Consider the following 72,089-nt stretch of genomic DNA (forward strand, 5'->3'; position numbering starts at 1 on the left):
CAATCAACAAGTACAAATACAAACATGAATAATATAAATGTCTTCAAATGTGCCTATATCAACATATGCAAGAGATGTTACCTCTCATGCTTTAACAACAATTAAACAAAGACAGTAGCCATGACCCTTTTATCTCTGCATGCAATAACCATGACAAAATTTAATAAATTTAGGGTTAACATTTTACATAAAATTAAGAATTGCAAAATATACTACAGCAGGGAGTAGTAATACACAAAACACAATCACACAGGTCATATGACAAAAAAACTATGAATGGATTTTCCATTGATAAGAAATTAGTAATCCAGTTTCCATTTATACCTGTTGACTCAAAGGGGAACTGATATTTGAATAGTTGTGGAAACGATGAAGAGTAAATGATAATCTTGTAATGCATCGGCGATTTATCTGCCATCCATATATGATTTTGCCCTACTACCCCTTTCGATGTTTAGCAATTAGCAGCAAGCAACCGCATTTTTTCAATATAAAAAATTTGTTAAAATAATAATAATATGGGGCCCTATTTAGAGGGTCGGCGCAACCTTTTTGGAGGCCTAAAGCAACAAAAAAATATTGGGGCCTTTTCCGTATTTCATTTTTTAACAAACTTGTAAGTTTACAGTACACAAACTTAACATAAAAGAGCCACAGGCACAGTAAAAACTATATGAATGTGTAAAATAGAATGCGAAGCATATAGTAGTTATAACTACTTGAGCAAACAAAATACATATAAAAATTCATAGGATAGATGGACAAACCTATTCTAACCAAAATTTGTAATGATAACTGCACCACTGCATCATCATCCAATCCAATAAGATAGTTCCCGAATCAAAATCATGTGGTAACTGCAAAATATAAAAGTGATCTTCATGTGTCTATATAAGAACTGGTTGTACTTTGGAGAATATACAACCTAAAAACCGCATACCTAAACATATGATAATTGAACAAGCATTGGGTCTGCAATAGCTTCGTCAGACTCACAAAATAACTTCTTAAAACGATATAATTTTTAGGTTATAGTGACTTATATGTGGGAGAGGCTGCCCAAATATCAAGCGAGAAGTATATTAACTGAATCACTACAGATTGTGGTGTTTTGTGTAAAATGTAGGCCTGTAAACGAACCGAACGAACACAAACAAGGGTAAGCTCATGCTCGTTCATTTAACTTTAAACGAACCGAACGAACACAAACAAGGGTAAGCTCATGCTCGTTATTTGGTGTTCATGTTAGTTTTTTTTAAAATGAACATGTTCACGTTCGTTTATTTAAATTCTAAACGAAGCTACGAACAGTTCACGAACATAAATGTACATAATTAAACAAAAACAAACATAATTGAACATACATACTTAAATAAACACAAACAAACATAGATGAACACAAAGAAACATATGCAAACATAAATGGACATATGAACAAACATAAACGAACATATACAAACGTTCACGAACATAAATGAATGAACGAGACCTGTGTTCAGGTTTGCTCGTTTAATTAAACGAACACAAACATTTTGTTCATGTTCGTTTATTAAAAAACCGAACACAAATGAACTTCCCGCCGAATAGTTCACGAACAGTTCACTGAATGTTTGGTTCGTTTACAGACCTAGTAAAACGATTAATAACAAACAGATTGATGCAAATAAAACGCTAAATGTAAAGCAAACCCATCGAATGCAAAATCAAATAGCAAATACATTAGCAACAAACTGATTGATCTACATGGGTCGGCTCCAATAACAGCTTCGATTTCTATTTCAAGTTTGATAAATATTTCATTTAAAGAATGGAAACGCTTGGATTTTGTAAACAGTCTATCAGTAAGTTTTGAACCTATTTACGAAGCTTTCTATATCATCATTAAAAGAAACAAGCATTGATTTTTAGACAAAATTAACCAACCCTAATAGCAAAAGAAACAAAAGGGGGAAACTAAATTTCTTAAACCCTACGAACTGAACACGACCACGACCACGACCAAGTTCTATTCATTGATACAAACTTAATTTATTTCGAAATTAAATTAAATTAATTGTAACCTTAAACAAACACACAAACCAATCAGATCGATCTTTGATTTGAACCAGTCCAGCAAAGGGATGTTTCCAAGGGTGGGTTTATGGGTTTATAACAGTTTTCATTCTAACCCTCCATGTTTCCATATATGACAAATAAAAAGTTTACCCTCAAAAATAAAATAACTTAGCATAGGGGGGCATTCCGAGAATCGAACTCGGGACCTCTCGCACCCGAAGCAAGACCAAATGCCCTTGGTGATTTCAACATAGAGTATAAAATTTCTATTTTGTTTGTTTTTAAATAGGAAACAGAAGATTTCCTCTTTAATATTTGCCCTTTTAACTCATTTTGGGACGAACTTATCTATTTATTTGGCTGGTTGTTGTGAAAGATTTGCTAGCTAGTTAAAGTGTACTGTCGTAGATAGCAGAGTTTTCAATAATTCGCGTATTAGACATTAAATAAAAGAAAAAAAAGTTTGATTGTTTATTTGAGTGGCCCAATCATTTCCTTGATAAAAGTCCGTTACCCGGCTAATTGGTGCTTCTTAACGCCCCGTCCTTAACGACCCAGTGCGGTATAACCTGGCCACCCCAGCTTTGCCGGACCCTTTGGCGCCTACAACAAATAGTCAAATAGCCTTTTACGGGACAAAGGAGCTAGTAAATCATTTTGGGTCAACACTCAACTTAAGTGTAAACTTCAAAAATCACTATTATAATTTATAAACCACAAAGTATTTATCCGACCAGTTTTGATAAATGTTAAAATTCACTTGCTTGTTAAGGCAAATGAGCATTACCTTAACATTGACAGACAAAGAATTCAAGAAATTAGATGCTCCATACTTTTCAAGCTCTCTTTGAGGGCAGTATTCATTTTTGATAAGGATATATAATTCGAATTAGCACGTCATCCATGCACTCTCCATGTTCTCCAACCACATATACGAAGTGGGGTGTTGCCTAAAGTAGATATTGCTTTATTTTCTCACTTTCTTTTCCTACTTTATTATTTAACTAAGCTTATGCAACTTATTTTTTTAGCAGACTAGAGAGTTAAGGTGTTGAGTATTTTTATTTTACTCACAAAATTGTTGCTATCATTGATTATTTTACATTTAATTTATATTGAACAAAGGGATTCGATTACAATAGAAAAGCAGGCAACAAGTTGTTTTGTCACCCCTTTTGAATGGTAAACCCGATCCTACTAAAACAAAGTTATGGTTCTTGGTGTCGATAAGTTACTGTGCACAACCCGCTGAACTATTTTCAGAAACGTAATGGCTTCGGGCAAGGGCCAAATGTATCAAAGGCAAAGGGAACGAAGACGTGTTGATTCTCGGCACATGCTTTCTCATGCTTAGCAATTTTTTCTGATTCTGCTTTCAACACGACCTTCCTTACAACAAACATGGTGTCCCTAAACTCGAAAGCGAGGATATTCTAGTAAGGCCTACACAAGCGTGCTTCCCTCCTGCCCATCTAAACACAAGAACATCTGCTGGCCGAAGAGTAGACCTCCCTTCAAGTGGATCCAACAGGAAATTCACGGGAGTTTCTTTTTTTGCTGAAATCCCTGCTTGTTTTAACACATCACAAAGGACATCTCTGACCAAATCATGTCTATATTTAAACCCCGGAAGTTCCTTGCAATGAACCGCATGTTCACCATTTTATCCAAACAAACTTTACGGCAAACCGGGCATGGCTCATCAACTGGGAACGGTGGGATCATTAAAAAAATATTTAAGAATGGCCTGGCTCTCCATTGTTGACATGTGTTGGCCTAACCCTTAGATGGGGATGATGGTCAAGAAATCTTGAACATGGGAAGCTTGAAGACATTCCAATGCCCGCTTTCTAGCGAGTGGATAAGCTAAATTTCTCTCCCAAACTTTGGACGATTTTACAATAGATGGCACTCGCCAAAGCATATTGAGCTTTAGGAGGGGCGGTGCCCTTAGTAGTGAACCCGACAAGATCAAAATCGGGAAGAGAACTATGCAAACAATCCAACGCACACCCATAATCCGAATCCAACCCATCAACACCACAATCCCGCAAAATGTGGTCCTGCAACTTCCTAGATTATGCCCTCGATGCTACGAAAGCATAGGTGGAAACATCCTCATCTTAATATAAAGCTAAGCCCAAAAAAGGATTGGGAGAGAGGCTAGTCTCCATTGAAAATCCCCCAAAAATGGATCCCCACATGCTACAATATCCTCGATCGCCTCACGGAGCCCTTTGACAAAAACAGAGATGACATCTTTAACAAACATATGCCGGTATATTCGGAGATCGAATAACAATTTAACAACCGCCATACAGGAACGAAGCAAGAGGACCTTACATTAAGGGTCACACGGGTGAGTAAGACATCTCATTAGGTCCACTATGTTTGAAGCTATGTTAATGGGTAAGCTACTGATACAACCTGCATCCCAGCTAACCACACCCCCAAGAGCTTCACACCCAACTTTGGCCTCTAGTCTTGTAACACCCCGGCTTAAGCGGAAACGCCCGAGTGTGACGTACAGATTGCTCAAAACACATGTTACACTACTAAGTGACAATATTATTATTAATTAATTTCAACATCAAATACACAAGTTTGAAAACAAAGAATACAAGGAAATATTAATACAACTAAACATTTTGTCCATTTGTTTAAACAACCTAAGTCTAGTGTCTTCATCGAGCTTCATCCTCTAATAACGGTACTTGTAGCATATGTATAAAATAATGTCAACTAACTAAATAGTTGGTGAGTTCACACAGTTTGGTATAATTACGTAAAAATCATACAATTCATGAACAAGTGTTAAATGAACAAGTAAAGTCCTTTCCAGTTGGTAACAACCAACGTACTGGGATAATCGCGCAAGTAAGGTCCTTTCTAGTTAGGGACAACCAACGTACTCGGATAATGAGGCCATTTTACTCGAAACAAAATGGTCCTGAGTGCAAAGGGGGGCGTATGATCATGCTTATTTAGGCTACCACGTGCAAGTAAGTTTGAGCAAGTAATCAAGTAACACACAAGTCTATATAGTGAATTGTAGTTTGTAAGCGAAATTATAATACTTTGAATTTGTAAAATACATATGCTAGCCCCAAACATAATAAAAGAGTTAAAAAGGGGTGTGAGAAACTCACATTTGGTATTGAAGCGTAAATAAAAGAAAATCCGAAAACGTGTCAAAGAAGTCGAAACGGTTGAACCTCACGAACTATAAATAAAATAATACGAAAATTTAATGACTAACTAACATAATTTATTAAAGTTAATTATTGTATAAATTTGTAGGGAATATATATTATTTTATTATACTTTTTATTAATTTAAGTCATTAGATTATTTTAATAATATTTTATGCTTTAACGGAAATTTTAACCGTTTAATATTATTTCAATACTATTTGATTTATAACTTAGCATTAATAAGAGAAATATGATGTTTGCAAGGCACGGGTTAAATTTTACGAATAAAAACTAATTTCTAACGGTTTAACGGATTAAAGTTTAACGAAATAAAGTTAACGAACAAATTATAATTAACGGGTTAACGAATATGAAAGTTAGTTTTGCATGGGAAATGATGAAATATAATGTATACTTAGTTTATAAAAATTTTATTTAGTTTAAAATAATTTTATTTGATTTATTATGATTTTTAAATAATTTATTTGATTATTAAATATAAGAAAATGGTTTTAAAAAAACTAAACACAAAATGATGCACTGACTCGGGTTCAAGCCAGGGTCTGATGTGTGTTAACCCAACATCTTACCCACAGAACCAGCTTGTAAAGTTAGTTTAGGAATGGAAATATAAATATATAAATAATATATCATGTTCATCATCATCATCATCTTCTTATCCCTAGGTTTCTAATTCGATCAATTTGTTCCATGTACGATTAATCTTGTTTAGGGGTTTTAGTTATTGGCTAAAAATGAATTAAAACCATAGTTCAATTACCTGGAAATGATCTTGTTTGATGGTAAATGGAGACTCGCCGAGAAAGAGTCTTTGACGAAGAAATTACGATATTCAAAGAGGATTTCAGTAAAATGGGATAATATGAGCACGTTTAGACGATGAGATATGGTCTATTTATAGTCTAAATTGGACCGTTGGACGATAATTACCAGTTATTAGTATATAATAAATTTCCGGCCGTTTGAGAGGTATGATTCGGCCATTGAACGACGTTAATTCGAGTTATTAAGGACGATTATGGTTAGTCGTTAACAGAGAAAGGTTTTACTATCATTAATTTGGGTTAAAATGCGTTTTGGGTTGTTATTTAAGGCCTCCGGAAAATAGGCTGGTCGCCGGAGGTCCTCAACCAGAAAAAACAGGAAAGATGGAAGGTGGGGGCGGCTGTTCTTGTGTATTATTATTATTATTATATTATATTATATTATATTTTAAATCCAATTTATGCAATAGGTCCCTCAAGTTTGAATTTCTTTTAAACAAAGATTGAAATTATAATTTACAATAAGAACCTCGAACTTTGGAAATGTATATTATTTATGCAATATACCCGTGTAGTCTGGAAATCGCTTAAAATAAGAGTTTTAAATCCCTGAGATTTGTTTATTGGACAAAATAAATAGAAAACCAACGAATGATAATCGCAAATCATCGACAACATTATATTAACGACAAACGATGAATAAAATACATGAAACGGCAAGACGGGTCGGTTTAACGAATACAATCACAAATACAAACAAAATGTCGAATGCCACTTAAAATGCATGAAACGAAACTTTACGTGTGTGTGTGTGTATAGGGGAAGTATAAAATGAAAACTCACTTGAGTTGTGAAAACCCTATGTAACATCGTTTTTTTTTTTGTTTTTTTTACACACGTAATATATGTTGTAATATTTAATACAAAACATCGAATATATATATATATATATATATATATATATATATATATATATATATATATATATATAAACAAAAACCAAATATTTAAAATGGTTTGGGTTTTCGGGTTTGAAAAGTAACGAATGTTACAGGATTCACAACTTTTGGAAATTTCGTCCCAAAATTATAATACAAATAAAATTTTAAAAGAAAACAGCTAATATAAGGAGTTGTTAGAGGTTTTAACAATTTTAACTATACATGATCGAAATAAAAACAATAACTTCGAACTTTGAATAACCCCAAAGACGTCACAAATATGAATATGGCAAGGACACTTTTATATAGGATGCACCAGCGATATATCCACCATGCCCTTATCATACTGCATTTCTCCCGTATTTCAAAATCATTCCAGGTTCCGAGTTATTGCACACAACGTACTTAATATGTCTTCTATGCGAGGACTTGAATAATTACGTGTCGACCCGTAATTACCTTTATCATCGGATGGTCCACATAATCCGTCCCATTGTGTGGGTTTTAAAATAAAATAAATTCTTATATGAAAGCTTTTAAAGCAAGAACACTAAACTTTAAGGATTGAAAATAACAAAAATATATAAGCAAGTTCTTGAGGTCAAGGATAAGCGAAACATTAGGTCAAAATAAATGAAATCGTTGAAGTTTAAACGAAACAAACGATGATATTGAAGTTTTACTGAAACAAACGAGATTCTAGAGTAACCTAAAATAATAATAATGAATGAAAACGTTAAAGTCATGAACATCAATATAATTAAATGAAACATTGGAGTCGAGAATAACAGAGTAAATAAATGTGACATCAAGCCAACACAATATAAACGTGTAAGTCAGTAAAGCATTGGGTTCGACACTTTAATATCAAAATACCCGAATATAGTAAATTCTTGGAGTCAATAATGAATCGTTAAACAAATGAAAATTTTCAATAAGGGCAACATTGAGGTTAAAAGTAGCAGAACAAGTAATTGCCACATCGAGGCCAAAGTAAGACATAAATCTCAATTTGATAAAATATCGAGGACAAAATTGTTGGACTCGGTCTGTCCAAGACACGTATTATTATTGATGTGGCTAGTACGTTATGATCCAAGTCGTCATACCCAATAACAAGCTAGACAAACACCAATTATATTTGTTTATATATGATATGATCATAAGTAAATACATATTAACACTTGCGTTATTTGGAATGGGGTTTCTAAATACATTGTACATGGGAAATGAATAGATCATATGGATGATTTATACTTTGAGAGAGAGCATTTCATAGTGTTATTTAAGATGGTTAAATAACAATATGTGAAAATGGTTATCATGCATGTTACCTATATTGCGTTATGGGAAATAACACAATGTGAGTTTTATGATATAAAACTTATTTAAATAAAAAAATATATATGAAATTTGAAATGGGTGAAGGGTGCCCCCCCCCCCCCTTTTGTCTCCTTCTCATGTTATTTTATATCATTATTATTTTTGGTGGGTACATGCAATTGCTTTGGTCGGTTAAAAGACAGGTGCCATTTTGAAAGACTTGGTTTTTCATCTTTCTCTCATATCACAATATACACAAGTAAGAAACATACTCTTTTCTCTCTTTTCTCTGAACAATTTCGGCCAAGGAAGGAAAGGAACAAGGAGGAGTTATTTTCAAGTGAATCCTAGCTATACAAAGGTGTATTGTCGGAGCTTGGGGTATGCTAGCTTGAGGAGCTTCCATATTCAAGTTCTAGCCTTTCAATCATCATCTCTTTCACCCGGTTTTGTCATATTGAAAGGTAGTATTAACATGCATGAACTTATAGTGACATGCATGTGTTTGATAGTATGAATTTCGTATTTGGATCCGAGTTTGGGTTTTGCATGTATAAAATTTGTTTTATACACTATAAACTAACAAGATTTAAAACTTTTATCCGCTGCGTTTTTCATAAAATTGGGATTTTATGGCTTTGATAATCTTGTTAAAACCCAACAATGGCATCAAGAGCCGCTTATACGGATGCATGCTTCATTAGACCCAAAAATTTTCGGGTTTATGGTGGGGTTTTACCATATGGCCGAAAATTTTAGGGGTTTTGGTTACCCCATGGTTTTTCAAGGTTATACTTTACATGCATGTGGTAATCTTGAAAACTAAGTCATTTGGATGATTGATTGCGTTGTTTGGACAAAAACCCGAAACTTTCGGTTTGGTTGTTATTTGGGCCGAAAGTTTGAGGGAAAGGGGAACCATTTTTTGGTCTTGGATTATTGCATATTTGGATGTGTAATAGATGTTCATAACCTAGCCATGGCCTTGTGTTTGGTTGAATAAATGTGTTTGTTCATTCAAGTGGTTGTTTGTTCATTCGATATGGTTGTAATATTTATTTGGGTTTGTAATCTATTTATTCATTCATTTGGTTTGTAATAATAAGTAGATTAGATGCATTTCTTTTACTAGAAAAATGTATTAGGACATATTTTGTAAAAGAAGATGCAAGGATGGAAGCCCAAATAAAGTGGAGACAACAACACGGGGGTGAACACTTGGAGCATTTGGATGCAGGATCAAGTGGGAGTTCACCGACACAAGATTATGTCATTTCGGGTCCCTTAGGAAAGACCTTTTTGACACACTTGTCTTCGGTCAACAAGTGTAGTCAATATTAGGAGGCTATGGTTATGAACTTGTGGTTGTATATTTATGCTTGCATGGTTGATTTACTTTTATTTGTGTTATTACAATTTGGATTGTTAACAACTTAAAATCAACAACTAGCATAAAATTGGTTCCTTAGAAATCGTTAGGTAATAAAATTGGTTTTATTAAAGTCTAATGATTTCATAATAAAATGGGTTTTATTAATAGGAATTTTGAAAATGGTTTTTCAACTAAATACCATACATTTGAATGCATGCAAATGGAAGGTACATAAAAGGTTTTCCAATCTAGAATTTAGAAAACTAAAATCCCTTTTATAAAATAAGTCGAACACCATCCTTTTGTACAACACTCGAATCACTTGGGAACTCGGTATGGGATAAAGGTCACCTAACCGTGTTGGAGGAAACTTGTGAGTTTGAGGTGGGTTTACCATATTTGTGGGATAAAGGTCACCTACCCACTTGTATGTGTAAACTCACACGTGTGTATAAGTAGGACGACTTAAATTGGAAACTATGTGAATAGGGTCACCGAAGCATGGTATACAATGGTGTTGATGGGATTAAACATGCCAACTAAACATATTATGTTTAACCGATCCCATAAAACTAGAAGTTGCAAAGGGTTGCAATTGTCAAACGTTAACTACCTTGTTAATTTAAATAGTAGGATAAAGGTCACCTAACTACTATTTGAATGTAATGTTGGGTTCTAGATTTTAATCACTAATTGTCTAGGAGACATACAGGGTATTAACGATTAAAATTAATTATTGGTATCGAAGATACTAAAATTGAGCTTTGTTATATTTGTAGATGGCCGCAATCAACAATCTACCTAACGTTATTATTCCACCCGTTAACAACCTATCACTAAGATCTATTCTTGATAAGGATCGTCTAAACTATACCAACTTTATGGATTGGTATCGAAACTTGAGAATCGTTCTCAAGCAAGAAAAGAAATATTACGTAATAGACGAGCCTATTCCCGAAGAACCTAGCATTGACGATGCTGATAACTATAACAATTGGGTAAAGCACAATGAGGATTCCGTGCAAGTTTCTTGCGTCATGTTGGGAACTATGATTCCCGAAATTCAAAAGGATTTTGAACTTGATGGGGCATACGACATGATCACCCAACTTAAGGAAATGTTCCTTACACAAGCTAGGGTGGAGCGCTTCGAAACGGTTCGAGTGCTTCATGCATGTCGTATGGAAGAAACCCAATCTGTTTCCTCCTATGTGCTTAAGATGAAAAGCCACATTGATCTTCTCGAGTGCCTTAATTGTCGCGTCTCAAACGAGTTAGCCACGGATTTGATCCTAATTAGGCTAACCAAGAAATTTGAGACTTTTGTTATGAATTATAACATGAATGGGTGGGACAAGAGCATTGGTGAGCTTCACGCAATGCTCAACACGGCCGAGACGGGAATGGGCAAAAAGGTTTTACCCGTTCTAACAATCAATGAAGGCGGTAATAGGAAGAGGCATCACCCAGAACCTAAGGCAAAGGTTGCCAAAGGTAAGGGACAAGTCATGGCTAAGTTCAAGGGAAAGGTGAAAGCGGGACCACCCAAACCGAAAGAAAAGAAGCCAAAGGTTTGCGTGGAGGATCCGTGCTTTGGATGTGGGGAGATAGGGCATTGGATGAGGAATTGTCCAACCTATCTAAAAGAGTTGAAAGCTAAGAGGGATGCAGGGCAAACCTCGGGTACAACTTTCATGATTCATGTTGATCTTAATATTATTTCCTCTAACACATGGGTATTGGATACCGGATGTGAAACTCACATTTGCAATTTGTTGCAGGGGTTCAAAGGAAATGAAGGAATCAAGAAGGGAGATATTAGTCTCTTCATGGGCAACGGAGCAAAGGTTGTTGTCGAAGCCCGAGGGGGCTACATTTTGAAGCTTCCAAATGGTTTGGAAGTTATTTTAAATAATGTTTTGTATGCTCCTAGTTTGACTAGGAATATTATCTCTGTTTCACTTCTAAGACAATATGGTTATGATTTTAAGTTTATGGATGATTGTATTTATGTTTTCATGAGTGATGTATTTTATTTTAAAGCAATGCCATCTAATGGCATTTATGAATTGGTTCATAATAACACATCTTATGATAACATGTTATACCAATCAAGCACCAAAGGACTCAAAATGGATTTGAGTAAAACTTATCTTTGGCATTGTCGCCTTGGCCATATAAACAAAGATCGCATACATACACTTCAAAAGAATGGTCTTTTGTAATCAAGTGAAGGTGATTCATTTGATAAATGCGAGTCTTGTATGTTAGGAAAGATGACCGAGGACCCCTTTAGTGGAACAAACCAAAGGGCAAAAGACTTATTAGGTATCATACATTCGGATGTATGTGATCCTTTTAAGGCAATGACAAGGAATGGTGAAAGATACTTCATTACCTTTATTGACGACTATAGTCGTTATGGGTATGTGTACTTGTTAAGACACAAAGATGAAGATTTTGAAATGTTCAAAATCTTCCAAAATGAAGTACAAAATCAACTCGATAAAACCATCAAAGTACTTCGTTCGGATAGAGGAGGTGAATATGTAAGGCCCCGAACCCCGGGAACCCCACAGTTGGTAATCATTCAAAACACTCGTAAAAATAATTAAACTTGAAAACGGTTTCTTCCATTTAAACAAATATCTCAGAGTATAATTCAGCGGAAAACATAAATAATAAAATAAGTTCCCAAAACCCGGGAATGTTGCCCAAAATCAACATAGTTATCTTTAAATAAAAACTTTTAAAAATAAATGTTCAATAGTAAAACTTCAATTCCCGTATACCCTTCACCGTCCAAGTAGCTTCGTGCAAGTCCAAGCGATAAGACATCCTCTTCCTAAACTGAAACTCACACTAACATGCACACAATGTCAGCTTGAGCTGAGTGTGTTCAAGTTTTAAGTAAATAATATCAGTAGTAATAGTTATGATAGTCATACCAAAAGTTTTAAAAAGTAAAAGGGTGTATCCATCAAATCATTATTACCGAAAGCTAAACATCCTCATACATACATATACAAAATGTATATGTAAACATCCTTTCAATTACATCTCTATATATATCACAGTATATATATATATATATATATATAACATCCACGTATAACATCAGGGTCGAGCAAACGTACAACCCAAACACGTAACATCAGTGCATGCAAACACAAAGTAGGCATACACAACATTAGTAGTCGAAACGACTACAACATCGCCAGATATAGGCCAAGCAATAATGTATATACATATATATATATATTTAACATCCCAAGGCCTACCATATGCTAGCAAGCCTATATAAATTCGTTTAAAACATTTCATCATGTAAGAAAACACTTGGGTGTGCATGCTAGCCCAAAAGTAAAAAGAGTAAAAAGGGCATCATGAACTCACTTGGAATCAATCGAACACCTGCAACGAGCTAGAAAATCCCTAAGTGCACAATCACAAGCAAGGGCCTGTAAATTATACACAACACGTTACTAAACTAGACCGTAAGAACACTCTTGCCTAATGGGCCGTTCAAGCCCAACACTTTGGCCCAAGGCCCAACAACTTGGCCCAAGGCCCAACACTTGGCCCAAGGCCCAACAACTTGGCCCAAGGCCCAAGGGTAATCAAATCGGGTCGAATGCGCGTGTAATAAACCTTAAAACCATTGGTTAAACGAATCTGCCCCAAATGGACCAAATTCCATTTTAAATCTTTTCATTCATCAAGATTATGTCACCCGAGTTGATAGGGTTAACGGTTCCTTTTTACAACTCTTACTTTAACATTTAAACGAAATTTCGCGCACCACCGACTCGATTGACGAAGCACTAACCACAACAGCCCCGAGCATCAAAAACATAATTTTCCCACAGCCCTTAGACTCCCTAGGGCCATGCAAACTGATTCGGTTGGTCATCCAACCGATTAACGCATCAAACTCAACAATTCTAAACAACCGAACATAACAATCAAACTACAACTAGTTGATCAACTTAACGAACACCTATGAACATAATCTTTGAGTATGATATACGGGACATACCTAGGAAGATTGTGTGCAAAAACTCACTTCAAACAGCCCCGACAAGAACACAATTGAACATCCACCGGTTAAGCCTAAAACGAACTTATCGATCAATAACGAGTAAAACATGTAGATTTTAGCATACGAAGATGCATTTAATTACATAGGATAACCTTTGAAATAAATTATTAAATTTTTACCAGACTTTAATAAATGTCTTAGGTTTATAAAAATATTTTTATTATATTTTTCTATTGGACACAAAAATTATAAAAATTCCTCCAACACAGCAAGGTACGTGCAGCTATTTCAGTGTGTAACAAAATGGTTTTATTTTTATAAAATTCATTACCAAAACAAATTAAACGATTCCAATTGGGTTTGGTTCCTAACTAAAAATACTAACTTCCAGAAGTAGAACCAACCAATTTGGACATGTCGAAAAAAGTTTATGACGTCGGGAAGACAGACTAGAATCCGTCATCCCGCATCAGCTTTGACACTCGATTTTATAAATTCACAAAAACCATTCAAATATCGTTCAAAAATTACGTATTATACCTTTCTGGAAACTAGACTCAAAGTAGAACATCATGGAATCAAGAATCGATCAAAAACAATGGATTATCATCGCTTTACAGACCCTACAATAAACGTATACGAATCTGTCAGCAAACTGTTATCATCAAAACACAACCTTAACGACCAATAAGCGCGTTAATATGATCAATTAAGGTGTAAAAGACATGGGGAATCATAAAACCGATCTTGAATTTAAGTTTTCACGGATGAAATTTGGCTGGGCAGAAGAAAAACGAGCAAGGGGGGGGGGGGGTCTTGAGGTCCGATCGGCTGCTAGAGAGGGTTAGGAGTTAGGGTTTATTTGTTTTATGATATAAATAAAATAGTTACATCTAAGTCCCTCCAAATTGAAGTGTAAGGAAAAATAGAAGGAAAAGTTAAGTTCTTTAACGTACCGGGATAACGTAAAGGCTTCCGAGAAACGTCGGATAAATCCCGAGAATTATACATACTCTACAAGCTTTAATTCTTGAAACCGGAATTAACGGGCGTTACAGAATACCTGAGTGATGTTTTCCAAGATCATCTTAGAAGTTTTGGGATCATCTCACAACTTACTCCACCCGGAACACCACAACATAATGGTGTGTCCGAGAGGAGAAATCGAACTCTATTAGATATGGTTCGATCTATGATGGCTAGAAGCACATTGCCTCCATTTTGGGATTTCGGTTTGCTCTCCGCGGCCCGTATTCTAAATATGGCCCCAACCAAGAAAGTGGACAAGACACCTTTTTAATTATGGAATGGAAGGGCTCCATCATTATCATATTTAAAGGTATGGGGTTGTGAGGCTTATGTCAAGAACAACACCCAAAACAAACTTGAAAGTCAATCCACTAAGTGTATTTTTGTAGGATATCCCAAAGATTCTATGGGATATTATTTCTACAACCCAACCGAGCAAAAGGTGTTCGTTGCTCGAAAGGCCGAGTTCTTGGAAACTAAGTTCCTTATGGAAGGTACCAATAGAACGGTGGAACTCAAGGAGGATCGAGAACCACAAGCCGATACACGTTTGGTTGTCACTAGCAATCAACAAGAAGATGTTGAGAATGATCAAATGGTTGATCGAAACACACAAAACGTTCACAAATCCAGTAGAATTAGTCATCCACCTGAAAGATATGGATTTTTCATGGATGGATGCTATGTGGTAGATTCGGATAAACCCACCATATACCGTGATGCAATGTCACAATTCGATTGTGACAAATGGCTTGGAGCCATGAACGTTGAGATGCAATCCATGCATGACAACCAAGTATGGGATTTGGTTGTACCACCTCTTATTTCCAAACCGGTTGGAAGTAAGTGGGTTTTCAAGAAGAAAACCGATATGCATGGAAACTTGGATACTTATAAAGCAAGACTTGTAGCAAAAGGTTTCACTCAAACTCAAGGGGTTGACTATGATGAAACTTTTTCTCCCGTAGCAATGCTAAAGTCTATTAGGATATTGTTTGCCATAGCCACACATTATAACTATGAGATATGGCAAATGGATGTCAAAACCGCTTTTCTAAATGGACATCTTGAGGAAGATGTCTATATGGTTCAACCCGAAGGTTTTGTCGATCCACAACATCCTAACAAAGTATGCAAGTTAAAGAAATCAATCTATGGATTGAAACAAGCATCTAGAAGTTGGAATCACCGTTTTGATGAAGAAGTTAAGAAATTTGGATTCATAAAAAATGATGATGAAGCTTGTGTGTATAAGAAAGCTAGTGGGAGCATCATTACCTTCTTAGTATTGTATGTTGATGGCATACTACTATTTGGGAATGACATTCCAACCATGGAAGGTGTAAAAGCATGGCTTGGAAGTTGTTTTTCCATCAAAGATCTTGGTGAAGCCGCCTATATTTTGGGAATGAAGATCTATATGGATAGATCAAGGCGGTTGATAGGTTTAAATCAAAGTGCATACATTGACAAAATCTTGAAAAGTTTCAAGATGGAGAACTCTAAGAGAGGTTTGGTACCTATTCAAAGAGGAACGATATTGAGTGCATCTCAATGTCCAAGCTCAAAGGAAGAGCAAGATAAAATGAATGAGATCCCATACGCATCGGCTATTGGATCCATCATGTATGCAATGGTATGCACTAGACCGGATGTGTCATGCGTTTTAAGCATGACAAGTAGATTCAAACATAATATTGGAAGTAGCCATTGGATGGCGGTTAAGAGTATATTGAAATACCTTAGAAGGACTAATGACATGTTTCTAAAATACGGTTCGGGTGAGGAGGAACTCGTTGTAAAGGGTTACATGGATGCGAGTTTCCAAACCGATCGAGATGATTCTCGATCACAATCGGGATATGTTTTCGTTATGAATGGTGGGGCAATCTCTTGGAAGAGCTCGAAACAAGATGTGGTAGCATTGTCCACCACAGAATCGGAATACATCACCGCCTCATTGGCAGCTCAAGAAGCTGCGTGGATTAGGAAATTCATTGCCGACCTAGGGGTGGTCCGTACCATTCAGGACCCTCTAGAAATCTTTGTGACAACGAGGGTGCGATTGCTCAAATCAAGGAACCTTGTGCTCATCAAAAGACGAGGCACATTGAGCGGAGGTTCATCTACATAAGGGATGAAATTGAGAAAGGAAAGATATGTATTCACAAAGTTCACACCAATCAAAACATTGCGGATCCACTCACGAAGCTCCTTGAAAGGCCGAAGCATGAAGGTCACACTTGTGCCTTAGGACTTCGATATTCTAGTGATTGGATATGATCTAATTTTGTATTTGGATATCGGAACAATTGTTATTTTCACTCATTCATATGATTATGGTTTATCATTATGACATTTTGAGTTATGTTCCATTTTAGCATGTTTAAGTTCATGAATAAGTTAATTATTCTAAATGTCCGTAGTTGCTCCTAATTGTGAGAACAAGTATGAAGGTAAGACTATTATGAACACCAATTATATTTGTTTATATATGATATGATCATAAGTAAATAAATATTAACACTTGCGTTATTTGGAACGGGGTTTCTAAATACATTGTACTTGTGAAATGAATGGATGATTTATAATTTGAGAGAGAGCATTCCATAGTGTTATTTAAGATGGTTAAATAACAATATGTGAAAATGGTTACCAAGCATGTTACCTATATTGTGTTTTGGGAAATAAAACAATATGAGTTTTATGATATAAAACTTGTCAGTTATTTTATATCATTATTATTTTTGGTGGGTACATGCAATTGCTTTGGTTGGTCAAAAGATAGGTGCCATTTCGAAAGACTTGGTTTTTCATATTTCTCTCATATCACAATATACACAAGTAAGAAACATACTCTCTTCTCTCTTTTCTCTCAACAATTTCGGCCAAGGAAGGAAAGGAAGAAGGAGGAGTTATTTTCAAGTGAATCCTAGCTATACAAAGGTTTATTGTCAGAGCTTGGGGTATGCTAGCTTGATGAGCTTCCATATTCAAGTTCTAGCCTTTCAATCATCATCTCTTTCACCCGGTTTTGTCATATTGAAAGGTAGTATTAACATGCATGAACTTATAGTGACATGAATGTGTTTGATAGTATGTGTTTCGTATTTGGATCCGGGTTTGGGTTTTGCATGTATAAAATTGGTTTTATACACTATAAACTAACAAGATTTAAAACTTTTATCCGCTGCGTTTTTCATAAAATTGGGATTTTATGACTTTGATAATCTTGTTAAAACCCAACAAAAATAAATGAAACTTCGAGATCAAAATAAGGCATTGGTCTCAAATTGATAAAACATTTGGATCAAGAATAACAAAATGATTCGACTAGAACATTGAGGAAATAGAACCAAATAATTAACCAAAACAATTCGTCTAAGAACTTAACATGTACATGGTCCCAATTTCCTCTAACGCTATGTTCCCAAGTTCACTAAACAAGAGAAAGGAAAGGAAAGGAAATATTTTCCATTCCTTTCTATTCTTCTCTTTTCCTTTCTTTCCCTTTTCCTTTCTTTCCTTTCAAGAGAAAGGAAAGGGAACCCTTCCAAATTACTCTTTATTTCCTCTATCTTTCCATTCCTTTCTTTTCTTTTCTTCCTTTAATGAAACTCGGGAACACAAGTTTTGAGTTTTCCTTCCTTTAATTAAACTCAGGAACACAATAGTTTCTTTCCATCCTTTCCTTTCCCTTCTTAAATGAAACTCAGGAACAGAGCGTTAAACGATTACGTTTATGGAAAACCGGTTATAAACCGCGAGATGAAATAACGAAAGTAAATCGATTCAAAAACTGCAACTATGGATGATGTATGAAAATAGCTCACTATTTAGCAAATAACAAAACTCAATATCAACTTTGTGAACAACCTTCGAAAAAAAATTCGATACATAAAATTATTTGATTATGTCTACGTTATATATATATATATATATATATATATATATATATATACACCTGCGATGCTTGTCTTCTCGAAGGTGGGTTTTGCGGTATGAAAGTTATTATGGGAGCAGTGGTATGATTTCTTAATCCGAAACTCATTAGTGTTGACAAAGAAGGGAAAAGAAATGATTGTTGAGATTCATTCAAGTTTGTGAAAATCGATTGTAAGAACGTGATGTTTTTATAACTCAAGGATAAACTATAATAATAATTTACATGATAAAAAAATATCCTTAGCTAGCGCTAAAGCTAAGAAAAACTTTATAAAATGTTTAATATAAAAGATTTTCTGTTGGGCGGCACCCTATGAAAACATTAATGAGGATCGCTAAGTAAAAATGACCAGGTGAAGATAAAGCTTTTATAGTGATAGTATAATAGCCTCGTGGGCTTAGGGCTTGTTTGAAGTAAAAGATTTTACATTATTTGAAGTATCATTTATACTTGGAAAAACATTGTAATAATAATAATAATCCATTTGGTTAAAACGAAATTTCTTTCGGAGAAAATTAACCTGAATATATTTCGTCTAACAAAATATTTTGTGAATACATGAAAATATATATATATATATATATATTTATTGACTACTTTGAAATTTCAAGTAATAGGTGCTTATAAATGAAATAAGCGTGAAAAAGTATGCATGGAAAATTTAAAAAAATGTAGGCATGGTTGATGAGTTTGAAAAGACTAGGTATTGATGTCAGAAAAAAATGTAAACTTTTAGTGGACAAGGGATGCGGGGTAATGTATGGAAAAAATAAGTTAGGTTTTCTTAAGTATAGCAGGTGTGCTCGGGTTACTACAAAGGTAGCAGCCTTGAAGTACGAGCATAAGGTAAGGCAAATGGTCGAGCAATAGGTTATAGGCATAAATGTTTGGCATTGAGTATGTCAAATTTTGTGGCAGGAGTTGATGAGATGGCCGAAATTATCACCATTTGGAGTATTTCGACATCGTGGTAGCGGCGTGGTGGAATTACATAAGCTACACAAAAGGGTGGGTTCTTGTGTAAGTATCTCTGTTGAGTTAGGTTTGAGTGTTAAGAGTTGTGTTGGGTCTGGACTGGTTCGGGCGTAGCTTTGGGGTTTGAATGTATTGTTGTGGTTAGTGATGAATCTTCGGTTTTCACGGTCGAGAACACGATAGTCAATTGCTTGAGGATATGGGCTATCGTTTTTGGGGGTTGAGTTTCGAGGGCAACGTAGAGGAAAAAACGAGAAGACATGCTGCGAAGCGTGAAGAATTCATGCAACACGGAGCGTAAAAATGATATTCGTATAACAATCAAAAGAAACATTACACGAAAGATTCCTAAAATCGGGATCCATCTATATAATCCATAAAAATAAGTAAAGACATAAAATCGCGTGAAACAAAATTTGAAAGGCTCATGAGTCACATGAGTTTTCGCATTTCAATAATAACCTTGTAAATCTTTGAATAAACATATGGAAAATATATCAAAATTTGAAATAAAAATTTAATTCAAACTTAATATAAGTAGTAAAATCGAATTGAAAATCGAGTGTTCGAGCAAGTAATTAAGTAACACACAAGTCCATATAGTGAATTGTAGTTTGTAAGCGAAATCATAATATTTTGAATTTGTAAAGTACATATACTACCCCCAAAAGTAATAAAATAGTAAAAGGGGGTATGAGAAACTCACTTTTTGTATTAAAGCATAAATAAAAGAAAAGCCAAAAACGCGTCAAAGAAGTCGAAACGGTTGAACCTCACGACTAATGGATTATTAAAGCTAATTATTGTATAAAATTTGTTAGGAATATATATTATTTTATTATAATATTTACTAATTTAAGGCATTTTTATTATTTTAATAATATTTTATGCTATAACGGAAATTTTAACGATTTAATATTATTTTATTATCATTTGATTTATAACTTAACATTAATAAGAGAAATATGATATTTTCAAGGCACGGGTGAAAGTTTACGAATTAAAACTAATTTCTAACGATTTAATGGATTAAAATTTAACGAAATATAATTTTAACGAACGAATTATAATTAACGGGTTAACGATTATGAAAGTTTGTTTTGCATGGAAAATGATGAAATATAATTTATACTTAATTTATAAAATTTAGTTTAAAATAAGTTTATTTGATTTATTATGATTTTTAAATAATTTATTTGATTATTAAATATAAGAAAATGGTTTTAAAAAAAATAAACTCAAAACGATGCACAAACCCGTGTTCAAACCAGGGTCTGATGTGTGTTAACCCAACATCTTATCCACTGGACCAGCTTGTAAAGTTAGTTTAGGAATGGAAATATAAATATATAAATAATATATCATGTTCATCATTATCATCTTCCTAACCATAGGTTTCTAATTTGATAAATTTGCTCCATGTACGGTTAATCTTGTTTAGTGGTTTTAGTTAATGACTAAACAAACCATAGTTCAATTACCTGGCAATGATCTTGTTTGATGGTAAACGGAGACTCGCTAGAAAAATGTATTTGACGAAAAAATTGCCATATTCAGAGAGGATTTCAGTAAAATGGGATGATATGAGCACGTTTAGACGATGAAGTATGGTCTACTTATAGTCAAAATTGGACTAATGGACGATAATTACCCTTTATTAGTATTTAATAAATTTCCAGCCGTTTGAGAGGTATGATTTGGCCATTAAACGATGTTAATTCGAGTTATTAAGGACGATTATGGTTAGCTGTTAACAAAGAAGGTTTTACTATCATTAATTTGGGGTTAAAACGCGTTTTGGCTAGTTATTTAAGGTTGTCGGAAAATAGGCTCTTCGTCGGAGGTCCTCAGCCGAAAAAAATGGGAAAGATGGAAGGTGGGGGCGGCTGTTCTTGTGTATTATTATTATTATTATTATTATTATTATTATTATTATATTATTATATTTTAAAATCCAATTTATGCAATAGATCCCTCAAATTTGAATTTCTTTCAAACAAAGATTGAAATTATAATTTACAATAAGAACTTCGAACTTTGGAAATGCATATAAAGATAATGATAAATTATAAACTTTGGATATTTACGTAATATACCCGTGTAGTTCGGTAATCGCTTAAATAAGAGTTTTAAATCCACGAGATTCGTTTATTGGACAAAATTAATTGAAAACCAAAGAATGATAATTGTAAAAATCATCGGAAACATTATATTAACGACGAACGATGAATAAAATACATGAAATGCCAAGACAGGTCGGGTTAACGAATACAATCACAAATACAAAAAAAATGTCGAATGTCACCTAAAATGCATGAAAAGAAACTAATGTGTGTGTATATATATATTTAGAAACAAAAACCAAAAATTTAAAATAGTTCGTGTTTTCGGGTTTGAAAAGTAATGAATGTTACAATCCTGCTTGGAGATAAACCTAGACGGATAGAAGACTTCAATCTTTTTTTATATATAAATTAAGTTCAATCCCCAAACATGGCCCCTCAAACGTAATAATATCTAAGGCTTTAGCCACTTCAATGGCATTTCCTATAATCGTGTCATCATTCAAGTACCATGCATGAAAAAGCAGCTACAATAATCTCGAACTCGATGAATGAGGGGGCGTAAAGCTAACGCAAATACGAGGGGTCCCAAAGGATCCCCTTGTTGAACCTCAGTACTTGACGAAATAAAATCGTTCCTTACATTTAACCTAGCCTGTTGCCCGTATAGAAAATTAACTCATAGAGAAATAGATAGGCATTTGGCACGAACCTCCCTCAGAAGTGTCGTCCTATCCACCAGATAGAAAGCATTAGAAAAATCAATTATAAGCAAGGCCAACGACCCATCAGAGTGAAACATATTAAGAAACCTGTTTGCGCTATGAAGCACCGCCTTCGCCATTCCTACCCCGAATTGAAAATCACCAAGGTATTTTGCCATATCTTTCCCAACACTCCTCATAGCCACCTAATATACAAGCCTTCTCCAAATCTCACCTACGGAAATAGGCCTAACCCCATTATCTGGCTTAATCATCGGGGTTAAAGGGGTAGAAGCCACAAACTCCGCCAAAACACTAGGCCATCTCCCCCAATCACAAGTTAACCACCTCCATAATTGCCTTAATCAACCCTACAACAATCGTTGATCCTTCCCCACATAGGGAATCCATGATATGTTGGGCCCTCAGCTCGTCTCTCCCACAAGAAGTCCCTTTGGGGAAAGATTGAATACATCCGAGAGCACTTTCGAAATCCACATCTAAAGGGGGCTCTAAGAGTAAGGCCCTAGGCAAGGTAGGCGGGGGCAATATGGGATGCTTATCCAGCAATGCTTTCATAGAGTCATCACCAAGAGGAGAAACACTCGAAGAGCACAAAACTTTAACCGAAGTCGTGAAGTGCCCATCTACAACTTTTCGAACACACTACTTAGCATTAATGCCCTCCTTAAAATAATCATCCTCCAAGGAGGCCTCATCAGGCCGCGGGCTCATATCTATTGGTTGGTTAAAGAGCAGCGAGATAAGTTCAAAACACCCACCTCCATCCCCTCCAGGCTGCCAAGGCCCATTGAATAGACAAGCATTGCAAGTACTTCCTATTCCCCGACCTACGTTCTTGTCGGTTAGACGGCCTAAAAACCAGTAATGTGCAACGCGGTAATATCAAAAGTCTAGCCCATGCCTTAATAGATTCTGGCGTGGACGCCACCTTACATAATGCAATAGTTAAGGCCCTGGAAAAAGCCATGCGACAACTATGAGGGATGCTTTTAACCGTCTTTAACGGAAGGGTGAAAACACGATCAGGAAGGGCTACGTCGATAATACTCTCACCAATAGCTACTACGTTTAATGCAATTTGCGGTCTAGAAACCCCCACAAGGAAACCTTCCACCCCTCCTGTATCCAACTTGAACTTTGTTACCTTGTCAACATGGTGGCAAACCAGGCTGAGAGCATGCAAATACATGCACTCTTCAAGGCATCAACCACCGCGACAAAAAGATCCCACCATGGTCCGTGGGTACTGTATCCCGCATAGCCCATTTCCGCTCATCCGAACATAGGTGAAGCCTACTAATAATGTGCCTCCAACCTTGAGATCCCCTTGGACCCGTCCAACCCATTCGACAACAATGGAATCCCCTAAAAGGGCTCGACCTAAACCGCGCCTCGGTCATAACCCCACACAAGAAAACGCCGATAAACAAAACTCGAGTTGAGTTTAACGAATAAACAACCGAACGTAGAGGAAAAAGGAGAGCAATGACTCGTTGACTTCCCCTCTTCCAACACAAAACATTTATTATTTCGTTGAGACATTTGTTGAACACCTGGTGGGCAAATCTTTTTCTTCAACAAAAACTTTACTAGACTAATGATTAGTGTGAGCTTGTTTATTGGGCTAATTTAGAACGAGAGAACAAATCAGAATTGCAATATAAAGTGGTAGAAAACAAAATGCTAAATATTAAAAACAGCAACTATTGTTTCTTAACGATATTGCTAATGGTGAAAAGACGATGATTATGGTTTCCTTTGAAAGATTGGTTTCTTATTTGAGGCGAGATTGACATAAAGAAGAAAAGTGATAAATGTAAAGTTGAAAATTCGAGTGGATCATAGCATGGAAACAAGTGGGATCAGCAAATATGTAAAATGGCTAGACTTTTAGGCGGGAAAACAAAAATGAAAAAAATTATATTTAGTTAAGTGCCATTTCAGTGTATATGGTTTGCCCAACTATGCAACTTTAGTACCTATTTTGAATTTTGTGCAAATGGCTACCTAAGTTTCAAAGAACTTGCATTTTTATACTTTTTTTAACCCCATCAATTTTCATCCGTTAAGTCTGGGGTATTTGCATAATTTCGTTATTATTTGTTTTATTATTTTATTTTTCTTTCCGGTTTATATTCTTGAACCAGAATATAAACATACAATTAGCTCCAATTCTGAAAAACTCAAAATCTCAAAATTCTCATCAATCGATCAACCAATTTATCAATCTGATCATCGATTCCCCAACATATGGCTGAATTTTGGGTTGTTTGTCAGGAATCTTCAGACTTCGAACCTGCTATTGAATATGGTTAGTTAAATCAAATTGTTGTTCAACCATCTTGTTGTGTAATCTTCTTGTTGTTCCTAACATGTTTTCTACTTTAAATTTTCAGCAAACAGCCCGTACCAGTTTACACTAGAAATTCACCATGGTGGCAAGTTTAACAATGGTCCAGGAGGCAGAAGATACAATTTGGGTCATGTTAACTTTATTAATAAGGTGCATTCTGAGTATTTTTCAGTGATTATTCTAAAGAATATGGTAGAAGAACTAAGTTATTTAGAAGAAGATGTAGTAGCATGGCATTACATGGTCCATGGAGTAGACTTAGATGTTGGTTTAAGACCATTTGGTAGTGATAAGGATGCGATTGAAATGCTTGAAAATATTCAAAATACTATAGTTATTGAGGTATACATTGAACTTTTCAAAACACGTCCTAAGAAAAAGCTGAATATTGAGAAAGTTGTTGAAGATTTGAACGTTGGATGGGATGGATATCAATTTAGTAGTAATGAGGGTATTGTTGAGAAGGTTGTTGAGGTGTTAGATGACTGGGGTGATAAGGGGGAAGATAATTGGAGTGATGAGGGGTCAAATGATGGTAGTGAGAAGGATGTCGAGGGGTCAGATGATGGGGGTGATAAGTGGGATGATGAGAGTGAAGATTCTGATTACTTAATAGATGAAGATTACTTAGATGATGATATATGCAACATCTCGGATTTTTCCAAACCCGTATTTGGGTACGTTTAACCCGACTCGAAATAATTTGGATATTTATTATAAATTAAAAATCAGGTATTTAGAAATTAAGTTATCTTTTATTCACTACAGGCCCTTCATGTTTCCTATATGATTAATTTCTAGTTATGTGACAAAAGGTTCAGTAAATGATCAAATATCAAACCTTAGGAACTACACATGTAACAAGTCAAATCTCCACCCCTTGAAACCAGGGCGCTGCGCGAAGGCTCAACCAAGGGTTGGCTGTGCAGCGGCATGGACCATCAGATCAGAACGTTTTGTTATTTTAGGTTCCTAGTTCGTTTTTGGTATAAAATCTTGTATTTTAAGCATAATCGAGAGAATTAAGGACCAAGTAAAAATATTTTAACTAAGATACAAGTCTAATTTCGTTTCCCACTGCCCAAGATCAAATATTTATGAATATTTCAATGATTCTTTCCTTTAAACCATATATTCTTACCTAAACGAGTGAAAAGCCCATAAATAGTTCGTTTTTGCTAATCCTATATAAACATATCATTATTTATCTGCCACAAATCATCCCTAAAGCCTAATACACTATTCTCAGCCATCACCCTTCTCTGCCCCTCCTCAAACTCTTTGGTTTTTGCTTATTGGTTGAAGATACGTTCATAACCGGTTGACTTTCCATACGTATGGACCTTTGACTTCCATTTCTCATCGATCCTTTCACTTTCGGGGTAAGTTGTAAACATAGAAATCGTTCATATACATTCCCTAGTCAATAAACTTCAATCAATTTTGGTGGTTGAAGGGTGTTGACTGATCAAATCGTTTAAAACTCGTTAAAGGGCAAAATAGTCAACAAGTTTGACTTAACGTTTTCTCATACTTCTGCTCGGATTCAACGTTCGATCTAGAAGACTTTTATTCTTGTAACGTAATTTTAAGGCTACTGACCAAAACCCAACTTCTGATTCTCTGTTCAGATTCTGGTTAGTACCAGCTCGCTAAAATTTTTAATTTAACATAACCGGAGTTCTAGATGTCCGTTTGGATCGATTCCAGCGGCATTAACTTTGTTTTCACTTATCATATCTAAAAGTTTTAGGTTCTGATCATTAATCTCATTTGACGCATAGTGGACGACTCGCTTAATCTTTAGTTCGTTTATCTTAATTATTAATCACTTGCCTTTAATCTAAGGTGAGTTTTATCATTCCCCTATTTTACTCATTTTTCACAACGTTTTAGGGACATATGCGTATATCATACTATATATATCAAAAATAGCAAGCGTGTAATTGTGTGTGATTAATCAAATATACTAGTTATGTGTTTACTTGGTTATGTGCATTCGTTTGACATATCCCTTTGTGGAGGGTTCTCATTGACCAATGCCCGATTCGCTTGGAAACGGTTTTATTATTATTTGCTCATGGTTGATTTACCGACGCCTGATTCGCTTGGAAATGGTTTAATCGACAACTTATTTGTTCACGGTTTGATTTCATTACCGCATTTATTACGTTTTGCCATATTTCTCTTATTTATTATATTAACATTATTTTATTGCAAAACCGGTGGTAAACTCACTCAACATGTGTTGTTGACAAACTTTTTTTTCTACGCATATGCAGTTTGCTTGAGTTGAAGTTTGTACACTTAGAAAGACCTTAGGGTTTTATTGAAGACAAACATGAATTTAAATTGTTATATATATTTATTTGAATTGTTTTGTTGTATTCGAATATTGTGTGCACATTTGAAATAAAATAATTAATTAGATATTGTCACTTATATTTATGATAGTATCTTCGAGCTGCGAGCAATCGGATCATGCCCCGACATTTCCGCCTTAGGTTGGGGTGTGACAGATTGGTATCAAAGCCGAAGGTTATAAGATAGGTCGTTAGAAATTGTCCTAGACATATGTTAAGAACCCTATACGTGCTTATCTAAACTGCCTTATGTGTTATTTAATTGTTTACAGCTTAATTAGATTAATTATTTTATTGTATTGTATTTTATTTATTTATTGCACACACACATAAATTCCGAGGCTATGCCTCACATTCAAAATATTTTATTTTGGTAGATTATCTTTTATTGTGGGAAATTCCTTAAGAATTCCCTTGTTTTGTTTTTGCTCTTTCACCTTGAAGCATGGGGGTAGGACAAATTTCGTACAACCATAACTTTAAGTGGCACCCGTAATCGGCTAAACGGTTGCTTGGTAAACATAACCGGCTAAACGGTTATACTTCCAAATTGTGTTTTTAAATTATTTTAAATGCTTAGTTGGGTGAAAAATCCATGGAAATCCATGGGCACTCCAACTATCCATTTCTTAAACCATTTTCGATTTGATTTTTGGGTTGGAACGTATCGTCCGAGGTGGTTCCCGAGATACACCAACTACTTATATTTGATTCGTTGATTCGATATTTAGTTGGGTCGGTTAAATGCCATGTAACGCTCATGGTCCGAACTCCATTAATTTGATAATTCGTTAATTACTTGGGTCAGTTAAATGCCATGTACACGCTTATGGGCTGAACAACTCAATTGTTTATTACACGTTATTTGAATTGGGCCATCAAAATGCCATGAAACGCTGATGGGAGGCCCGAGTCACAAAAATTTATGTTGCTTTATTTTAGTTGGGCCATTCATATTCCCATGGAAAGCTCATGGGAGGCTAACTCATTGAACATGTTTTGTTATTTTATTTGGGATCTCGAGCTACCATGGGAAGCCCATGGAAAGCCTAACCCAATAACATTTTACTTTTGAAATTTTTACAAAACATTAGTTATTAAATTAAATATCTCAAAAAAATTATTCACATTATTTTAAATTCCGACTCATCCTCGAGTCATTACTTGCACAATTATATTTAGGTACACTTCTATATTATTTCGCATCAACTTATTCACAACTTACCCATCATCTCATAAAAATTTCATTTTTAGTCCTTGTAGAATGTCTTCCTAGGAAATCATCGTTATAATCAATGTTGTTCATCTGCTTTTCACGATCATTGTACGACTACTAGAATCGTCAAGGAGTTGCTGCTGTATGTCATTAACCGACCAACAGCCAACCTCGACAAAAACTAAAATACCTCGAACAAGAAATCTTATACTAACTATATCTGTTATAATAAATTATCTACTCTCATTTAGTTCCTTAAACTATAAACTACCAACTCCGTACCCTCAATTTTAACTACAAAATATTTTATTACTACTTGTCTTTCCTCAACCTAATGTTAGTTTTCACAACTTACTTTCCATTTTATAAATCTTTATTATTAAAATTCAATTAATGTAAATTTTATTATTATTAAACTAAATTTTTCATCCTCTAAATTTAATTTTCATTATTAAATTAAAATTTCCATTAATTAATTTTTTTTCATTAAAATTGACTTTTATATTTAATCTCCATTAAAACCCATCACTCACTTTATTTAGTGATTAAGTTCATAATTTGAAACTAAACATTGGTTCTAAACTTTTCAACTCCCCACTTTGATTTTTGATGCACCTTGAAAATTTTGAATGCTTTAAATGATAAATTCGTAGTTGTTATAATAGTCAAGGTGGTTCATGCATTTCTAGCCTCGCATTTATCTTATTTTTATTAAATGTTTCACATCTTATTTTTGTTATCACAATTAATTTAAAAATTTGTTATTTACATAAATTTTCAATATCGATAATTCAATTTTCATATTTCCTAATAATTATAACGATTTTGTGAAAAAGAAAAAAAATCCACGAATTCCCAAATTTATTCTAATTTAATATCTTCAATTACCTAACTTATAATTTATCTAATTTTAAAGATTTAATTGGAATAGGACTATCTTGGTGATTCGGGAATATTCGCTTCCCAGTTTAATCTATTAACGATTTATTTGAATAAGTACATCTTCGCATTTTCGTTAATATTACTATTTACTAATTATTATAAAATTTTATTATAAAAATTGAATTAATCACATCTCAAAATTACAACTTAAAAAGCTATAACTTTATATTAACTTTTCTTTAAATCTCATAAGTTCTCAACTAACTAAACTCGACTCACCAAATAAATTTATACTCTTGATCTTAAGAATTTTGTTCCTAATGAATACGATCTTTAAGGATTTCACATGTTATTAACTATTTTAAGATTTATTATAAATTAAACTTTTGCGCATACCATCTCATGAATCAAGTTCCTTTATCTATCACGGTTAACTTCATACTCTACTCTTAGCTTATTCTCGATCATCATAATTCATTTCAAATGTCTACTTCAAGAAATCCATTTCAATCTCCAAAATTTGAAACTTTCCTAATCAAAATATATAATAGAAATCACCTGGTTTTATTAATCAAATCCAAACATTAAATAAGTATCTCTAATTTATATTTAAAGTTATCAAAATGTTTGTTTCTTTCAAAATGATGATTTTAAATGTGTTATAACCCACATGATAGAACGAGTTATGCGAACCTTCCGATGATAAGAGTAATTATGGTCCGGAACATAATTATTCAAATGCTCGCATGGAAATCATAATACGTACAATTGTGTGTCATGATTTATAACCTAAGGTAGCTTGGGTAACGGTACGAATGATGAGATGATAAGGATATGGTGGATACGCCGCTGGTACATCCTATATATAAGTGCCCTTATCGGATTGTCATTTGAAGCGTTGCTTCGGTTATTAGAAGTTCTATGTTATGATATTTTCCTTAAAAGTTTAAAGTGTTTTCAAAATGATGAAGTTTTGGTTTTCCTTAATTTCGAGACGAAATTCCCTAAAGTAGGGAGACTATAACATCTTGGATTTTTCCAAACCCGTATTTGTGTGCGTTTAACCCGACTTGAAATACTTTGGATCTTATTATAAATCAAAAATCAAGTATTTAGAAATTAAGTTCTCTTTTATTCACTGCAGGCCCTTCATGTTTCCTATATGATTAATTTCTAGTTATGTAACAAAAGGTTCAGTAAATGATCAAATATCAAACCTTAGGGACTACACATGTAACAAGTCAAATCTTCACCCCTTGAAGCAGGGGCGCTGCGCGACGGCACAACCAAGGGTTGGCCGCACGGCGCCATGGACCATCAGATCAGAACGTTTTGTTATTTTAGGTTCCTAGTTCGTTTTGGGTATAAAATGTTGTATTTTAAGCATAATCAAGAGAATTAAGGACCAAGTAAACATATTTTAACTAAGATACAAGTCTAAATTCGTTGCCCACTACCCAAGATCAAATATTTATGAATATTTCAATGATTCTTTCATTTAAACCATATATTCTTACCTAAACGAGTGAAAAGCCCATAAATAGTTCGTTTTTGCTAATCCTATATAAACATATCATTATTTTTCTGCCACAAATCATCCCTAGACCCTAATACACTATTCTCAGCCGTCACCCTCCTCTGCCCCTCCTCAAACTCTTCAGTTTTTGCTTATTGGTTGAAGATACGTTCATAACCGGTTGACTTTGCTACGTATGGACCTTTGACTTCCATTTCTTATCGATCCTTTCACTTTCCGGGTAAGTTGTAAACATAGAAATCGTTCATATACATTCCCTAGTCAATAAACTTCAATATATTTTGGTGGTTGAAGGGTGTTGACCGGTCAAATCGTTTAAAATTCGTTAAAGGGCAAAATAGTCAACAAGTTTGACTTAACGTTTTCTCATACTTCTGATCGGATTCAAAATTCAGTCCATAAGACTTTTATTCTCGTAACGTAATTTTAAGCCTACTGACCAAAACCCGACTTCCGACTCGCTGTTCGGATGCTGGTCAGTACCAGCTCACTTAAATCTTTAATTTAACATAACCGGAGTTCTAGATGTCCGTTTGGATCGATTCCAGCGGAATTAAGTTCGTTTTACTTGTATTATCATATCTAAAAGTTTTAGGTTCTGATCATTAATCTCGTTCGACGCATAGTGGACGACTTGCTTTATCGTTAGTTCGTTTATCTTAATTATTAATCACTTGCCTTTAATCTAAGGTGGGTTTTATCATTCCCCTATTTTACTTAATTTTCACAATGTTTTGCGGACAGATGCGTATATCATACTATATATATATATACATATATCAAAAATACCAAACGTTTAATTATGTGTGATTAATCAAATATACTTGTTATGTGCTTACTTGTTTATGTGCATTCATTTGAAATATCTCCTTGTGGAGGGTTCTCATTGACCAACCCCCGATTCGCTTGGCAATGGTCTTATTATTATTTGCTCATGGTTATTTATTGGCGCCCGATTCTCTTGGCAATGGTTTAATCGACAACTTATTTGCTCATGGTTTGATTTCATTACCACATTTATTACGTTTTGCTTATTTCTCTTATTTATTATATTAACATTATTTTATTTCAAAACTGGTGGTAAACTCACTCAACATGTGTTGTTGACATACTTTATTTCTACGCATATGCAGGTTGCTTGAGTTGAAGTTTGGACACTTAGAAAGACCTTAGGGTTTTATTGAAGACAAACACGAATTTAAAATTGTTAGATATATTTATTTGAATTGTTTTGTTGTATTTGAATATTGTGTGCACATTTGAAATGAAATAATTAATTAGATATAGTCACGTATATTCATGATAGTATCTTCGTGCTGTGAGTAATCGAATCACGCCCCGGCATTTCTACCTTAGGTTGGGGTGTGACAATATAGATGTAAATGATATAGATGAATTTAGGGCTGTTGTGGACTTTGACATAAATGATGAAGGTGAAGAAGATGATGCATATGGAGATGGAGATTTAGGTTTCATTGATATAGAGAGGTTTGACGGTGTTAGTGTTGATGGGACACCATTAGAATAAGCTCTTAGGCTAAGTAGGAAGAAGAATACAGGTATACAAGATGTGAATTCTCCCTTTTACATTGGCCAAACTTTTGATGATAAAGATTATATAAAGTGGTTGGTCAAACAATATGTAATTGACTCAAGAAGGCAATTACATGTTAAGCTAAATGATAACCACAGATATAGGGTGATTTGTTTAGGTGTGGACCCAAGCCATGCTAGGTTTGAAAGTAAAGAGGATAGGACAAAAGAAGTTGTGACTTCCAAGCATAGATCTCTAGCATTTCAAGTGTGACCAAAACATTGGGTACATCAAAGGGTAATTTTGTAAAATCCACACCTAAAAAGAAGGACCAAGTACCCACATGCCCTTGGACTTTACACATATCAAATGTTAGAAATAGGGTAGTTGGACTGTGAAAACAAACTTTAAGGAGCACACCTGTTTGCAAATAAGAGATGTGAGTTTGTGCACCATAAATTGGTTGGCCAGGGAAATTGAACCAACCATTAAAAGCAGCAATTCAACCACTGAGCCAAGAGATCTGGCAGAAGACTTGATAAAGTAATATCGTGTGCAGATTACCCCATATCAAATGATCAGGGCTAAGACCATAGCTGAAAAGAAGGTACTTGGAGATTTTGATGCTCAATAATTAAAGAGCTTGTTAAATCTAATCAAGGTACAACGTGAAACTAGATGTTAAAACTTGTTGCAACCCTAGCAATCCCGTAAGGCAGTTCAGGAGAATATATATCTGCTTTGGTGCACTAAAGGAAGGATTTAAGCTAGGTGGAAGAGATATACTTGGTCTTTATGGGTGTTTTATGAAAGGTCCCTTTCCATGGCAGATTTTGACAGCTGTTGAAATTGAAGCAAATAATGGAATTTATCTAGTAGCATTCTCATTGGTGGAGACTGAGACAACTGCTAGTTGGAACTGGTTTTTGGAGTGTTTGGGTGAAGACCTGGATCTATATTCCAATAGTAAATTCACACTCATATGTGACAGGCAAAGGTTTGTTTACACATACATTAATGTTTGCTTATTTTACATATGTATGATTGTTTTCTTAATTTACATACATTTAATTATTGTACTTAGGGTATAATACCAACAATACAAAAGGTGTTTCCAAGTGCTGAACACAACTATTGCTTAAGACATATACATAAGAACATGAAGCCAAGGTGGAGATGTGTTATGTATGTTTGTGCATAATTTGTTGTCCGTAGCCGATCGAATAGGCTAGGGGTATTTTAGTCAATATTCTATGATGTAATATGGCCCATTCGCTAAGTGTGTTTAGCGAATGGAGTCCATTCGCTATAGACTAAGGGCCACACACTAATATGTTAACGCATGGCAGCCCCATTCGTTAACTTAGGAGCGCATACGCTAAGGGTGTAGTGTATATGCCATATTCATTACTAGAGAGAGCTAAGCGAATGGGAAGCCATTTTTAACAGGATTTACCCCATTTGTTAGTGATGCTAGCGAATGGGTGCTTGGGCCTATATATAGGCTAATCATATCATTTGGGCTTAGAATTTTAGCCTTATTCATCAAAGAGAAACGTTATGCTGTCGAAATCTCTCTAGAATGATAGGCCACCTCAAGGTGCACATCGAGGCGGATCGAGCTTAACCCTGTGTATGTATGCATGTGTGAATATGTAATCATTCGGTTATTATCAATATACAACAATCATTCTGTTGGATATCGTTCTATGCTATTTATCGTCTCGTTTCATCTATCGTGCGTGTCATGTTATGCGATTGGATCCTGCTAGATGAATAAACGGTTTACTCAATTGGTATCAGAGCGGGAATTGCTCTTGATGCGTACCAATTTTTATATGAACTTTGATCCGAGACGTATGGTTGTGTTTTTCATGTTTTGGTTACTGTTTGATTAGGTTTTGGGTGAATCAGTGGATGTTTGATGGATTTTATTGATGATTTGTGTTCGTGATGGGATTTCGAACCTTCGTTGACAATCTGGTAATTTATTATGGTGATTTGAGTGAGATTTGATTGAATCAGCCATTTTCCGCCATGGATAAAGCTTGATGAAGCTACTATTTGATCAACATTGATAAGTATTAGTGATTATTTGATGAAATTCAATGTTGATTCATGTTCGTTGATGAATTCTATGGATTTGTTGTGAATATGGTGGTTTAATTTAGTGATTTGATGATTCCGAATGATGATAACTGTTTTTCCGGCCACCATAACTGAACTTTCTGTCGAGATTCGTTTTTCCAGCTACAGTAACCATCACCAACAACCTTCATTCGCTAGTTTTCCAAACAAGCCATTCGCTATGGTTTTTGATCATTCAATAATAATTCTTGCCATTTGTTAAAACTTTGTAATGAATGAGATATTTTATAGAGAATGAGACTTCCATCATTCATATTTAGCGAATGAGAATACATATCTAGCGTATGAAGAGATTCTTTAGCGAATGAGGACATTCTTTAAAGAATGAGGATGTGTACACATACCACATGAACGACGAGTGTCCCCGATTTAAAATAAAGTATTTTGGGAAAATTTTCTTGATCGACATTTTTCTAGGATATTCCTAATAAGTGGGGCATTCATTTTGAAAATTTTAGCGACCTATTTTTCCAGCAGACTTTTCACGTATAGCTACTGGCCGAGGGTGAGAGCACGATTCATTTAAAGAGGAGTTTATTTGAGATTTTTATGGATTGTTCAAGACCTTGTCGAATTTGTCAAGAAAAGGGGAAGATAAAAATTTCTAGGATTTTATTTGATAGGTATCTTCCTATGATTGTAAGGGTTTCTTGAAAATTACTGCAATTCAGGTGGTAATACACGGTTTTAAGCTACGTTTGACTGAGTTCAAGACTGCAACTGTTCTTTTTTTGTTGATTGATTTGTTTGAGATTGAAACTTAACTATGTTGGCTACGGGTGTCTGTCTGTTTACTACTTTCTGAAGGACTTTTGATCCTGACAATGTTGGCTACGAGTACTTGGCGACTTGCTTCTGTTAAAAGGGACAATTCTTGAATGGGTTAATCTTACTGAAGAATATAAATAAGTCTTGTCATTGGATTGAACAATCAGATCATTCAGGATTGACTAATAGAGGTTGGAACTCTGTATCATATGCCCAAAACAATAGTGCATCCAAGCGAATGGGATGTAGAAGAGCTTCAAAGATTGATATTTTGGGATAGACGTTATCAAGAGAGGGAAACCAAAGTGAAAGATTTTGAATGATCGAGTTGTTCATGAAGATCTATGATGATATCAAATGTAAAGATATTTCTGCTTTATCGGTGCTGATGAATCGCTAATGACTTGCTACTAATTTTTGAAAGATTGATCCATCTCATATGCCAGTTGGATGATCGGAATGATCACCTGAAGATGCTTACTTGAGGAGGACATCTGATACAGGAAGCTTCGAGCTATTGGTTTGCTTACAAGACTTAGAGATTTTTCTGTCTGCATAAGCCCGAGAATCTTTAATCAATGGGGAGTTATTTATTGAGACTGATGATTTGCCATTAAAGTATTCGACAGCTACGGAAAAGGGGAGTTTGTTGGTGCATGATTTGTTGTCCGTAGCTGATAGAATAGGCTAGGGGTATTTTAGTCAATATTCTATGATGTAATATGGCCCATTTGCTAAGTGTGTTTAGAGAATGAAGTCCATTCGCTATAGATTAAGGGCCATACGGTAAGGGTGTAGTGTATGTGGCTCATTCGTTACTAGAGAGAGCCCATTTGCTATGGAATGTAGCGAATGGGAAGCCATTGTTAATAGGATCCCCCATTCGTTAGTGATCTTAGCGAATGGGGTCTTGGGCCTATATATAGACTAATCATATCATTTGGGCTTAGAGTTTTGGCCTTATTCTTCAAAGACTAACGTTATGTTGCCGAAATCTCTCTAGAATGATAGGCCGCCTTGAGGTGCACATCGAGGCGGATCGGCCTTAACCGTATGTATGCATGCATGTATTAATCTGTAATCCTTCGGTTATTATCAATATATGAAAAATCATTCGGGTCGATATCATTCTATGCTACTTATCGTCTTGTTTCATCTATCATACGTGTCATGTTATGCGAATGGATCCAGCTAGAAGAATAAACGGTTTCCTCAATGTACAAAAACATGCTTCAGAAATGTGCCTTTGCAACCACACCACAAGAATTTGAAAGGTGCATGAAAGAAATACTAAATCAAGATAAGGCACTCCACGATTGGTTGAAAGAGATTCCACCCAGACACTGGTCAAGAGCTTATTTCAGTGGTATGTACATTCCATTAGCATGAGTGGATCACGAGTTATATCAGTGTTGATGTTATATTTCCTTAAATTTATTGCAGTTAGGCCAAAATGTGATACTTTGTTGAACAACCTTTGTGAGGTCTTTAATAGGCAACTGATTCTTGCAAGGGACAAATCAATTATAACTTGCATTGAGTACATTAAAAGGATGGCTGTGGTGCATAAGACCATTGCTAAGTGTCAAGGGCCATTAACACCTGTTTCCACAAGCTTATTTGAGAAAATCAAGACTGAAGCAAATCTATACACTGTTATTTGGAATGGAAATACCAAATATCAAGTTACTGGTCCTACCAATGAGAAAGAGTTGTAGATATGGAACAAAAGACTTGCTCATGTAGAAGATGGGAACTTATGGGCAGGCCTTGTAGGCTTGCAGTGGCTTTTATTTATAATATGGCTATGAATGGACAAAGTAATAGGATAGTAGAAAGGTGGGTGGATGAGGACTATTGGTTAGAGACTTGGAAAAAAGGTTTATGCAAAAACCTTAGACCCAATTAATAGTATGGAGTTATGGCCAATCTTTCCATGCCCAACTACCTTAATGGCCCCAAAGTATGACAAGCAACTAGGTAGACCAAAGGATAAGAGAAAGAAGTCTGCTTAGGAGGTTCTTGACTTAAGCAAAAAATTTCAAAAGGTGGTAAATTGACTAGGGAAGGTAACTCTATAACATGTGACATTTGCATGTAGGTGGGAAATAACAAGAGGTCATGTGGCAAGAGAGCACAAGGTGGGTCTGTTAAGGCTGGCAAACAAACTAGATATACTAAAGCTGTTGGAAAAGCTACTGCAAAACCATCTAGGTCTGGTAAGACTGCTGCTAAAAGAATAAGGGCTGGAAAATAAGTTGTGGGTGCTAAAACTGCTGGTAAAAGGACGAAGGCTGGAACAAAAGGTGGACTACAGTTTGGTTATGAAACTTGTGTTAGGTTTATGTAATGAAACTTATGTTATTATGTCTTTGTATTATGTGTTTTGAAACTTTTTATGAAACTTATGTTTGTAGACTCTTCACAAATGTTTATGTAATGCTATTATGTTTAAGTGTTAAGTCTGTTATTGAGTGGTTATCCTTGCAGTTTGTTTATGAAACTTGCTGAATGTTGCATGACAAAACTTGTTATGAGATGTGAAATTTGTTTGTGCATTTAATTGGATGCTAAAAGTGCCATTTCATGGATGCTAAAAAGGCCATTAGCCAAAAGTGCCATTTCATGGATGCCAAAAATGCCATTTCATGCATGAAAAAAGTTTGTTTATGCATTTCATGAATGACAAAACTTGCAGATTGTTGCATGAAAAAACCTGTTTATGAACAAAATTGACCATAAGAAAGAGTATGCATTTCATGACAAAAGTGCATAATGCATATTCATTTCATGAATGCAATATTGACCATAAGAAAGAGTTAAACACACAAACAAACTCAATAAAAAGCAAAACATTGAGAGCTAAACATCCATCATTAACACAATTACATGCATTACTTGATACATTAGAGTACTTGCATTAGACCACAAACAACACTATTACATAAGATTACTAAAGTCAAACATAAGAGTACAGTGAATTAGATAATAGCAAATGAAAAACATCCATGAAATGCATAGCATTTGTTTTAGCCTTTTGTTCTCAATTTCCATTTCTCTTCTAATTTCTTCAAGTTTGAGTTCGACTTAGACAACTTTTTTGCATTTTCTTTATGTTCGTTAATTGACTTCAAAAGCCCCGGTATAATAGCAGCTGCTCTCTGACACATAGGGAGTCAAGCCAAGGACAAACCCAAAGTTTCGTCCCTTCCAATAAAACATTATGAATTAAATTGGAAATTGAAGCAACGAAGATGAATTAAGTAAAAATAAACAAATTTTACCAGCCTAGCGCAATAACAGAATCGTCGACCAGGGTTATATTGTATCATTTCGGGTTTTATCGTATTCGTTTATCATTATTGAAACGTTATTCGGATCCTAAACTCTATTGATACTTTACATTTATGAATTATTAAGTTTCATTATATTCACTTTAGACCCTCAAATTTTTATATAGTAGTCTATTCATTAGTTATAATAAACAAGTTCTTAAAACGATCAAATCATCAAACTTGAGGGACCGTTCTTGCACAAAATGGAAGACACCACCACCCATGGCCGGAGCACCGCGCAGCGGTGGCCATGGGTCTGGTCGCGTGACGCATGGAAGTATCTGCATAGTCAGTTCGTCTATATTTGGTTCGTTTACTCGTTTAAGGCATGAAATCGTGTATTTTTGGCATATTAGCAAGAAGTAAGGACCAAGAAATCTCCATATAACTGAAATATATGTAATACCTCGTTTCTTAACCATCAAGACCCAATATTTATGATATGATCAGTGATTCTTTCATTAATTACAGGATTAGTTGCTTAACGGGCCAAAAAGCCTTTAATTAAACAAGCCTTGAATCACCTGCCACAACTTTACCTAAACCATAATATTCATCCTCCAGCCGTCACCCTCTCTACCAATCTCAATTCTCTTCGGTTTTTAGTGTTTCGTTGAAGAACCGTTCATTAAACGGTTGACTTTGCATGCTTAACGACCTTTGACTCGTTATAACTCCTCATTAATGCACTTTCCGGGTAAGTTGTAAACTGATTTTTTGTTCATAAACTTCCTCTAGTTGATGACCTTCAATCAATTTCTGAGATTGAAGGGTATTGGCCGGTCAATTGCTTTAGAAACCGAAAAAGGGCAAAATAGTCAATTTGTTTGACTCCTCGTTTTCTCACACTTCTGGTCAGATTCAATGTTCGGTCCAGAAGAATTTTCTTCTCATAATTAAATTTTAAGGGTTCTGACCAAAACCCGACTCCCGACTCGAAGTTCAGATTCTGGTCAGACTCGACTCGTTTAAATGTTAAAATTGACATAACTTGAGTTCTACTCATCCGTTTGGATTGATTCTAGCGGCGTTAGGTTCATTTTTACTTATACTTTCATACTGCTAAGTTTCAGGTTCTCTTGGATATTCTCGTTCTGCGCGTTAATCGGAAGACTTCTATTTAATTCTTAATATTTTAACTAACTCGCTTATTATTAAGGTGAGTTTTGTCATTCCCCCATTTTCACATATTTTCAAACGTTTTGGGGGCGTATACATACTTATAGTATTTCATATTATACATATCTTAATCATTAGCAAACGCTGTATTGTGTGTGAATTGCTAGATATAATTGCTATTTGATTATTTGCTTAACTTGCGCATTCGGTGAGGTCCACCATATTCTCATTATAGTACGATCATACAACCAGTTAGTTGTAACCGGCGCCCGATTCGCTTGGCAATGGTTCACTTGACACTTATTTGCTCATTGGTTTGATTTATTTACCGCTTTACTTACGTTTTGCTATCTTTTCATATTATATATTATTGCCAAATTTAATGACTTGCTCACTCAACATTATTGTTGAAAAAACCTATTGTATTTTCTACGTATATGCAGGTTATCGTTTAAACTGAAGACTTGGAGTTTTGGAATGCTAGATGAGACCATAGGCGTTATCAAGAAGGATTTTATTTAAGTTTAAATTATGGATTATTTCTTTTATTGTTATGAATTCTTGTTTGAATTGCTATATTTGGATATTATTGTTTTTATTTGGAATAAATTAAATTATTAGATATTGTCACAATTATTGCATGATAGTTACCTCGAGCTATGAGCAATCATGCTCACGCCTCGGCATTTCCGCCTTAGGTTGGGGTGTGACAGATTGGTATCAGAGCCGAAGGTTTAATATAGGTGGTTAGAAATTGTCCTAGTCATATGTTAGGAACCCCATACGTGCCTATCTGAACTGTTTAACTGCTCCTTAATTGTTTGTAGTTTATTTAGGTAATTATTTATGTTATCTTTTATTTTAGGTAATTTGTTAGGTATATCTTTTATTTTAGGAAATTATATATGATATCTTTCTATTTAGGTAGTTAGTTATTATTACATCTTTTATTTTTAGATAAAAATTCACTAGATCTTTTATTTTTGGTAATTATTGCACACACCAAATCTGAGGCTATGCCTCACTTTCAAAATATTTTTCAAATATTTAAAAATCTTTTAAAATATTTAGTAGATTGCATTTTAATTTGGGAAATACCTTAAGAATTCCCAAGATTTGTTTTTACTCCCTCTCCTTAGGGCATGGGGATATGTCATGTTTGGTTAGTAGCCGTAGGGGACTAGAGAACTATGAGTTGGGCCTTGGCAAAACGGTTTTGAGAACCAAAGGTAAGAAGCTATTCCTAGGCCAAAGCTGGACAATACTCGAGTCCCTAGGCCAAAGCTGGACAATATGTCATACAACCGAACCTTAAGTGAATCAAACGTGACCGATCAACCGGTTGCATTCCTTTAATAAAAACCGAATTCACGGTGGTTCGTGTCTAAATTCGGAAACTTTCCAAAATTGGGTTTTAATTATTTTAAATGTTTAGTTGGGTGGAAAATCCATAACAACCCATGGGTACTCCAACTATTCATTTCACAACCCGTTTTGATTCGATATTTTGTTGGAGATATCACCGTGGTGGTTCACGAGATTCTCCAACTACTCATTTTGATTCGTGTATTCGATAATTAGTGGGCTCAGTTAAAATGCCATATAACGCTCATGGGCCGACTCACTCCTTTGAATTGTTAATTCGTTAATTAGTTGGGTCAGTTAAAATGCCATGTAACGCTCATGGGCCGACCAACTCAAATTTTTTATTTATCGTTATTTAATTGGGCCAATAAAATGCCATGGAGCGCTCATGGGAAGCCCAATTCTCAATATATAAGTCCCGTTATGTAACTGGGGTCATTTAAACTACCATGGAACGCTCATGGGAGGCCCAATTCCCGAAGCTCAATTTTATGATTTAGTTGGGCCATTCAAATTGCCATGGAAAGCTCATGGGAGGCCAGCTCACTTGATTTAATTCGTTATTTATGTTGAATTTTGAGCCGCCATGGGAAACCTATGGAAAGCCCAACCCAATAACATTTTACACTTTAAACTTGAAATGAACATTTTAATTAATTAACTATCTCAAAGTTAATCACATTATTTTATATCACGAATTGGCCTCAAGTCATGACAATCACTAGCACGTATTAGTCACATTTCATTGTCCTTCATTGACTATTTTACACAACTTACCCGATTCTCATAAAGTTTCACGTTTGGTCCCCGCAAAATGTCTTCTCAACTTCGTCGCCGTAGCAACCGCCGTCCATCGGTTGCTCATGATCGTCATTTGGCTGCTCGCATTACGAAGGAGTTCACCGTTGCTTTGCCTGAGGTGGTGGCTCAACTACAAAACATCAACTCGAATGGATCTGCTACTTCAAGTGCACCCACCCACAACTACCACTACAAGAATTTCACGAGTGCCAAACCTCCTCTTTACCCTGGCGAGGAGAATGCTATTAAACTCCTCCGCTGGTTTGAGAGGATGGAAAACATCTTCATCCATAGTGAGTGTCCGGACGACAAACGGACTTGTTTTGCCACTAGAGTTTTCGAGGAACGTGCCCTTACTTGGTGGACCACATTGAAGGACCTCCAAGGTGTTGATGAAGCATTAGCCATGCCTTGGGAGGAGCTTAAGGAAGCTATGAAGAGAGAGTTTTGTCCCGAGCATTAACTGCAAAGGCTCGAGACGGAGTTTTGGGAGTTAAATCAAATTGGTGGCGATAACTCTACCTACTCGAGTCGATTCAAGGAACTAAGTCGGGTGGTACCTCATCTCGTAACCCCGTTGTCCCGCGGTATCCGCAAGTATATTCGTGGACTACCTACTATTTTCCGTGATGCGGTTGTCAGTCGAGACCCTCTCACGATTGAGGAAGCCATAACCCTTGCTGCTTCCTTGACTGATGATCACGTTCGAGATGGAACACTGTCCCGAAAGGACTCCAAGCCTGCTACTGAGAAGAGTAAAGTTGAATCCTCTACTGATGCTAAAGCCGATCCTAAGCCTGCTCAAAACAACAACTCCAACCGTTACCACAAGAACAACAACAATGGCCAAAAGAGTAAGACTCACCAAAACTATGCTATGAACCAACCCAACAACCAAGCCCCTAACCAAAATGCATCCAACAAGAAGCCGTATAATGGACCGCACCCTTTGTGCTCAATCTGTAACCGTCATCATCCCGCATCAACCACCTACCTCCTTTGCACCTCGTGCAACCGTTATGGGCATCTTGCTAATACTTGCCGTGTACCTCCAAATGCACGTGCCGCTCCTCAGGAAACCTCACCGTCTGCTCCTCGAGCTGCTTATAACCCTCAAGCTCAAGCCGGTGTTCCTGATTCCCGTGCTTGCTACCATTGTGGAGATTCTAGTCATCTCCGCAATATGTGCCCATTGCTAATTCGTGCCAATCAAGCCCATGTGATGCCTCCACCGTATTATGCTCATCAAGCCCAAGTTGTTCCCGCACCGTACTATACTAGCCAAGCCTACCAAGTCCAAACTTACCAACCCCTGATCCATCAAATCTTTGCACCTCATACCTATGCTCCTCAAGTTCTGCTACTTATGACTCCGCGGACTGCTACCTCTCAAGTCCCTGCTATTCAAGCCCCTCCGACAAATCAAGCTGCACCAACTCCTCAAGGTTTAAATGGTCTTGCCTTCATGATGAATGTGAATCAAGCCCAAAGCTCAAGTGACATGGTGAATGGTACGTTCTCTATTAATAACCATTCTGCTTCTATGTTATTCGATACTGGTGCCGATAAGAGCTTTATTTCGTTAGACTTTGCATACATTATTGATAACCCTTGTGTCATAGTTCTTAATAAGGTCAAGTTCCGTATAGATCTTATTCCGATGCAAATGGGTAGTTTTGATGTCATAGGTACTGTTTGTTTTTGAAGACAAAAACTATCTGCAATCTGATTTCATCTGATTTCATGTCTTCAACTGAAGATGTGGTCTGAAGGTCTGCAATCTGAAAATATAATACTGTTTGTTTTATAAACTAGGTATCGTCTACATAAGCTGAAAATTAGTTATCTATTATATAAATCACAGCAGATAGAAGACATTTAATGTCTGTAGACAAGTAAAATAGTTGGTGGTGGGCGGTGGGAGGTGGTGGTGGCGGACGGTGGGTGGTGGTGGTGATGGTGGTGGGCAGTGGATGGTGTTGGTGGCGGATGGTAGGTTGTGGTGGTGGATGGTGGTGGTGGCGAACGGCGGGTGGTGGTAGTGATGATGGTTGTGGCCGACGGGTGGGTGGTGGTGGTGGTGAGTGGTTGTGGATGTGATGGACGGTGGTGGTGGGCGGTGTTGGTGGCGGATGGTAAATGGTGGTGGTGGGCTGTGGCGGCGGGTGGTGGTAGTGGACGATGGTTGTAGCCGACGGGTAGGTGGTGGTGGTGATGGACGGTGGTGGTGGGTGGTGGATGGTGGTGGTGGTGATGGTAGTGGACGGTGGTTGTGGCGGACGGTGGGTGGTGATGGTGATGGACGGTAGTGGTGTCGGCGGTGATGGACGGTGGTGGTGGCAGACGGTGGGTGGCGGCGGTGATGGACGGTGGTGGCGGACAGTGGGTGGTGGCGGTGATGGACGGTGGTGGTGGCGGACGGTGCGTGACGGCGGTGATGGACGGTGGTGGTGGCGGACGGTGGGTGGTGGCAGCGCACGATGGGTGGTGGTGGTGTTGGACATTAGGTGTTGGTAGGATGTTAAGAAGTGTGAAGATGTGTGAAGAAGTTAAACAATAGCTTCTTTTTTAAGACCATAAAAGCAATTTGCAGATCTTATTTAAAATAAAAAACAAACAGTCTTCAGGAGCTTATGTCTGCGCGCCCGCAGACATAAGCCTCCTGCAGATGTTTTAAGCAAAAACAAACACCACCATAGTTGGGATGGATTGGTTGACTTCGAATCACGTCGAGGTCGTTTGTTTTGATAAGTTCCTTCGTATACCTCTTCAAGATGGTCGTATTCTTAAAGTTTTCGGTAGTACGCCTGCTTCTAAGCTTAATCTCATGTCGTGCTTTCAAGCTCAACGTTATTTGCGTAAGAAGTATGTTGCCTTTTTGGCGCTTGTGATGGAGAAAGAGAAGGAGAAAAAGAAGATTCAAGATATTCCTATTGTGCATGATTTTCCCGATGTTTTTCCCGATGACGTTGTTGGACTTTCTCCTATGCGTCAAGTCGAGTTTCGCATTGATCTCGTACCCGGAGCAAATCCTGTTGCTAAAGCATCCTATCGTCTTGCACCATCCGAAATGCAAGAGCTTTCGAGCCAACTTAAAGAACTCTCCGATAAGGGTTTCATTCGCCCGAGTTCTTCTCCTTTGGGCGCACCAGTTTTATTTGTGAAGAAGAAGGATGGATCGTTTTGCATGTGCATTGACTATCATGAGCTCAACAAGCTTACTTTCAAGAACCGTTACCCGCTCCCTCGTATTGATGATCTTTTCGATCAACTCCAAAGAGCTGCTTGCTTCTCAAAGATCGATCTCCGTTCGGGTTATCATCAACTTCGCGTTACTGAAGATGACATACCTAAGACTGCTTTCTGTACTCGATATGGGCATTACGAATTTTGTGTTATGCCTTTTCGTCTAACTAACGCACCCGCGGTTTTCATGGACCTCATGAACCGTGTGTGTAAACCATAATTGGACAAATTCGTAATTGTTTTCATCGATGACATTTTGATCTACTCAAAATCCGAAAACGATCACAAAGAGCATCTAAATGCTATCCTTGACCTCCTACTGAAGGAACAATTGTATGCCAAGTTTTCGAAGTGTGAGTTTTGGCTTAAAGAAGTTCAATTTTTGGGCCATATCGTTAACCACAAAGGTATCCATGTCGATCCCTCAAAGATTGAAGCCGTCAAGAATTGGAAAACACCGACGTCTCCCACCGAAGTTCGTTCTTTTCTTGGTTTGGCGGGATATTACCGTCATTTTATTCTGAATTTCTCGAAGATTGCATTGTCCCTCACCGCTCTTATACATAAGGGTAAACCTTACGAGTGTGGGTTAAAGCAAGAGGAAGAGTTTCAAACTTCGAAGGACTTGCTTTGCAATGCTCCTATTCTTGCCCTTCCCAAAGGTAGTGAAGATTCATCGTATTCTGTGATGCTTCTAATCAAGGTCTCGGTTGTGTTCTCATGCAACGAGACAAGGTTATCGCGTATGCTTCGAGACAACTCAAGGTTCACGGAAAGAATTATACGAAGCACGATCTCGAGCTTGGTGCCGTCGTATTCTCCTTGAAGATTTGGAGACATTATCTCTATGGTACCAAATGCGTAGTATTTACCGATCATAAGAGTCTCCAACACATTTTCGATCAAAAGGAATTCAACATGAGACAACGTCGTTGGGTCGAGTTGCTTAGCGACTATGATTGAGAGATTCGCTACCATCCTGGCAAAGCGAATGTTGTGGCCGACGCTCTTAGCCGTAAGAAACAAGTCAAATCAGTGTTGCTTACTTGTGTTCTCATTCAAAATGATCAAGAAGAGCGTGTTCTTAATGCGCAACACGAATCCGTCACCAAAGGAAACATGTATGATGAGATGTCATGTGGTGCGGAAACTCAATTGGAAACCAAGCCCAATGGTTTGCTTTATTTCCTTAATCGCTTATGGATTCCCGATCGTGATGACCTTCGTACATTCATAATGGACGAAGCTCATAAGTCATGATATTCCGTACATCCCGGTGCTGGTAAAATGTACGCCGATCTTCGTTCTGTCTTTTGGTGGCCCGGAATGAAGAAATACATTGCTCTCTACGTTGCAAAATGTCTCACTTGTTCTAAAGTCAAAGCCAGGCATCATCGACCTTATGGTCTACTCGAGCAACCTCCCATTCCCGAATGGAAGTGGGAAGATATTGCTATGGATTTTATTACTAAACTTCCTTCTACCCGAAAGAAACATGATAGTATTTGGGTAATCATTGATCGTTTGACGAAGTCTGCTCATTTCATTCCCATCAAGAAAACGTATTCAGTTGACCGATTGGCGCATATTTACGTAGAAAGGATTGTTTGCCATCATGGTACTCCGTTAACCATTATCTCCGATAGAGATGGTCGTTTCACTTTTCGTTTTTGGGAATCTCTCCAATCCGCTTTGGGAACTCGTTTGGATCTTAGTACTGCTTACCATCCGCAATCTGATGGTCAATCTGAGCGTACGATTCAAACTCTAGAAGATATGCTTCGCTCATGTGTCCTCGATTTTGGGGGCAATTGGGATATTCATCTACCGCTTATTAAGTTTTCGTTAAGAATAGCTTTCGCTCTAGTATTGGTATGGCACCTTTTGAAGCTCTTTATGGCCGCAAATGTTGTTCTCCTATTTGTTGGAATGAAGTTGGTGAATCTCAAATTACTGGTCCGGAGTTAGTTCAAGAAACGACTGATCGCATTGCTCAAATCTGCCAAAATCTACTCGCTGCTCGTAGTCGTCAAAAGAGTTATGCGGATAAGCGTTCGTGTTATACTCAAAGTATCTCCATGGAAAGGTGTTGTGAGATTTGGAAAGAAAGGTAAGTTATCTCTTCGTTTCGTTGAACCTTTTGAAATCATTGAGTGTATTGGTCCTATTTCTTATAAACTTGATCTCCCGTCAGAACTCTCAAATATTCATCCGGTATTTCATGTTTCGAATTTCAAGAAGTTTCTTGCCGAGGGTAATTTTCAAATACCTCTTGATGAAGTTCGTATTGAAGAGACCATGCATTTCGTTGAAAGACCTATTGAGATCATGGATCACAAAGATAAAGTTACTAAGCGTAGTCGTATACCATTAGTCAAGGTGCGTTGGGAATCGAAGCAAGGAGCTGAGTTTACTTGGGAATGTGAAGATCAAATGAAGGAGAAGTATCCTCATCTTTTCGCTACAATTATTCTCTAATTTTGGGACGAAATTCCTAAAAGTAGGGGATACTGTAACATTTCGGGTTTTATCATATTCCTTTATCATTATTGGAACGTTATTCGGATCCTAAACTCTATTGATACTTTACATTTATGAATTATTAAGTTTCATTATATTCAATTTAGGCCCTCAAAGTTTTATATAGTAGTCTATTCATTAGTTATAATAAACAAGTTCTTAAAACGATTAAATCATCAAACTTGAGGGACCGTTCTTGAACAAAATGGAAGACACCACCACCCATGGCCGGAGCGCCGCAACAAGTTCTTAAAACGATTAAATTATCAAACTTGAGGGACCGTTCTTGAAAAAAATGGAAGACACCACCACCCATGGCCGGAGCGCCGCGCGGCGGTGGCCATGGTGCTGGTCGCGTGACTCATGGAGGTATCTGCATAGTCAGTTCATCTATATTTGGTTCGTTTACTCGTTTAAGGCATGAAATCGTGTATTTTTGGCATATTAGCAAGAAGTAAAGACCAAGAAATCTCCATATAACTGAAATATATGTAATACCTCGTTTCTTAACCATCAAGACCCAATCTTTATGATATAATCAGTGATTCTTTCATTAATTACAGGATTAGTTGCTTAACGGGCCAAAAAGCCTTTAATTAGTTATGTTAGGTTTTTCTTATATAAACAAGCCTTAAATCAACTGCCACAACTTTTCCTAAACCCTAATCTTCATCCTCCAGCCGTCACCCTCTCTGCCTCTCTCAATTCTCTTCGGTTTTTGGTGTTTCGTTGAAAAACCGTTCATTAAACGCTTGACTTTGCATGCTTAACGACCTTTGACTCGTTATAATTCCTCATTCGTGCACTTTCCGGGTAATTTGTAAACTGAATTTTTGTTCATAAACTCCCTCTAGTCGATAACCTTCAATCAATTTCTGAGATTGAAGGGTATTGGCCGGTCAATTGCTTTAAAAACCGAAAATGGGCAAAATAGTCAATTTGTTTGACTTCTCTTTTTCTCACACTTCTGGTCGGATTCAATATTTGGTCCAGAAGACTTTTATTCTCGTAATTAAATTTTAAGGATTCTAACCAAAACCTATTCCCGACTCGAAGTTCGGATTCTGGTCAGACTCGATTCGCTTAAACGTTAAAATTGACATAACTTGAGTTCTACTCATCCGTTTGGATTGATTCCAGCGGCGTTAGGTTCGTTTTTATTTATACTTTCATATTGCTAAGTTTCAAGTTCTGTTGGATATTCTCATTCGGCGCATTAATCGGAAGACTTCTATTTAATTCTTAATATTTTAACTAACTCGCTTATTATTAAGGTGAGTTTTGTCATTCCCCCGTTTTCACATATTTTCAAACGTTTTGGGGGCATATACGTACTTATAATATTTCATGTTATACATATCTTACTCATTAGAAAACCTTGTATTGTGTGTGAATTGCTAGACATAATTGCTATTTGATTATCCGTTTAACTTGCTCCACCATATTGTCATTATAGTATAATCATACGACCGTTTAGTTGTAATCGGCGCCCGATTCGCTTGGAAATGGTTCACTTGACACTTATTTGCTCATTGGTTTGGTTTATTTACCGCTTTACTTACGTTTTTCTATCTTTTCATATTATATATTATTGCAAAACTTAATGACTTGCTCACTCCACATTATTGTTGACAAAACCTATTGTATTTTCTACGTATATGCAGGTTATCGTTTAAACTGAAGACTTGGAGTTTTGGAATGCTAGATGAGACCATAGGCTTTATCAAGAAGGATTTTATTTAAATTTAAATTATGGATTATTTCTTTTATTGTTATGAATTCTTGTTTGAATTTCTATATTTGGATATTATTGTTTTTATTTGGAATAAATTAAATTATTAGATATTGTCACAATTATTGCATGATAGTTACCTCGAGCTATGAGCAATCATGTTCACGCCCCGACATTTCTGCCTTAGGTTGGGGTGTGACATATATGATGTCCAGGACGTTTGAACATCTATTTTGAGGAATTAGGTTTTGTTTGGTTTTAAAGAGAATGAATTAGGGGAAAGGAGTTAATCGATAGGGAGAGAGAAAAGGAGAAAAGAAAGAGAAAAACAAAAGTATAGTAATAAAATTACCCAAATACCCTTATTTAAATAATGGAATTACGCAGATACTCTGGACTTAACGGATGAAAATTGACGGGGTTAAAAAAGCACTAAAAAGCAAAGTTTTTAAAACTGAGGTAGCTAATTGCATAAAATTCAAAATAGGTACTAAACCACAGATACTAAAATGGCACTTAACTCAATTATATTTAGAGTATGAAGGTTTTAGATTTGGACTAGAGGTTCTAGTCAATTTACAATTTTCTTCTTTCTATTTAGGCAGTGTGGAATTAATGAAAAAAGTGTAGATAAATTCAACCAAAAAATTATAGAGTTGATTAAAATTAGCCTCATAGAGACTAGATTTTTTATTTGGATTAACGGCGAAAATGTATTTTATCCAAAAATTGATTCTAAGGAAGTTGATGATTATAAATATATAACAGTTAGTTTTTGTTTATTTCAATTTGGGCTTCACGAGTTGTACGCTTTGCTTGATACTTTGCACCTTCCTACTCTTCTAACCCCACCAACATCTCTCACTTCTTCTCTCCCCACCACTACCTTTTCTCTCTTAAAGGGTGTTTATATTTGTTTTAGGTGGTTTGGTCGGCAGCCAATGACGCTTGCACTTTAATCTACACGTTTTTGGGTAGCTATATGTGGTTCTATCGGCTCCATTGACGAGCTAATTGGTCTTATTTTGTAAAGAGAAACATAGAGAGACATAAAGAGGGCGGTTGAAGAGAGAGAAGCAAAAAAAGGGGTTATTGACCGAAAAACACTCGTTTTCGCGTTGTTTGTCGTATATGATACATTTTTCTTGCCAAAAAACCGAACCCGAAATAAATTTGTACTCAGGATTTCTGGTTCGGACACGTAAAACAAGGAAAATGGACCAAAGTGGGGCCCGGGGGGGCCTAAACGTTGCGGCCACCAATACTGAAAAAAACACCTCCTTAACCTTTCTTCTATTTAAGTATGTATACATGATATTATTTTTTTGCATAAAATTCCAGACTCTTACACCAGTTGCTGCTGCTCTTCAAACTCCCCATCAAAAACCCTAAGGTAACAAATCATTTTGATCTATTTTAAGCTTGTTTAACATGAGTTTTTGCATAAATATTGATCTTTGATTGCCCAAAATTACTTCTAATCATGAAAAAACCATAAAAATGATCCAAACACATTCTTTGATACTACACATGGTGAGAAATCAGAATCAAACACTTTTTTTTGGCCGTAAACACGGATTAGGAGGTTTAAATCGTATATTTACGGCTAAAAAGTTCGGTTTGAAACCCTATGTTTCAAGCCTGGATTATTGATGATACATGATTGGTTTTGTGATATATGACCTATAGACACACTAGATAGAAGGCCAAGAACCCGGAAAATCAAGAAAAGGGTCAAAACAACCGAAAACCGTAAAGGTATTACCGAAACACTTTTTTAGGGGTTGTTTTGGATTTGATTGTGACATGCTTGTTTTTAGCTTGTAAAACTTTTCAGAGACATTAGGGACCATATGAATGACTCCATGTCTAAATTTGGTAATTTTTTGACAATTCGAGAATATTTGGCGAATTTATTACCGTTTGGGAGTGCTAATTTGGGAATAATACTTAAATTTCTTAAAAAATTATGAAATTTTGTGGAGAACTCAGGTATTGTATAATATGATCACATATAAAATTTGGGGTCAATTGGAGAAACCTAGCTATGTTAGAAAAATTGTTAAGTTCTAAAAATTTTAGATGCTATTTTGTAAGTCATTTGGATCACTCAGAAAAATTATCGGACTTTTTTGAAATCTTTTGGTATAAACGGACGATTTACGGGTTAAAAATAGCTTATAAAATAAATTTTTATAAATTAATAAATCAGAAAATATTTCTAGAAATATTCTTATAAGAATCTATATATTTTAATTGGTAAGTGTATAAATTTTCGTAATTAGACGATAAACGAACAATTAATTGTGCTAATTTCAAAGTTAAACAAATTCAATTCTGATCAAAACCAATCACAAACCTGTTGGAATGTCAGAACATCATGAGTGATCAAATGTTATATTTTTGAGTTAATTGAATAAAACCGAACTTTTTGTGAGAAATCCGGACAATTCGGGTGGATTATGCGTGTTTTTCTCCAAACCAGGCTAAGTAAACGGAAATAAGTCCTGTAGCAAATTTAGACATCTGAACTATGTGTTTTCTTTATAAATTCAATTATTTTATCAACCAACACGTTTACCCGAGTTTATGTGGTCATACCTGTTTTCTAAACGCGTAAACGATCAACTTGGCCCAACAGGTGAAACGGTGAAACTGAGCCAAGTTCGATTTTCAACATTAGACATTGAACAACATAACAATCTAAGACTATTTACATGTTCTGGGTATGATAGCTATGCCCAGACTAGATATATAGCCCAGTTTAGTGTGAAGACTATAATAATATTAAAATATTAATATTATATAATACTGATTATAGAAACCGAGTGGTAACGAGTTGAATGTACCGCGAACTAATACTGTGCTGAGAACACTATGATATAGTGAGTTTCATGACCCCTCTTTTAAACTGTTTTATGAACTTTGAGGTGAAAAGCATGTTTATATACACCTATCTATCTAAAAACAATTCATGATGTGAATTATCTAAGTGCTAATACACAAGAAGTCCCACAAACATAATGATTGACTATAAGCTGATGGAATGTGAATAGTATTGTTGATTGATAAGTTAGATTGAGATGGCACGAATGCCGAAACATTATGAAATTACATGTGACTACATATTTATATAAACACGCTATGTAGTGTTAGGCATAGCAAATTGGGGAATAATGTGGTCTGTAATGGCCATGGAAATAACGTGGTCTGCGAAGGCCATGGGAATAACGTGGTCTGTGAAGGCCACAGGAATAACGTGGTCCGTGATGACCATGGGAATAACGTGGTCCGTGATGGCAATGGGAATAACGTGGTCCGTGATGGAAATGGGAATAATGTGGGTAGTGGAGGCCACGAGATTGACGTGGGCAGTGGAGGCCATGTGGTACTAACGAACAATTGGGGTTTCACCATGACTTAGCATAATTGCATCATAAACATACAAACAAATGTACTTGTAAACATTCATGCATACATACATACAAACTATGATTGTCGTGATTACGCATAACTGATTTGTTGAAACTTGTGAAACTCACTAACTATTCGTAGTTGACCTGTTTTAACATAGTTTTCAGATGTGCTGAAATTGGAACAAATTGATGGTTACGTGCTAGGATTACGATCGATGATGTGTGAATAGATGCAAGTATACTGGTAAGAAGTGGACCAGTTTAATGAACAGGTTTTTTTTGTATCACCTAGCTATAAACAAAGATTGAACAATGTAATATAATGTAAATTAGTTTGTAATGTTTCTTTATAAACAATGTGGTTGATACCAGAGGTGTCTGTTACATTCCCGTTTTACGCTTCCACATTTGCTAGTCGGGGTGTGACATGCCATTTCAGGTTGCTTTCTGTCAGAGGTTTCATCGGCTTTTGCTTAGAGAGAGACAAAAAGAAAAAAATAGAGTAGCGGATTGTAGAGAGAAAAACGCAGATGGGGATGCCCACGCCATATCCGGTTGTCTATGGCAGTGGCACTAACGGAGCTGCATCACTCGCTGCCTTCTGTTGTTCTCGGTTTGTTGGTTAGATCTAAAGTGTAGGTTTTAATGATAGCCCGTATTTGGCATAGGAGCTTATGTTGCAATCATGACGGAAATCTATATCTTTCTTGGTTACTAGGCTAGATCTAAAGGCTATGATGACTGTATGTTATTTGGCATGGCAACATAAGTTGCAGACATGTCAGAGATCCAAGTCTTAACTAATTTAATCCGTGTTAGGTTTTACGACCCATGCATGTACGAATACTAGTTCTTTTAAAACATGAAAGTTTCATCAAAGGCATCACTAGTGCAAGGTGCTAAAAACGCATGCAAACGTATCAACTCAACTATTATATTAGCTTTCCACAAATGCAACAAAAACACTTATTTTTTCTCCTTGCATTCTTATATCTATAAATCATCGCTTTTTTTACATTTTTTATATCAAAATCCTTTTATAATTTCAATATTAAAACCTTTATTTTAAAAAGTAGCATTAATAAATTGTACATTATGCATTGTATATCACTTAATTTAACTAACTTATTATAAAAAAACTAGGTTTTATAACCGGCGCGTTGCGCGGGTTTGTGTCTAGTAAACGACCTCGTGTTGAGGTGTATTGTCGCCTAACCCATTCAAGCAGCTTGGCCTGTTTCATTTTTAACGCCTTTACATTTTATCCATAGATTCACATGCATTGTGGCGCAAAGTTATGTAGTTATCTACCATAGCATTAATTACGGGACTAACACAACACAGTTACAAAAGAAAAGAATAGCCGAATGCTATTTACAAAATATAAAATACTGCCATGTGTAAATAGTATTGCAAAATGATTTAAGAATCATAATCTAAACTAATCCAAAAACTTTATATTATCTTATCATCCCATTTATATGACCTTGCTTCCATGCCACCACTTGTACAACATCAACCCTCACAACTATAACAACATAGGTAATCAGTTTAAATATAAACTTTAAACCCATATACACACTACTACATAGAAAAAAAGTAAGTAATAAAATATGTCATGTTTTACCTTTAAATCTCTCTACAGCAGAAGTCAGATGCTCAGCTTCATCAAGATGACGTAGACTAATGTATTGCCAACAACAAAATAGCTTCAACCTGCAGAGCAAAAGTATAAACGCTTAGCATAAGTATATAACAGTTAGCATAAGCATGTAACAAATGGTCTAAAATTAGTAAAATGACTAAATTATTTGTAGGTTTATATGTATAGTTTGTTGACCCAAGTCAAAGTATACAGCGGGCTGAGCATGAGTCGTGCCCTCTGATTAAAAAATCTAAATGACTAAATAACCCCTGAAGTATATCTATTTAGTTCGTTTGACCCAAGGGGCCAAGTCAAAGTATATAAAAGCATGGGTTTAGACTTATACTCGTTGCTTGAATATTCTGTTAATTCCCAAACACAAAATAAAAGATTTTTCAAGTACATGAGGTCATACAGGGTGAGTTATTGCCCAATGGTGAATCACTTGAGCGCTAATACATTTTCGGTGCCATGGAGCTAGACTAGTGAGCTTGTGTATTTATCTCTAGAAAGAAATTCCAATAAGAATCCTACTTCTAAAGCACTCAACTGGAGGTGCAGGAAGTAAACGTTTAACAACATAGTTTAAGTTGTATGTTGATAAAAGAAATGGAAATAGCTATGAATTCAGAAAGATGATCTGCAACATATACCATCAAAATGTAATTCTCATAACGAAAAGCATATCTAAAAGAGACTGCATAACCAATAACTACCAAATTATTTTGTATTAGATGAAAGTTATTTTGAGAAAAAAAAGTGACCGAAAAATGTCCTTTCTATAAAAAAAAATTGTATATTTATTGAAAAATGGAATGTCAAATTACGCACGCTTTAAGTAATTAACAAATTTAACATTCCATTTTTAGTTAATCAATTTGGTAATTCGATTATTTTCTTAGTTATTAGCCGGTTCAGTTGACTCAGTTTTCAAAAATATTCACCTAAAATAAATAGCATACTTTTCACTACCATCCTTCGGGCAATGAGCCAAATGACATTCCAAAACCAACTTCGCAATGATAATGGTTGAGCTGAAAAGGCCATCTAGATCTGCATTTAAAAGAATTCCTTGCTACCTGCATACCAGTAAACAAAATAATTAAAATATGTTCACCCACAATTTCAATTATGTAAAGTAGAGCCTAGGCTCAGAAAATTATCACATCCATTCTAAAACCCAAACGAACAGAGGCGCATTTCATCGAACACCTCAGGTGCACCGCATCTAACATCACAATACACGCAAGGCACCACACGTTTGTAAGACCCCGAAATCCGGGTGTCTAAGGTTGGAATATCATACCATAAAATTTACCAAAATATTTTGACATGCTTATTAACCTCAAAACACAAACAGCGAAAGTCATTCAAAAACAAATTTACAAACACAGAAAACATAGGAATTGAAAACCAATAAGTTCAAAGTTAATATTACTTTAATTTAATTCAAAACTAAAGTCTACGCGGTGGAAAGATTTAAATCAAGATAAATAAATTAAGTTTCGTAAAACTCCCTCAAAATGAAATGTCATAATCTTTAACTAGCATTCTTTAAATAATGTAATAGAATTCTAATTAATTAAATATGGTCTTCGATGTTCAAACATCCATCTAACCTACGATCACTCTAACATGCATATAGCTAAGCTGAGTGAATTCATGTTTTTATAAATGTAATAGAATGAATACAATATAAGTAAACCATTTAACCTTCAAAACACAATGAATAATAATAATATTAATATTAAAATGTTTATTCATCACGTGCGTAAAATAATACATCTTTCCTCAGCCAAGCACACGGCACAGATCTCCTCACCTTAAGTCACCAAACACAAAGTAAGGACTTAAGAAATTTTACATCCACGCCTTCGATCGTCAAAATGGAACTAAGGAATTTTCACATCCCACCCTAAGGACAGATAAACTGTTAGGGGACTTCCTCACCTTAGATCACCAAAAGGGAACTAAGGAATTTTATCCTCAAATTTTGATCCGTTCGTGGCTTGACAAAACATTCACATTCACATAGACATTCACCCACAACTACATTTAGCTAACGCATAAGCTAAACACTACTCAAACATACGCATACATTTAGCTAAAAATTAAGCTAAACAATCTTCGAGCATACACATACGTTTGGCTAATAAGTAAGCTAAACAATCCTCACGCATAGACCTAATTAAATATCTAATTACCTCTATATATAAATATATAAAAGCTTGTGATAATTTCATCCAAGGGAAAAATTATTAAAGTAACTTCATGGTATGCATGTTAGCCCAAATTGTTCAATCATTTGAAAAATGGCATCACGAACTCACCTGCGTGCAAATCCAGTCTATCAATAATCCAAGTGACCATCAAGCAACACAAAATCAATCAAATACATGTAATCAAAGACATGTAATGTGGTCATAATATATGCAAATATACCACTAACTAGGTTATGAAACATCAAATAGTCAAACAGGCCAAACGGGTCAACAACTCCTAACATAAGTTGGTACAGTTCTAACCCGTACAACCCGCGACCCACTTTTCTATCAATGGCCTAAGGGTCCTAGAAACCATTCTAAATACTCTAAGACCTGCTTTAACCATTTAATATTAACCCGGCCCTTTTTCCAACTTTAATTAACCGCTTATAGTTCAAGAACACCGTAATGGGTTGTTTGTTTACAATTAGGGTTCTAACAAGAGTTAAACTCATCCTCATTCAAATTACTTAATAATCAGCCCCCGATTACATCATTACTATCATAGTTCATCAACTCATTCAATTGGGAAGCAATGGGGTGAAAACTACACCTGATTCAATTCAAGGATACCAAATTAACGGGTTAAAAACTCGATTGTGTGATCGTTAACCAATTTAGTCCCGAATCATGAAATTAATACACTATAATACAATAAGCCCTCACAAGGTTTCACGAACTGAATTGGTTATCAACTTTGTCACACAGCACGCGAATTACAAAATCCCTAACTTAACCGAACCAAAACCTTAAAGGAACATTTTAACAAGATTAAACTGACCAAAATCCCTTTATCAATCAAACTCATTTCCAACAGCCCCCAATACCACTTTATTACATTCCTCCTTCAATCAATTACAATCGGTGTGCAACGGATTACACAACTTCACCCGGTTCAATTCAAAGATGCCGAAATGTGCTAAGAACTCGATAGTGTGATTGCCAACCAATTCAGCCCCAAATCATGAAAAAGTCTTAAAATTTAGTACAATAAGTCTCTATAAGAGTTTAGGAACTGAATTGGGTGTCAATTTGGTCACACAACACACGAATCACAAAATCCCCAAATCTAGTCGAACCGAAACCCTAATTTTACAATATTTGCAATTAACCGACCAAATCATATCTAATGAATATGAAATTCAAGAGTAACGATATGGACATACCTTAGGAGCTATCAGAAGAAAATATTTAATTTAAACCTTCACAAGGTTTGCAATTTGCACAACCTACGCTTCCGTTTGGGTATAACTAACCTATAAACAATGTTACCAAAAAACGACCTCAAACATCTTTCCCTAAAAATTTTCTCACATCCCATGATCATACCAAACAATACTTAAAAAAATTCACAGAGTCATACCTTCGAGTATAAGGTGTTGTTTGTTTTTTCAGATGTAAATGTCTGTAGTCTGCATAACACATCTGCAGGCGTCTGTATAAGAGGATGTGGACCAAACTTCTGTAGTCTGCAAGAAGAATGCTGCTTGTTTTGTAACGTCTGTAGACTACTAAAATAATTAGTAATGGTGTACGAATTGTGGAAGTGGGTGGTGGTGGATGGTGATAGTGGTAATGGTAGGGGACGGTGGTGGTGGACGATTAGTGGGAGGCAGTGAATCGTGGCGGTGGAGGAGGGTGGGTGGTGGTGATGGACGGTGGTGGGGTGGTCAATGGTGGTGGTGGTCAACGGTGGTGGTAGACAATGGTGGTGGTGGATGGTGGACAATGGTGGTGGTGGTGGATGGTGGGTCATGGTAGTGGACGGTGGTTGTAACACCGTGAAAATACCCTATCTAATTTTGGGTCAAATATATAAATTCTGAAAGTTGAGGGACTGAAAATGAAAATTTTGGTTTCTGAGACAAATCGCGCTACGCGACAGAGTATCGCACATTTCAAGAAAAAGGGGGGCGTCACGCTGCGCGACGGCCAACCCCAACCGGTCCATCACGCTACACGATGACCAGGTTAAGTAACCAAGACACGTGTCCAACCACGTGTCAACACGTGGAACAATCTGAAATATTGCGGCGTCGCGCTACGCGATAGCCCTAGGGAAAAACCATGGCGCTACGCGATGCCCTGCAAAACTCAAGTATAAAAGGGCAGCTACGGGTTCAGTCTATTTCATCCCATTTTCACCTTCATTCTCACATAGTTAGCCTAGGGAAGCGTGCTAGGGTGTTCCGAGGTTCCGAGGTCTTGATTCCGCGAAGAAATGAAGTGCCGAGGCGCTGTTAACGGTCTGTTGTTCCTATAAGCGAAGCACGATCTGACCCGCTGCCGATTTTCTTAGTCCATACTCACGACTAACCAATTATGGTACGATTATGGTTAAGTTACCTTATTATTTAGCTATTAGAACCTAGTTATAGATATAGTCGTTAAACTTAACTAATTTTCTAAATAATGTTTTATTGGATATAATAATGTTACTTCTACGTGAAGTAATGTTATCAAAACTATTATTTTAACGGGCACGTAGTAACTGGAAGAAGGGTATCATTAGTAGACTCTTCTTGCCTAAGGTAAGTAACTCGTACACATCCCAATCAACCGCGGGACCCGTTTACTTACCTGGAGAAGTTTACCAGCGTGAAAAAATTTATTAGGCCAAAACGTGCTATACCAAACGTCATATATAAATACAAAGTATTTTCATGAAATGACTATAACTCTACTAAGGTTAGGTCAAACCTAATAGTTTGCGAATCAGACCTTGAGTCTGCTGAACTGTATCAGACTTAAAGTCTGCTGATCAGACCAAGATTCTGCTAAAACTAAAACAGGCCTAAAGTCTGCTGAAAAGATAGGATATACCATCTAGATACTTAAGCATGCCTATTATAATTATAGGTTAATAGCATACTGAGGAAAGAAGTTCCGATATCACCAAACTGATAACGCAAGGTGAACACGTTAACCTTTTATGGTCTGAACTAATTTTAATCTTGTAATAGACAGGTTGTTTATTGCAAAAAGTTTGATAAATGGTTGCATGAGATTAATTGTCTCTAAATTCGTTATAATACAAAATAGATAATAAAATGCAACTCAGACTGAATACACATGTGTCTAGATCCAAACATAACTGATAATTGGCATACAAAACCAAGTCAGTAATAACCAGTTCTCCAATAGGGTCACATAGCCTAAGGGAAAGTTATCTCCGAATAGGGGCTATGTACTCGGGGAACCTTTGAATTGTGTGTGTAGGGCAGTGGTACAAATCCCGGGAATGACAGGCGTTCCTGCTGAGTTTATGAAACAGAAAACTATGTTTGTATTTAACGATTGTTATAAACTGTTTATCGAGTCAACGTTTCACCAGCATATAGTTGATGTGTTTTTTCAACCCATGCAGGTAACTAGGTGATGATGGATAATATACAAGGATTTAGAGTCATTAGAAGATCGCTTGAGATGGCTTTATTTTTTGTTATAAAATCCTTGTAATAATAATATAACACTGTTTTGTAACTAAAACTCGGGTATTTAATTCCCGAGTAATTTTGACAATGTAAATTAATATTTTAATATATAAGACTTCCGATAAAATGAACTAGCTACTCTGATATATTCACAAAACAGGTACCAACCCGGGACGTCGCACCCAGGCCCTAAGTCGGGGTGCCACAGGTTGGTATCAGAGCCATCGGTTTCAGCGAATTAGGTATTCACATAATTAGTACCTAAGCTTTAACTATTTATCTAATAAAGTAGGGATAAGCTATGATTGGTAGTCTACCTACCCTAAGTATGTATTTATCCAAATATCGTACACGAACTATTACTGACAAAAACGATGGGTAGCAAGACGATCAAACCCTGCACCTTCATCTGAGCCGTCTGACAAGGCTAGTACCAATTTTGGTCCCAAATGACCAACTGTATTGGTAAGTCCGACTGAACCAGTGTATTCAAATCCGGCTGATCTGAACAACCTGATAAATCCAATCCCGAAAAACCTAATGAACCACATGTATCCAGTTAATCAAATAGATCTGTACATGGCTTACGGAAGCCAACCAATATATGCTCCGGGTAGCCCTGAAATGCCGATAGAAATATCGAGCGACACTTCAGAAGGTATTTCGCTGACTGATACTCCAAACTATTATCCTTCCGGGGACATGGAGGTTCAAAGTAGGATAAAACATGACACTAGTATTGAATCATCTAGTTGGATGGACTGCCACTCCAATAAGAGTATGTGGCACTTTGGGTCACCGCCACTAGGTTATCAAAACCCTCACACTATAGTTGGACCAAGTCAAGGACCGATTCATTATTCTGAGGTTCCTAACTTTCCACCGTACCGAGGTTCTGTACCGACTATATCTGAACAAGCGAATGAGATACGGGAGGAAGCCCGTCTAGTCGAGGAGTTTTATACAACAAACATTCCCGACAAAGAAATGCAAGCCTACATGGCGAATCCTCACCTGTCTCTGAGGGAAATGGCTTATCCTTTTCCATCTGCGTCTGCACCAGTAAGGTATCCAAATCAACCCAACTCGGTGATGGATGAGCTAAGAAACGAAAGGATTAAGAAGAAAAAGATAAGCGCTAAACTTATAAATAAGTGTAACAAGATGAAGAGTCTTGTCAAGAAATGGTCTAGGGACTAGAATTATATAAATGTTGTTGTTTAAGCATGTTTTATTTTCTGTCCCTCTGTAATATGTTTATGAAAGAAATAAAAGATTGTGTATATTATGTTTTGAATATGTGTATTTTACTGAATTACAGAATGTCAGATCAAAGAAATGAAAGTCAAAGGAGTCAAGCTGATAAAGCAAAAGCTCCTGAAAACAATACTAAATCAATACCGGAAGAGTACGTGGGGGTATCCGCGAGATGATAAAGGAAGCGGTTACACCATTAATAAAAGATGTTGTTACTCCTATAATAAAAATGGTTCAAGATCACACCACAAACTCTAAAAGTTTGGCAAAATCAAAATCAATTAAACAAGTACAGCCAAGCCATAGTGTGTCTATACATCAAAGAGAAGAGAACCAAAAATGTCACGGGATGATAAAGAAAAGAAGGATGAAGGTTATGAAAGCTGCACTGCTGAACATGTCCTGAATAAGATAAAAAGGGTAAAAGTTAGCACGGGAAGTACATTCAAAGATTTCCAAGTGTATAAACCAAAGGAATTCTATGGGCATAAAGGGGCAATAACGACACTCCGTTGGCTCGAGGAGATGGAGTCTATTGTTATCATAAGTAAATGTACCGAAGAGGAGAGCATCCAATACTCATCCCAGATGTTCAAGGGAGAAGCACTGGAATGGTGGAACACTCTGATTGAAATGAATGGGAGAAACAATCTGTATAATCCTGAGTGGAAAACTTTTAAAAAATTGATCAAGCAAAAGTTCTACCCTGTCCACGAAATTGATCAGATCCATACAACGCTCTGGAATCACAAGGTTATTTGCACAAATCTTAATGAACATAATACCAAGTTCCTTGAGTATTGCAGGCTTGTACCACATTTGGTCACTCCAGAATACAACAAAGTGACCAGGTATATTTATAGTTTACCCAAGGAGTCCTTGATCATGTGCGATTACACATGCCCGCAAAAATTGAGTCTGCTATTGAATTAGCCGGGTATTTAATGGAGGGTATGATTAGAAACCGAGAGGAAGAAAGAAAGAATGTGGTTGAAAAGAAGAGAGAGAGTGATGGTAAGAAGAGGTTCGAGAAGGGGAAAGAAGTTTCGGGTGCGTAAACGGACCTTTATGTAAAAATTATGGAAAAAGATATGAAGGGAGATGTTCAAAGCGTACGCCAAAGGTGGATGCTTGCAAATTTGACCCATATTCGACATGCAATTTCTGTAAAATACCGAGTCATAAAGGGGAGGATTGTAGGAAGAAGTTGACTGTTTGTTTTGAATGTGGTGAGAAAGGACATTTCAGTGCTGAATGCACAAAAAGGAAATAGGTGGTAGGAGACGCAAGTGGAAGTGGTGCCAGGAATGATGGGAAAAGGGAAACGCCCATGCATTTATGTTGAACACTCAAACAGGGAGAATTGCAAGACGTGAATACTGGTACGTTTCCTATTAATAATGTTTATGCTAGAGTATTGTTTGATTCTAGAGCCAATCAAAGTTTTATAGATTATAAATTTTGTAATCTATTGAACGAACCTCTAGACAAGTTAAATAACCATTATGAAGTAGAAATGGCTAATGGAAACTTAATCCAATTATCTGAAGTATTAATAGTTATATTTCCTTAGCTGCATATGAGTTGCCACTACAGTTATTACCTATGGCGTTTGTAGGATTTGATGTGATACTAGGAATGGATTGGCTAGCTGCCAACCAATCCCGTATTCTATGTAATGAAAAAGCCATAGACATACTAACTCCAAATAAGAAAATTATCCGAATCACCGGTGATAAAGAAGCTGGTAGAATTGGAATTATTTCCAAAATCAAAGCGAGTCATTGTTTAGGAAAAGGTTGCTTGGCATTTATGGCTTATGTAACCAAGGAACCCGAACCTAAGAAGATAAACGAAGTTCCGATTGTTTCTGAATTCAAGGACGTATTTCCTGATGAACTACCTGGAATCCCACATGACCGAGAAGTTGAATTCCGAATAGATTTAATTCCGGGAACAGCTCCAATTGCTAAGTCTCCTTTCCGATTAGCACCGACCGAGATGAAAGAGTTAAAGAAGCAATTAGATAAGTTATTGGAGAAGGGATTTATTCGACCAAGTTCTTCGCCATGGGGAGCCCCAATACTATTTGTTAAGAAGAAGGATAAGTCAATGAGAATGTGTATTGACTATCGAGAGCTGAATAAGGTTATGATCAAGAATCGATATCCACTTCCGAGAATTGATGACCTTTTTTAACAGCTTCAAGGGGCAAGTTGTTTTTCTAAAATTGATCTTAGATCCGGGTACCATCAACTAAAGGTTCAAGAGGAAGACATATCAAAGACAGCATTCAGAACCCGATACGGACATTATGAGTTTACTGTTATGCCATTTGGACTCACTAATGCTTCGACAGCTTTTATGGATATGATGAACCGAATCTGCAAGCCTTACTTGGATAAGTTTGTTATATTCTTCATAGATGACATTCTTATCTACTCCAAAACAAAAGAAGATCATCAAGTTCATCTAAAGATCATACTAGAAACATTGAGGAAAGAAAAGCATTATGCTAAATTCTCGAAGTACGAGTTTTGGTTGTCCAAAGTGCAATTCCTTGGACACATCGTAAACAAGAAAGGAATCCAAGTTGATCTGGCCAAGATTGAAGCTATCACGAAATGGGAGAAACCCAAGACCCCGACACAAGTTAGAAGGTTTCTGGGGTTGGCCGGTTACTATCAGAGATTTATTCATAATTTCTTAAGAATAACGGTTCCATTAACCTCACTTACTCGAAAATCTGTTAAATTTGAATGGGGACTGAAACAAGAGGAAGCGTTTGAGACATTAAAGCAAAAATTGACAAATGCACCTATCTTAGCCTAACTCGAAGGACAAGATAATTTCACTGTATACTATGATGCTTCACACACAGGTATGGGGTGTCATCTGATGTAAGAAAGGAAGGTTATTGCTTATGCTTCAAGGCAATTGAAGGTCCACGAGAAGAATTACACCACGCATGATCTGGAGTTGGGAGCTATAATTTTCTCGCTGAAATTATGGCGACATTACTTGTATGGTGTAAAGTTTACCGTCTACATTGATCACAAGAGTTTGAAACACATATTTGATCAAAAAGAGTTAAACATGAGACAAAGAATATGGATGGAAATGATCAATGATTATGATTGTGAAATCGTCTATCATGAAGGAAAAACCAATATTGTGGCTAATGCTTTAAGTAAGAAAGAACACGAGAAGCCAAAAAGAGTACGAGCTCTGAGGCTGGAACTTAAGATTGACCTATTAACTGAAATCAAGGAAGCTCAGAAATTGGCACTAGAAGAAAACAATATAAAAGCTGAAAAAGAGAACGGTACAATAGATCAATTAGTTAAAGGTGACGATAAAATACTCAGGTTAGGGAAAAGAATCTTGGTACCGATGGTTGGGAGCTTGCGAGAGAAAATATTAGAAGAAGCTCATAAGTCAAAGTATATGATGCATCCGGGAAGTGACAAGATGTATCATAATCTCAAGGACGATTACTGGTGGATCGGAATGAAGAAGGAAATTGCCTTATATGTGGCGTAATGTTTAACATGTTCAAAAGTCAAGGCGGAGCATCAAAAGCCGTTAGGTTTATTGCGACAACCTGAGATTCCTATTTGGAAATGGGATATGATTACTATGGATTTTATAATGAAGTTGCCGAGGACTTCCCGACAGAATGACGCAATCTGGGTTTTGTAGATAGACTAACTAAGTCTGCCCATTTCATTCATATCCAAGAAACGTTTAGCATGGATAAGTTAGCACAGCTGTATGTAGAGAATATTATATCATTGCATGGCGTGCCATTATCCATTATCTATGATCGAGACTGTCATTTTACCTCTAATTTTTGGAGAAGCTTTCAAAAGGCAATGGGTACGCGTTTGAATTTAAGTACATCATATCACCCGCAAACGGAAGAACAAAGTGAAAGGACGATTCAAACTTTAGAATACATGCTTCGTGCTTGTTTATAGACTTAGGTGGTAGTTGGAATACTCACCTATCTCTAATGTAATTTTCATACAACAATAGTTATCACACAAGTATACAAATGGCACCATATGAAGCATTATATGGACATAAGTGTAGAACGCCTGTATGTTGGTCCGAGACCGGTGATAATCAAATATCAGGCTCTGAAATTGTCCAACAAACGACTGATCAAGTAATTCAAATCCGAGAACGACTGAAAGCATAAAGTGATAGACAAAAGAGTTATGCTGATATAAGACGAAAACCGTTAGAGTTTAAAGAAGGAGAGAAAGTGTTGCTGAAAGTGTCACCTTGGAAGGGTTTTGTTCATTTTGGGAAGAAAGGAAAGTTAAGTCCACAATTTGTTGGACCATTCAAGATTATTGAAAGAATAGGTCCAGTAGCCTACCGTCTTGAGCTACCTGACGAAATGCAAGGAATTCATGATGTGTTTCACGTATCGAATTTGCGAAAATGTTTAGCTGATGAGACACTTGCAATGCCTCTAAAAGATGTACAGGTGAATGAAAAACTTAAGTTTGTAGAGGAACCGATACAAATCGAGGACAGCCAAATTAAGTTCCTTAAACGAAAAAGGTTGAAGTTGGTAAAAGTTAAACGGAATTCTCGACGAGGTCCGGAATTTACTTGGGAACTTCAGTCCAAGATGAAAGGGAAAATACCCACATCTCTTTACATAAATCTCGAGGACGAGATTTTTCTAAAGGTGGAGAGGATGTAACAACGTGAAAATACCCTATCTAATTTTGGGTATATAAATTCTAAAAGTTGAGGGACTGAAAATGAAAATTTTAATTTCTGAGACACATCGCGCTACGCGATGGTCTCCTGATAACTTTATCGCGCTACGTGACAGAGTATCACACATTTCAATAAAAAAAGGGGGCGTCGCGCTACGCGGCGGCAGCCCCAACTGGTCCATCGCGCTACGCGATGACTAGGTTAAGTAACCAAGACACGTGTCCAACCACGTGTCAACACGTGGCACAATCTGATACATTGCGGCGTGGCGCTACGCGATGGCCCTGGGGGAATGACCATCATGCTACGTGATGCCCTGAAAAACTCAAGTATAAAAGGGCAGCTACGGGTTCAGTCCATTTCATCCCATTTTCACCTTTATTCTCACATAGTTAGCCTAGGGAAGCGTGCTAGAGTGTTCCGAGGTTCCGAGGGCTTGACTCCGCGAAGAAACGAAGTGCCGAGGCGCTGTTAACGGTCTGTTGTTCCTATAAGCAAAGCACGAGCTGACCCGCTGCTAATTTTCTTTGTCCTTACTCTCGACTAACCGATTAAGGTAGGATTATGGTTAAGTTACCTTATTATTTAGCTATTAGAACCTAGTTACAGATATAGTTGTTAAACTTAACTGATTTTCCAAATAATGTTTTATTGAATAAATTAATGTTACTTCTACATGAAGTAATGTTATCAAAACTATTATTTTGACGGGCACGTAGTAACTGGAAGGGGGATATCATTAGTAGACTCTTCTTGCCTAAGGTAAGTAATTTATACACATCCCAATCAACCGCGGGACCCATTTACTTATCTTGAGAAGTTTGCCAACGTGATAGACTCTATTAGGCCAAAGCGTGCTATATCAAACGTTATATATAAAAACAAAATATTTTCATAAAACGACTATAACTCTACTAAGGTTAGGTCAGACCTAAGATTCTGCTGATCAGACCTCGAGTTTGCTGAACTGAATCAGACTTAAAGTCTGTTGACCAGACCAAGAGTCTACTGAAACTAAAACAGGCTTAAAGTCTGCTAAAAAAAGATAAGATGTACCATCTAGACACTTATGCCTATTATAATTATAGGTTAATAGCATACTGAGGAAAGAAGTTATTGTATCACCAAACTGATAACGCAAGGTGAACACGTTAACCTTTTATGGTCTGAACTAATTTTGCTCTTATAATAGACAGGTTGTTTATTGCAAAAAGTCTGATAAATTGTTGCATGAGATTAATTGTCTCTAAAATCATTATAATACAAAATAGATAATAAAAAGCAACTCAGACCGAATACACATGTGTTTGGATCCAAACATAACTGATAATTGGCATACAAAACCAAGCCAGTCATAACCAGTTCTCCAACAGGGTCACATAGCCTAAGGGAAAGTCATCTCCGAACAGGAGCTATGTACTCGGGGAACCTTTGAATTGTGTGTGTAGGGCAGTGATACAAATCCGGGGAATAACAGGCGGTCCTACTAAGTTTGTGAAATAGAAAACTATGTTTATATTTAACGACTGTTATAAACTGTTTTATCGAGTCAACGTTTCACCAGCATATAGTTGACGTGTTTTTCCAACCCATGCAGGTAATTAGGTGATGATGGATAATATACAAGGATTTGGAGTCATTAGAAGATCGCTTGAGATGGCTTTATTTTTGGATATAAAATCCTTGTAATAATAATATAACACTGTTTTTTAACTAAAACTCGGGTATTCAATTCCCGAGTAATTTCGACAATGTAAATTAATATTTTAATATATAAGACTTCCGCTAAAATGAACTAGCTACTCTGATATATTTACAGAACAGGTACCAGCCAGGCACGTCGCACCCAGGCCCTTAGTCGGGGTGTGACAGTGGTGGAGGTGGTGATCGACGGTGGTGGTTGTGGGTGGTGGACGGTGGTGGCGGCGGACGATGGGTGGTGGGTGGTGTTAGTGGACGGTGGTGGTGGACGACAACGGGTGGTGGGTGGTGGTGGTGATGGACGGTGGTGGTGGTGGACATTGGTGGCGGCGAACGGTGGGTGGTGATGGTGGTGATGGACGGTGGTGGTGGTGTTGGATAGTGAGTGTTGGTACTTGGTAGGATGTGAAGAAGTGCGAAAAAGTTGAATATTAGATTATTTTTTAAGACCATAAAAGCATCTTTCAGGTCTTTAAAAAAAACAAACAAACTGTCTTCATAGGCTTATGTCTGTGCGCTAGCAGACATAAGCGTATTGCAGATCATTTAAGCAAAAACAAATAGACCCTAAGTCATTCTGAACTCATACGTATAGCATCCCAAAGTACCAACATGAACAAAAAATGAAATGGTCATAACTTGACCATACAAACTCCGATTCGTGCGAATCACATATCTACGAACTCATCTTGACATTCCAGACCTTAGAAAACTACTATCATGGGCTGTCTTTGCCTCCGCAGTTGCCAGAATAGAAAACCGCCTCCGGGTTCGTTCGGTTTTACGCATTAATAGTCGAATAGCTCGAAACCCTATCAAAACAAACTCCATTTTGGGAAAATAATATATCCATGCGTTCGTATCGTCGAACCTCACCAAAGCCACCAGTTCCCACTGCCGGAAACTGCAACCACCATTGCCTGAAAACCAAACAGTCCGCTGAAAAACTGAACCGTCAGCCGGAATGCGAACGCTTTCTTGTTTTGCTCATAACTTGGTCATACAAACTCGAAATTGAGCAAATAATATATCCACGTGACCGCGCCGACGGGCACCACAAGAGCCACTAGTTCCCGCCACCGGAAACTGCCTCCACCATCACCGGAAAACCAAACAGTCTGCCGGAAAACTAAACTATCAGCCGGAATGCGAACCCTTTCTTTTTTTGCTCATAACTTGGTCATACGAATTTGAAATTGAGCAAATAATATATCCACACGACCATGTCACCAAACCCTACGACTTTGTTCCATTGCTACCTTCTGCCATCACCTGTGACGCCGTCAGAAAACAGAAAAGCGACCGGTAAACCTTGAAAACTTGCTGGATTTTGTTTATGTTAAACCCTTTCACCATTTTGAGCCCAACTCAATCTTCCATTTCTTCAAATCACCTTGAATCAAACTTGAGCATCCTTGGAACACCTTGATCGAAGGAGAAGATGAGAAGAATGTTGTGGTTACTAGTTTAGGGTTAGGCCGATATAAGTTTTTTTAATTATGAATGAATTACAAGTTCAATCCCTCAAGATTGATAAGACAAACTCCTTGCTCCCGAAGTTAAATATTTGAACTTTCAAGAATAGCTGCAAGACCCCCCCCCCCCCTCCCCCACAACTTTCAAAAGAATAAATAAATCAATATACAGAACTTTACATGGGTTTTCCATTTTTGGGAATTTATGTGCGCTACAACGTTGTTAGCAAAATATGTTGCCAACATAATGTAAGTTCATGAAAACACAGATAATGTAAGTTCACTGTCTACGTGAGGCTCGGGTCCGCACAATGGCTGCAGCTTCCGATATGCTAAAAAGCGGAGTAGCATCAACACAGCCTTAAAGCAGCCTGCTACAACCCATCAACTAAACGTGTACATACCTCCAAACAAAGACGTTTAAGGAAAGTACAAACACAAATTAAAAAAAAGGTCAAAAAATAACTACATGCCTACTGAAGCTCAGGAAACTGTCATAGCTTCAGCGGCTACATAAAGGCCACAAATGGAAAAGAGAAAATTGGAAGAAACAACGCAGCCAAGCACAAAACATAATGATCAGCCTCATACAATACCAAAGTAAACACCCCATACAGTAATTTATAAGGCATCATGCATTAAACATTCCATATTTAGGGCTAGCCATATCAGTTCAGAAGATCATATAGAAAACAATGTAACATTTGTTACTTTTCAAACCCGAAAATCCAACCCATTTTAAATTTTTGGTTTTGTTTACACACACACATATATATATATAAATTCCAAGGTCAGATGGAACAGCACAGACAGAAAAACATAGACTCCAGGGTGCAATTTGGGGTTTTAACAGCCGCTGGAACACACCGCTACCAACCACCGTCACCTAGGGTTTCCAAACAGAAACCTTGCAACAGTAGGTCAACCACCTCAGCCACCCTTTTCCAATCGTCTCCCAACACTGCCGCAGCACCAGGACCACAAAGGCGACCATTGGGACCGCCTTCAACACATCACCTAGGGTTTCTAGATGGTGTTGATAACGGTGGTGGTTAAAAACAGTGAGCACGATGGCGGCTGTTAAAAAGGGTGGAACCGACGTTGATGATGATGGTGGTAGCGACGGTGGTTGTCAACACCGTGGCACCCACGATGACAATGATGGCAGAGGGTTTCACCACCGGTGAAGACGGAGAGAGAGAGAGTGAGAGAGAGAGCTAGCATATCAAGAAAATGGTGGCAGAGAATACAGATCCATGTAACATAGAGAGAGATGCCTGTAAAATAGAAAGACACGTGGTAAGCTAAATGAATAATTACAAGATACAAAGCATATGATACAACTTTTAAAGCAATAGTTACAGCCTCTAAAGTATTTTGTACAACCTTTAAAGCAGGATTTTTCTTAAAGCAAGTTGTAAATTAATATATGTGATAATTACAATGCTGGTAAATAAATTATATAAATTAAAGTATCATATATTTTTATAATAACAAACTCTAAAACTAAATACAACTTACAAGTTGACAAAGACAAATAATATACATTAAAAAAAATTCTTTTAACCTTACCATGCGGAACCCCAAGCGTAACCCTTCATTAGGATATTGAAGACGTTCCAAAGGCAAGCTAAATTCTTGCATTGGATTTTGTCCAAGACATCTCAAAAAAATCAACAGTAATGAAGATAAAATGGTCATGCTATGTTGAAGAAAATGCAAATCTTTATGCAGATTTTGTTGATGTGAGGATAGCCAATTACCGAGCCATTGGTATGTTTAAAATAATAGGTTATTGGTCCGTTCACTACATATACAGAAATATAAAAATCGTCAATTAAACACATATATAAATAAAAATTTATATAATTAAACTACAAAATTGTGGATTCCATTAAATAAGATGAAAGCCAAATTTTGGTGTTTTGAAAACTTTAAAAGCTAAAATATATAAATTGTTCATGCTTCTTAGTAACCAAGTTAACACTTTCTGGCTAATTGACATGTTGTTCCAAAAACTCTTTTCTTGCAATGGTTAAATCCTCGTTTTTGTTTTCTTCAAAAAAATCTCTGATACATAATAGAAACATAAAATATCTATCTCTCTCTCTCCATATATATACATATATAAGAAACTTGCAAGTGTCTCTACCCCTTAAATATACAATAACAGGTTATTAAGAAAATATCTACTACTCTAATAAAAGAGTACTATTTTATGCTACTTGTCACTTTCTCATCAATTCTCCTCTTTTTTAACCCATTTTCAATATATGTGTTGAAATTTCTAGTTTCGTGTCCCTAACTATCATACTTCCCTCAAAATTCAAAAGACAAAAATACAAATTTTGTCCTTTAAACATAGTTGATTTACGGATCAGGTTATTTAAAAACTTTACTTTCAGGCGGTGTTCTTTAAACGGTAAGTTACCTCACTTTTCGTCCTTTTGACTAACTGTCATCCAAATCCTCTGTTAAATCCTAGCATGTGAGGGTATATAAGTAATTTCAAATATATCTTAAATAACAAAAGAAAAAAAGAACGTTGTTTAATTAATTTTGTTTAAAACTAGATGGGCCCACCACCACCACATGTGTTCTTCTTCATAAATCATCACCACAAGTTCACACCCATTTCTTCTTCATCACCCATAACCATCTTCTATCTCATCCAAAGCATAACCTTTTAACACAATCAACCCCCAAATTAAATGTTATTTGAAAAACCTTAAACACATTCAACCCCCAATTTTCTTGAGATTTTGGCGCCGGAGTGTTGTTGGGC

General features: G+C 36.4%; 1 protein-coding gene across 1 annotated transcript; it reads left to right on the top strand.

Moving 5' to 3' along the window:
• The first annotated feature begins 46,407 nt into the window (after positions 1–46,407).
• LOC143620798 (uncharacterized) lies at positions 46,408–52,796 on the top strand. The gene is made up of 3 exons (XM_077092403.1): positions 46,408–46,873; positions 47,315–47,564; positions 52,523–52,796. Exons 1-3 carry the CDS (start codon positions 46,408–46,410, stop codon positions 52,794–52,796), a joined length of 990 nt encoding a protein of 329 aa, XP_076948518.1.
• The last annotated feature ends 19,293 nt before the right edge of the window (positions 52,797–72,089 follow it).

This window comes from Bidens hawaiensis, unplaced genomic scaffold (assembly GCF_021521415.1).
Source record: "Bidens hawaiensis isolate Kalapana, Puna unplaced genomic scaffold, B.hawaiensis_p1.1 tig00002671_1, whole genome shotgun sequence".
Taxonomy (NCBI): domain Eukaryota; kingdom Viridiplantae; phylum Streptophyta; class Magnoliopsida; order Asterales; family Asteraceae; genus Bidens; species Bidens hawaiensis.

Coding starts and splice junctions, on each gene's coding strand:
- LOC143620798 (XM_077092403.1), top strand. CDS start 46,408: ATGTACGCCGATCTTCGTTCTGTCTTTTGGTGGCCCGGAATGAAGAAA. Junction 46,874..47,314: donor ATCTGATGGTCAATCTGAGC/GTACGATTCAAA, acceptor ATCTCCCGTCAG/AACTCTCAAATATTCATCCG. Junction 47,565..52,522: donor GAAGATCAAATGAAGGAGAA/GTATCCTCATCT, acceptor CACGCTATGTAG/TGTTAGGCATAGCAAATTGG.